A 72,089-nucleotide genomic window follows, 5' to 3' on the forward strand; every position below is an offset into this window, starting at 1 on the left:
TTCACCCATTCATACACCGATGGTGGCAGGCTGCCACGCAGGGTGCTGGCACACCAACGGGAGCAATTTGGGGTTCAGTGTCTTGCCCAAGGACACTTCGACATGCAGACTGGAGGAGCCGGGAATCAAACCACCGACCTCTTTCATCCAAAGCGATTAGTGATGACCCGCTCTACCTCCTGAGCTACAGCCGCCCCCAACAAGAACATTGTTCCTACATGAAACTGCTTACTATAGAGAGCTCCAGGAACGAGTCCGGAAATCATCGATGCTAACAGCCCTGGTTCTTCACAGTTTTCGCCTATGGTAGTTTTGAATGGGTTTTTGGCGCGATGCTTCTAACAATCTCTCTGGGCAACGCTGGCTTAATCAAATGCGAACCAGTGTTTAGTAATATCATCTTCACACATGAAGACCACTTTTATGAGTTTTGAAGCTTTTATGTGCCGTTAAAAGGGTGGCTAGCTAGCAAACGGCTAAATGAGACTACAATGTCGACGCGGATATTATACGTCATCACGAGTGAACGCGGAAATTCTTTCTCTCGCAATCAATGCGTGGACGCCTATGCGACAGTGTGTAGTTCTGGATTAGCTTAGCACAAGCTTTTTACCTCTAGGGCTCGCAGTTACGCTTCAAAACTCATGAAAGTGGTCCTCATGTGTGAAGATTATCCCGCTGAACCTTGGTTCGCGTTTGATTAAACTTGCGTTGCCCACAGACATTATTTGAAGCATCGCGCCAAAAACCCATTCAAAAATCCCATAGACAGAAACAGTGAAGAACCAGGAAGTTCGGGACTTCCGCATTCAGCCTACAAAAATACGTCATCCCTGGAGCTCTCTATAAGGTATGTAGATTACATTGAGCAACCAGGATATGATTTCTGGAAAGAGACATTCCTGTTGAGTTTTTCAAACTTTTCAGGGAGAAACAAAGTTATGGTGGACTGTTTTTTAACATTTCAGAAAGTCCAAAGCCGCTTTTGAACTGACATTGAATCGATTATGCTACAGCATAACAGACGACAGCATTATGTTACCAAATCTGCTTCCATCCTAAATTGGGCGAAATTGGTCTCAAATTGGATCTGGATTGTTGTCACCCTGCAGTAATTTAGTCACAAATAAATACATGGACAGAAAGATGCATTAAACTGTGTGTCTGCCTGCTGACGTGCTCTCGTGTGTGTGTGTGTCTGTGTGTGTGTACTTATGTGTGTGTGTGTGTGTGTGTGTGTGTGTGTGTGTACAGGTGCGTCTGCGTATCCTGCCCGGCTCCGAGCAGCAGATGCTGTATAACTATTACCCTCTGATGGCCGGGTATCAAACCCTCCCCCAGCTGAACATCAGCCTGCCCCGCTGCCCCACTGCCAGCCCACACACACTGCGCCGCTTCCTGCCCCAACGCATCTTTGTCAAGGTACACACACACACACACACACACACACACACAGAGTGTGGCACTTCCTGCCCCAACGCATCTTTGTCAAGGTACACACACACACACACACACACACACACACACACACACACACACACTGCGCCGCTTCCTGCCCCAACGCATCTTTGTCAAGGTACACACACACACACACACACACACACACACACACACACACACACACACACACAAAGAGTGTGGCACTTCCTGGCCCAACGCATCTTTGTCAAGGTACACACACACACACGCACACACACACACGCACACACACACGCACACACACACACACACACACACCAACCCCACCCAGGGCTTCAGCCATAACACCTCTTTCTAATATATACATTACACACACTTAGAAGGCTGTGCGCCCCCTGGTGAGTAGCCTTTGTACCACCGCGGTTTGGTGTTTAATTAAGGCCCCATTCAGCAACTTTTCCAAGTTTTGCTATTGGGGAAACAGCGTCCTCTGGGTGCAATAGCATCGTTATCGATATCGCCGTTCAACGTCAACAAAACACAGCGCCAGAAAGCTCCATGTACATGTTGTGACATCGGGTACTCACCACATGATGAAATAATAATCCATTCTTACGTGAAACGTCATTTTCGTAGCAAATCCACAGGAGTTACTTCCTTGTTTTCATGAACACAACGCTCCCGCTGTAGAGCGCATGCGCGCATCTTGCCTCCGGGACGCAGCCAGGTACACAACTGCTTAGTCCCAGGAGAGGCCTTTAGAGGGCGCTGTGTGACCAATAGAGGTGACATTTCACTGTACCATCAATGACTAAAGAGCTGTTATATTAAGGTGAAAAGGTTATTGATTGGGGCTTTAATACTGCAGGCCATTTGGTAAAAATTTAATTGCGGACCATCTATGTATACACTTTCATACTCCATAATGTACACACACATACACAGAAACAAAGTCGATTTCACATCTTAATGAGTAATAAAATGGCAGATGCTGATTGGTTGGATTTGTATTTGCATGTTTGTTTTTTGTTTGCTTTTCAGCCTCAGGGTCGACAGTTGGACGATGATTCCATCGCCGCCGCCTGAGATCAACACATTGACACGGCGTGGCTTTTCCTGAGATCATTCTTCAACAGCAGCGTTACAGTAACATGACAGTTAATCATTATTCTAACAGCAGCGTTACAGTAACATGACAGTTAATCATTATTCTCCTGTGTGATTCCTCTAAGATGACGTTAACACAATTTGTTTCATGTTTTTCTGTAAAAGCAGAATTGTTGAAAGTCAGCCGAGACAGGAGACATTTGATTCCAGTATTTGTGTTCTGATTAATAAGTAATAAATGGACGTGATCATGACTGAACACTGATCATTGAACTGATACACTGCCTGTGTGAGTGTATCAATCATGCATGTATCAATATGTATCAATCACATGTTAATTATATCAAAAGTTGAGCCTACTTGAGTGTGATATTACTAATGCTTAACATTTAAACTGTCACTAAAAATGTCATTAGAGTTTAATTAAATATTAATGATGTAAAATATGTCCTAACTTGACCTTACATTTGTGTGTTAAGTTTGTTTTCACTGGGCGCTTGTTACATTGTGGAGGTTGTCTTGAAAAAGCCACTTTGTTTCACCAGTACTAATTGCTTTCAGGAATGCTAACAAGTAACACATATTCCCAATATTGAGTAGTACCTGGAAAAGAAAAAAACAAGAGAATAAAATGTTAAAAGGTGCTATTGATAACATCAAACATCAAAGACATGTATGTTAGGGTTAATACTCCTGTCAGTGCCCCTGACCAAGGCAATGGCGAAAGAACTGGAGTTGGTCCCCGGTCGCTGCACTGCGGCTGCCCACTGCTCCTAGTTCTAGGAAGGTTCCTAGTAGAGGATGGGTCAAATGCAGAGGATGAATTTCCCCATGGGGATAAATAAAGGATAACTTAACTTAAATTAACTTAACTTAACATTCAACATTGATAACTTTCTAGATGTCAGACTCCCCCTTCCATTGCATTCACATCACAGCACAGTTGTTGCTCAGAAACAGAACCTAGCCAGGTAAACCAGCCCATCACGTGAACTCACATTTAATTTGGTTCTGTGAGATGGGCTGACCCCAAGCTTTCTCTCAGTGTATCGCAGTGGGCGGGTGTACTTGCCTTGACAGACAACTCCTTCAGCCAATCAGCGTTGGATCCAGTCAAACCCAAATCCACTCGGGAGAACGGCAAAAACATATTTTCCACCGAGAAACTCTGCTGTTGCGGCGATACTCCTGTACTTGTTTAATTGTTCTTATTGAGTCTATTTCTGCAATAACTCCACTTTATGGCTGTTTAAACTAGGCAAACGCTGACATTACTCCTCCAGGTGGACAGGCAAGGAGGCGGCCATTACTGTTTTGTTAGTGCACTGCTAGTGGCGTTCCTGATTGGCCAACTTGCGCTGTCATTCACAGGGCACTGAGCGCAGTCGCTGATTGGCTCATCCACTTTGCAGCTTCTGCTCAACACCCTCCCAGGCCTTGGGGCCAGACGGTCTCGCAGAACCAAATGAAATGTGAGTTCACGCGATGGGCTGGTTTACCAGGCTAGTTTTGGTTTATTGCCTGTAGATTCAAGAAACAATTAATATCAACCTCAGAAACACAGACATAAACAGAACAGTTCATTTTGAGCCAGACATTTTTTTCAATTATTAATTCAGCATCATAATATATAGGGTGGAGACTCTGGAGACGATGTGCCATCGGCACACTTTTTTTTTGGGGTGTGACCAAACTCATGCCGCAATTTGGCACTGCACTCTGTCGGGTCCCCTGCAGCGCATCCCCCAGGTTTGAAGTCGATCTGATCGACGGCTTTTGAGATACTTGTTTTGTGTGTGTTGCCAGTAGTTGGCACTATGACTATGCACGTACCAGAATGTGGCACTGCACTCTGTCGGGTCCACAGCTGCGCACTCCCCAAGTTTGAAGTCGATTGGATCGACGGTTCTCGAGATGAACTGCTTTTTGTGTTGGCAGTAGGTGGTACTATGACTATGCGCATGTCTGAAATTCAGCACTGCACTCATCGGGTTCCCGGCGGCGTACTCCCCAAGTGTGTGTGTGTGTCTTGTATATATATGTGTGTATATACAGTACATTATATATATATATATATATATATATATACCGTAATTTCCGCACTATAAGCCGCAGCAGCAAAATTGCCTGTTTGTTACATATATAAGCCGCACCGGACTATAAGCCGCAGGTGTTTTAATGTTTTTTTTTTTTTTTTTAATTGTGTTTTAATGTTTAATTACCATATGTAAGGGGTCATGCACAGAGGGGATTGTCGGGAAAGAGATGGCTGTTTGAGGAAGCTCCCATTTATTAACATTTCAACAAAACAACATAACACAACACCACCTGTGTTTTTATGCCTCCGCCGGCGATAGCCAGGCCGGAGGCATTATGGATCCGGGTTGTCCGTCCGTACGTAATGCTGTCCGTACGATGTTTGTTAACACGATATCTGAGGAACGCCTGGACGGAATTTCATCAGATTCGCCTTAAACATTCACTTAGGCTCAAGGATGATCTGATTAGATTTTGGTGGTCAAAGGTCAAAGGTCAAGGTCACTGTGACCTCTCGAACGCCATTTTCAAGCTTGTTAACGCGATATCTGAGGAACGCTTGGACGGAATTTCATCAGATTCGCCTTAAACATTCACTTAGGCTCAAGGATGATCTGATTAGATTTTGGTGGTCAAAGGTCAAGGTCACTGTGACCTCTCCAACGCCATTTTCAAGCTTGTTAACGCGATATCTGAGGAACGCTTGGACGGAATTTCATCAGATTCGCCTTAAACACTCACTTAGGCTCAAGGATGATCTGATTAGATTTTGGTGGTCAAAGGTCAAAGGTCAAGGTCACTGTGACCTCTCGAACGCCATTTTCAAGCTTGTTAACGCGATATCTGAGGAACGCTTGGACGGAATTTCATCAGATTCGCCTTAAACATTCACTTAGGCTCAAGGATGATCTGATTAGATTTTGGTGGTCAAAGGTCAAAGGTCAAGGTCACTGTGACCTCTCGAACGCCATTTTCAAGCTTGTTAACGCGATATCTCAGGAATGCCTTGACGGAATTTAATCAAACTTGTCTCAAACATCGACTTGGACTCAAGGATGAACTGATTAGATTTTGGTGGTCAAAGGTCAAGGTCACTGTGACCTCTTGAACGCCATTTTCAAGCTTGTTAACGCGATATCTCAGGAATGCCTTGACGGAATTTAATCAAACTTGTCTCAAACATCGACTTGGACTCAAGGATGAACTGATTACATTTTGGTGGTCAAAAGTCAAAGGTCAAGGTCACTGTGACCTCAAACGCCATTTCCAGCTTGTTAACGCGATATCTCACGAATGCCTTGACGGAATTTCATTAAATTTGCCTCAAACATCGCCTTAGACTCAAGGATGATCTGATTAGATTTTGGTGGTCAAAGGTCAAAGGTCAAGGTGAGCTCTCGAGCGCCATTTTCAAGCTTGTTAACGCGATATCTCAGGAATGCCTTGACGGAATTTAATCAAACTTGTCTCAAACATCGACTTGGACTCAAGGATGAACTGATTACATTTTGGTGGTCAAAGTTCAAGGTCACTGTGACCTCTCACACACCCAATTTCCAAGCTCTGTAACGCAACATCACCGGAGCGCCTAGACGGAATCTCTTCCAATTTGCCTCAAATGGCGATTTGGACTCCAGAATGAACTCATGGCGGAGGCATAAGTCTGCGTTGCGGTCGTTCTAGTTTTTTACAGTGCACACAGTGTCCGCGGTGTGGTGAAAAGAGGGCAAGAGAGGAAATTAAAACAGAAGTGGATTTATAGTTAGAAAGAGTGCTAAAGAAGAGAGAATTCTGTTTTTTTTTTTTTTTTTCGAAAAAATCCATAGATAAGCCGCACCGTTATATAAGCCGCAGGGCCAAAAAACGGGGGGAAAGCCGCGGCTTATAGTCCGAAATTTACGGTATATATATATATATATATATATATACACACACATACAGTATATATACATATATAATTCCACACCTTTCTAAAGGCTTAGTGGATGTATCATTTTTTCCAAATTATTTGTTATCAATAGTAGGGCATTCACGACTAGTGAATTTTACTAGTCGACTAGTGGTCCCTACAGGTAGTCGACTAGTCGACTAACCGTTTAAAAAAAAATATATATATATATATTTTTTTTTATCTTTAAGAAATAACATGAGGTATTTACACGACATACATGGACTATCATATCCCATATCCCCCACAAAGAACATCAAAACACAACAAAACAAAACAAGAAAACTGCACAAGATACACAATAATCCAAGAACAAACAAGACTATTGGACAAACAACCAAACAAAAACAATGCATTCAGCTCCTATCCTGATAAGCCTAATGACACTGGGGTAAAAAGTTCTTAAAGTCAAACTCTGTATGTGGTTGCCATATTTTGGGGATGTCTAAGAATCTGCCTTTGCTCTTGTAGTAAATGTTATCCAACGTATGGTAGCTTGAGAGTTCATTCCACCAGTGAACTACAGCTGGGGGATTCCAATTTAAAGCTATGCATTTCCTAGCTGCCAACAGGGCAAGATCTACTGTATGTATTTACTTTGAATGCATTGTTTTTGTTTGGTTGTTTGTCCAATAGTCTTGTTTGTTCTTGGATTATTGTGTATCTTATGCAGTTTTCTTGTTTTGTTTTGTTGTGTTTTGATGTTCTTTGTGGGGGATATGGGATATGATAGTCCATGTATGTCGTGTAAATACCTCATGTTCTTTCTTAAAGATTAAAAAAAAAAAAAAATTTTTTTTTTGCTAAAACGACTAGTCGACTACTAAGCACAGTGTCAACTAGTGGTTTTACTAGTCGACTAGTCTGTGAATGCCCTAATCAATAGTAGAACCTTTAAATGTCATGACTAAAGTGTGATGAGTGGATCACACTTGGAGTGGTGGAGATCATATTGCAGTGAATGACTGTAACGGTACGTATCTTAGCCACAAAGAAGCTGATGTTTATTAAAGCATTATAATTAGTCCACAGTTTCATTGGCTTAGGAGTGGATGTAAGTTTAACGACTTTATTGTGCTATCCTTGAGTTATTTTGTACTGTTGTTGGTGTATCGTATGTATGTGTGTATATATATATATATATATACATACATACATACATCTCGAATAAATTCGTTCATTCATTAAACAACAACAATTAGTTAAAAAAATTCAACAAAAGGGTTTTCAATGGATTCTGGCATGTTAAATAACATATTAAAAATTGGGGTTGTATAGGTAGAAGGGGCATTTTACCTCCTCCATATTAGCAAGAATGCTAGCCCTCTATCATCAGAGCTGTTAAAGTTTTTCATATCTGTTTATTGAATGTGTGTCCCACTGTGGACTTTATTTTTGGCGTATTGGGCACAGGCAGTGTTCCACTCACTGGTACAGTATATACTGTATATATGTATCGGCCTGGTGGAGAGACCGAGAATAATATGTAGGCTACATTAAATAATTAGACAGCACCAACAAGGGCTCATAACACATCATGAAGCTGGGGCTGGTGCCATGTTTGCATTGAGCCACCTATGTGGACCTCCTATCCTATGTGTCTTTTTCTCATGAGATGAAAGGTGAGAACTTTGAACTAACTTTTGTGCAAATCTCTCTTATATGACTGTATACGTTTTCTTGGTTTCTCAAGAAAATAAACAATCTAATAGCCAGCCAGTCTTTCAATACCTTTTTTTAATCAAGTCTTTTCAGTGTCTGTCTCCTATTTCAGTCCTGAAGCTGTGAACATGGACCAGGTTTATTTGTAATCTGTAGGCTATGTTGGAAATATCTGAGCCAATTATGAGCATAGCACGCGAGACTAGTGGGGATATCCTACTGAGTGAATCTAATTCCTTAAAGCAATTATTTGGATCACAGCTTGGATACTACTAGTGACCAAAAGTTACAAACTAAACATTTAAAATATTTTAATTCATTTAGCAATTGTATCTTTTTCAGCCGTGAAGATGTGTTGAGGCTTTCTGCTGGTGCTGAAACAGCAACAAAACCCAGTTAACCATGATAGGGCTGTGACCTCTGACCTGGTATGGTTGACTGGGCACTGTGAAACATTAATCTATATGTTTTTCTTCAAACTCTTAACTGCCATATAATAATCTATGGGCCTAACCGCTAAGCGCTCCCTTCGCTCCTCCACCAGTGCAGGACGCCTCGCCCCTCCCTCGCTTCAGGGGCTCAAAAGTCGCTCATCCCGATCTCGACTCTTCTCGTCCCTGGCACCTCAATGGTGGAACGAGCTTCCACCTTCGGTCAGGACAGCTGAATCACTGCTGATCTTTCGGAAAAGACTAAAGACACACCTTTTCAGGCTCCATCTGGGCCCTTCTTGATCTAACTTCTTTCTCTATCTTTCTAAAAAAAAAAAAAAAACCTTAACTAAACTTGTACCACTGTTCCTTCAGAGGTTGTAGTTGTCATAGACTGTGTTGCATAGTTGATTGCTCTATTGCTGACAAAAATGTGTTATTGTAAGTCGCTTTGGATAAAAGCGTCTGCCAAATGACGTAAAGTAATGTAAATGCTAAAAACAGCCGACTTTGGCAACAAAACAAAAAAGTAATTTAGAAATTGCTGAAAAATAATCCAAAGGTCTGATTTGGGTGTAACAAATTGTCTTCCCACAACCTCAGTTGGCTTTCTAAAAATGGGAAGATTATTTTCATGGTTGTGACCCTGATTCTCTTTTGGAAATTAAATGTATTTTGATCTATTTTAACCAGGTTTGGCATTCCTTGTTTATTTTTGTTTTTTTGTGTGTTGTGGTTATGTTGTATATTGTTAGTTGCTGTTTTTTGTTTATCTGCTGTTGTGCTATATTATTTCTTGCTGTTTTTTCCCTTTTATTGTTAGCTTTTACCTTTGATAATTTCATCATCCTAGATGACAGTGATACTGTTGCCCCTGCTTGCTTTTTGTCACCAACATGACATTTAAAACTCAATAAATACGAAGTACGAATAGTAATAATTGGTCAAAAACATAATAATATAATAATAACCCACGGCCGGTGTGGTCCGTCTACTCCGTTAACAAGGACGCCGAAATTAAACTATCCACATGCTTCCATTTCCAGTGTGTTTGCACCGTTAGAAGGTAGTGTGTCTTTGTGGGGGGGAAATGTTCCTTTCCAAATAGAACCTTTTCTAAATAGAACTCATCTATTGACAGAAAACTTTTCTTTCTGTCTAGATAACATATTATGTAGGCAGCTGTGGCTCAGGAGGTAGAGCGGGTCGTCCACTAATCAGAAGGTTGGTGGTTCCATCCCCGGCTCCTCCAGTCCACACGTCGAAGTGTCCTTGTGCAAGGCACTGAACCCCAAATTGCTCCCGATGGCTGTGCCAGCACCCTGCATGGTAGCTTGCCGCCACTGGTGTATGAATGTGTGTGTGAATGGTAGGGCTGGCACGGATCAGAAAACCCACGGATCGGATCGCGTGACGGATTTTGAGCCACGGATCACGGATTTTTCGGATCAGCAAAAAAATATATATATCAGATTTTTTCTCTCAAAATTAGATTTTCGATTAGATTTTTTTAATACTATTATAATTCTCTAACCATTTGTTGCCCTGCACAGCTCAAAAAATATTTTTTTCTCATAAGTGACACAATGTATGCTTTTACTCTGAAGGCAGAACGACCCAACTTCCTGTTTTAGGTGGCACTGCTATGCCTAACTTCGTGGCTGTTGCTTGCACCAGTCACATGACACGGGTACAGACCTACAGACCAGACCAGGTCAGTCTGGAAATATAACGTTGATGCTACGTTAAGCTACTCAGTGGCCCCACGTGTTGTTTTGTTGTTATGTGTCCTAAGGCAACATTTCACCGTCCGGTGATAATGTGTTTGTGAAACGTGTGCGCGCGTGTGTGTGTGTGTGTGTGTGTGTGTGTTGTGGCTCTCGTTATCTTGTGCAGCGCGCAACACGCTGATCGCATTCCTGTGCTTTTTCAGAGGTGTTGAAATAAGTTTGTGTGACTCTGTCTTTAGTAGCCACTAGCCACAGCCTTCAGACATACTTTACAGCAGCGACAAGGGATGAGGAAGCTCAATTGTGCTTGCCATGATTATGCCTGTCTGTGTCTGGCTGCGCTGGGCGTTCTCATACACTAACATTAAACGTTAAATGAAACGAAGGGGGGGGGGGTCCGCGGACTATTGATGTTCCGAACCGCGTTCCGAACCGTGGGGGCTGATCCGTACGGGTCACGGATTATCCGTGATCCGTGCCAGCCCTAGTGAATGGGTGAATGTAGGCATGCGTTGAGTAGGGTTGAATTAGTTTGGAGTCTGCTATACTATAGGTTGGAGGCTTTAGCTGATGTGGCCTCCAGAAGCATCCTACGTGAGGGGATCCAGGACCGTCCTCACGTGATCAAAGACGTCCCATAAACACGAGACCGGACAGACGTGACAAAGCAAAGCAAAATGAGACAGACACTAATATTAACTGTCCACAGGTGATGTGGTTGTGCGTACCAGACTGACCTCTCGAGGGCCGAGGCAGACGCCATTTTAAGTACGCCTATGGCAGCCCCGTATGGACAAAAAGGCACCATACGGACAAAGAGGTGATATAGAGGTATAAAGGGTGCCTCTATATCCTTCTAAATGAGCAGAGCAGATCAAAAGATGAACAGCCACAACAAATAGACATAAATATTGATCATATCTACATGCGAAAGGGGGATGACTGTAACACTACGAAACTGTGATATATGAACAATATTAAAGCCCCATTCAGTAAGTTTCCAACTGCGCCCTCTGCGTGCATTAGTATCGATAACGATATCGCTGTTCAAAGTCAACAAAACACAGCGCCAGAAAGCTCTATGTACATGTTGTGACATCGGGTGAAACATCATTTTCGTAGCAAATCCGAATCGAGTTACTTCCTCGTTTTCATGAGCACAGCGCTTCCGCTGTACAGCGCATGCTTCTCTTTTTTCTTTTTTCTTGCTACGGGACGTGACAGACAAACTGCTTAGTCCCAGTGCTGGCCAATGGAGGGCGGTGTGGGATAAATAAAGACGAGGGTCTCCCTATTAAAAGTCAATCTACCATGTCCTGTGAATAAAAAGCTGTTATATTTCAGTAAAAAATGTCAAAAATCTTACTGATTGGGGCTTTAACCAATTTTCTGGGATATTATCTCTCCTCAGAGTCACCTGTTTGAGAGCATCCAGGAGGGCCAAGTATGAGTTTCCAGACAAGGACTGGGCTCACATCTCAGAGGGAGCCAAAGACCTCATATCCAAGCTGCTGGTCCGGGATGCCACTCTGCGTCTCAGTGCTGCTCAGGTCCTCCAGCACCCCTGGGTGCAGGGGGTAGGTGTCTTCTAAACTTGTATTTACACATGACTACTGGTACTCTAATTCATCCAGTGGCATTTATTAGTAATACAATTAGGAGTTTATTTCACAGTCTTTATTTTGTGGTTATTTAAAAGTTAAAGTGTACATGAAGAACCCATGCTGGTGTTTTCATTTCCCCAGAATGCTCCAGAGAGAGATCTTCCAACTCCTCATTTTCTCCAAAGGTAAAAGCAGATAGCTTTGAAAACTGTCAAATTCATCTCTAAAGCCCTTTAAACAATTGTCAGTGCTTGTGCAAAGTGCTTTACAGAGCAACAAAGGACATTGATAAATACATTTTAATTAATTAAATTAAATTAATTAATACATAATACATAAATAATTGTATTACTTTCTGAAGACTGGACAATGTGTGGTGCGTTTATACTATTACATTATACTTTTATACCTCTCAAACCTTTTCTGTTGCTCTGCACAGCCCAGCTTTATTTTCCAACTTTTCTCAAAAGTTTCACAATCTAGGCCGTCCGGGTAGTGTAGCGGTAGATTCCCTGCCTACCAACATGAGGGTCGCAGGTTCGCGCCCCCGGGTTACCGTCGGGTGTCGGGCAATGGGTCTGCGGGTGGGAAGCCAGATTAAGGGTATGTGTCCTGAAGCGGCTGGCATGTCTTGGAGGAAGCATGGAGCTAGTCTACGGCTCTCCCCAGATTGGCAGAGGGTGGAGCAGTGACCCTGGGCAGCAGGGGGAAATTGGCCAAGTACAAATGGAGGGGAAATCTGAAAAAAAGTTTCACAATCTAAGCTTTTACTCTGAAGGCAAAATCGCTCTACTTCCTGTCTCACCCTGGTTAACTCCTACAGTAGGTAACTTGACGCAGCAAAATCGCACCACTTCCTGTCTAGTCCTGAGCAGGAAAGCTAACTTTTACTTGGCCCCACATGTTCTTTTGGGCATGAAGTGTCCTAAATGAGAGCATTCAACCGCGTGTGTGTGTGTGTGTGTGTGTGTGTGTGTGTGTGTGTGTGTGTGTGTGTGTGTGTGTGTGTGTGTGTGTGTGTGTGTGTGTGTGTGTGTGTGTGTGTGTGTGTGTGTGTGTGTGTGTGTGTGTGTGTGTGTGTGTGTGTGTGTGTGTGTGTGTGAGAGAGAGAGTTCTCCCGTTCTGGAGTCCCCAAAACTGTTTGTCTTCATACTCCAAACGGACAGTAGGCGTTTTCGGACCAGAAGAGTTAGTTAAAGACAGGCATCCATGATCTTACAGATGCTCTTCTCCCTTCTCTCTCCTGACAGGAACAGCAGCACCAAAGACTTGACCCAGTTCGCTGCGCACGCTATCGCCTTCAACCGGCAGCTGTCCCAGCACGAGGAGCAGCAGGAGGAGGTGGAAGCCCTGGTCTGCTCCATGAGGCTCCAGCACGACGAGAAGCAGGAGGAGGTGGGAGCCCTGGTCTGCTCCATGAGGCTCTCTCCTCCCTCCAACTCCAGGCTGGCCCGCAGTAGGGCCATGTCCAGCGCCCTGCGAGGAGGAGCCATGGAGGAACTCACCCCCTGACTGACTCAACCCCCCACTTAAGGCTTGGGTGAACGTCCTCCCGTCTTTGTCGTCCCACTGACAAGTCGCTCTATTGTTCATTCTTAAAGGAGAATTCCTGTTTTTTACACCCCAGACCTTATTTCCAGCTTAAAATATGTTTTACTCGCCCAAATAACTTTGGTTTCATTCTGATCTCCCTAGAAGATATTCAGATCCAAGTAGAGTCCTGGAACTGGCCAAAACAGGCGTAAATGGGGCATATGTCGTTCACACTGTAAATAACATATTTTCTGTCACCTCGCAGTTGGTTGTTATATAATTATGGGAACATGAATTAGCTATGTAATGAACCTCAGATGTGCTTATGTTCTTCTTCTGTGGTTTTCTCTTCTTATTCTGTTACCAAACAGAAGCGCTTCTCGCTTCTTCTCATGAAGCACACCCGGGGCAGGTCAGAGTTCACTCCGTCTGTTGTGTTTTGTAGCGTAGCAGCCTATCTTAGCATAGAGATATGATCTGATTTCAAGATTATGGACGATTCAATTAAATTGCTGCTTGTATGGAATAAGGCCATATATCGATTACAAACAGCAGCGGGAGATAAAGCGGGAGATGTTATCTATGTGACGGACACTCGGACAGCAAACAGAGCAGGCTGTCGGCAGCACGGGAGGTTCGTTACATAGCTACTTCATGTTCTCATAATGATAAGTCACCCCTTGGCCCTTAACCCTCCGTTTTGCATGTTCACGTGGAGGGTGTCCCGATTGTTTTTTGCATCAGATTATTTATATACTATAAGAAAGAGAGTTGGAGAAAGAAAAAAAGGTGCAAAATCTTAATGGGTGCGTTTTTATTATTAATTTAAATATCCAGCATTATATAAGAATTTAAATCTCCTACCACTGCCAATACCAACATTCAGCTAGGGAAAGCAAAATACAAATAAAGCAAGACACTATCTGTCTGCTGCACTTGCCCCCAAATCACTAAATATCCCCCCCCTGCCTGGAAGTAAAATTTCAACAGAGATGATGCTAGACTGGGTTTTTGACGATAACACACCCAAACAGCTGGATAATGTTTACTACCCTCGTCTTTTCACCCATGTTCACATAGTCCTACCTGGTGAGGTGGGTCGGGGCATTATTGACAGATGATGAAGTCGTGTGAACTAGCTTGTTCCCCTCCCCCCCGAACAGGCGCCCCAACTGACCAGAGGAGGTGCTAGTGCAGCGACCAGGACTCATACGCCGCTGGCTTCCCACCGATAGACACGGGCAATTGTGTCTGTAGGAACGTCTTGAGCACGCCGAAAATACTGCTGCCCGGGAATTGAACCCGGGTCTCCGTGGTGGTAGGCGAGTGCTTATTATACCTCTACACTACCCAGACCCACCCTGTCAATGAAATGTTTAACTTTAACAAATCACCAGCTTACTGGGGACCCCCTGATGGTCCCCAGACCCCATGTTGAGTCGACAACCACTCGTTAGGTTCTATCTTACTAATTGCATTATTATGCTTCTCAAGGTGGATATGGTGAATCCCATGAAGAATAAGAAGTGCAACCACCACTATGATGAAGCAGCCATCCTGGCCCTCATCAAAGCAAGACACACCCAGAAGAAGAAATGCGGGTAAAACACACTCCCTCTGCAGACCGCTAGAAAGTCCACTCAGCTTTTTCCACCACTAAACAACTGGGCGGGCCGGTGTGGGACCAGAACTTAACCTTAACTCACATTTTCTTCATTATAGCGCTTTGATGTTTCAGACAAATGAAGTTTGGCTGCCTCCTAGAGGAAAACAGATGAAATTGTGCCACCTGGCCAGTTGTTGTGAAGGAAACGTGCTTATTGTCTTGGCCTTGGTTAAGCTGTGTTCACACCGAGATATTTATTTTTCTCTCTGTCGCTCGATTCAACCCTTTGGAATCGCTCTGTCGCTCTGTTTAAATCGCTCGTCAACAGGCACAATAATTGACGGACATGTGGGGGCTATAACGTTACGCAATGTCATGATGTTTGTCCACTACGAGGCCGAGCCACCGTAGTTGTTTACAAGCTAAGCCTATCAGCGTGCTCCTAATGCGAGCTCTATACCGGTAGTACAGACTTCACTTCATGTCAGCTGTCAGCCTGTCAATCAGCTGTCAATGCAGTTTGTTGCCACACAATAAACCAGCGGTTTGTTCCAAGCCAGTGTGATCCTTGACTCACTCTCACACGGCAGCCAATCAGCGTTGAACAGCGAGCGACTGATGCCAGCGTAATTTCGCTCGAGTTGGGATATTTCATCTCGGGCGTATTTTCGCCCTATCGTTCTGTCTCTGTCGCTCGGACGCCCAGCGATTTTTCTCCCGGGCGAATATACGCTCAATCGCTCGTTTGCATTGACTTTGTATGTAAACTCGATGCCAGCGAAAAAATTTAATAGGTCGGTGTGAACGCAGCTTTAGCAGTTTGTTTTCAAAGACACAAACTCTGGACGTTTTAATTTTGGGTAAAGCCAGAGGGTTTTTATATGGCTTACGCCAGCTCTGGGAGTATGAAGTGCTTTGAATGTGAGACGTTAAACGGTCTGGTTAAACGCAGGTAGACGCGTCTACTTACTTATTCTTCAGACGGATTTGCGTCTACTCACTTCTAAATCTCCTTTGATGCAAATCCATTCAAGTTTTTTTTCTCTTTTGGGACTAAAGTCTCTGCCGGGCAGCCGGGCAGATTGAGATTCCACCAGGAAACGTTGCATTACGACGGCGAGATGAGGCGGACGTAGCCTGTCTAGTGAATACTTGTGTCCACCAGAGGCGTCCCCGAAGCGGCTCTCCGCTCTGCTCCACAAATCAGCCTGTGTATTTTAGCTTCTCTCAAGAGTCACGTCAAGCAGCACAGAGCAGATCAAGCTGGGCAGGAATTCACGAGAATAATAAAATAAAACATCCTGTCGATTTCCCCCCCATTGGGGGGTGCCAATTTAGCCTGCTTTCTATAATAATGCATCCCTCAATTACTTGAATGCTTCCATTATTTTGGCAGCTACTTGGGTTCAAATTAACTTAGTGAGTTGGTTTGAAATTTGTGTATCAATGAACTAAATTCAGTAATGTTCAGGTTATGGTAGTCTAATTGTTCTCATTGTTACATTGTAGCCTTTAACTCAATCAAAATGTTGTTTTTGTAGACACCAATAATGACTGCCCAGCAAATGTAGTTGAAACTAGTAAGTATAGTTAAAGCAGGACTAAACCCCCAAACACCTTTTTCAGCTTTTAACCAATATATATGGCTTTTGGGGTGGTATGTGAAGGATTCTGGTCAAAATCTCCACATCTGTGACCAATCTGTTAAAATTGTACAAACCCCTATCATTTCAGCAGCATAAGTTCCCTCTATGGGTTCAAACCTGCTTTTTTTTGTGTCCTCAAATGAATGGGCGATTTGGTACATCGTGACGTCACGGTGGTATTTGCGCGTGCCCCACTCATGTGAAAATGTGTTTTTTCCCCCCATGTGATTATTACTGTAGTTAATGCGGCGCGAGCCCTTTAAGAGCAATGTGGCACGTTGGACAACAGCGGGATGGTGTACACAGCATTAATTATAGCCTTCTTCACCGCCTCGGCCGGCATCTTCTTTGAAAAGTTGAAACAAATCTCGGAACGCCTCCTCTCGAGACCTCGACTCTGATTGGCTAAACGGACAGTGACTATCCGACCATCCGATACGTCTATCCAGAAAAAGTTCATCCCTCTTCAACTTTCTGTCCATCAAAACGTATGCAAATCTTCTGGATACGTACGCTTCTGAGTACTCCACGGACAGTCGGACAGCTGTCATTGAAAATGAATGGAAGTGAACAGAGAAATGAACGCACACGGACAGACACCACGGATCAGTGTGGCCAAGGCCTAATGTAACGCTACGCTGTGTCCGTTGCATTGTTTTTGAGATGACCTGGAACATAGTTGTTAGTTGTGAGCTAATAACGTTAGTTGTGTGGCAATAAAACGACACTGAATTACCAGTTTGATATAACGGTCAACCGAGTCACACTCTTTCCATGAAGCCCACCAGCTTTAATAATATCTGTTGGCTAGTTGTTGATATTTAAAGTCCCTGGAAACCAGAAATATTTCTTTATTATTTAGCATTTTGAGTTCATCACATCACAGGACCCTATGTTAATAAGCCACCAGCCAAATTTGAACGATGATGAACGTCGCAAAGTATATAAATTTAGGTTTGACAGTCATGGCAAAAGTCATGAGAATCAATTAGTTTTTAGAGTGTATTTTCTCCCGCGGACTGTGTGGGCGTGTCAGGCTGTCTTGAGAAATCTGATGTAGTTACCGTAGTTCATTTGTTGACTGAATGTTTCTCAGAATGCGATTATCATGCTGCTGACTAACCCTGGTTTTAGTGCTGTGACTCACATATATGTGGACATGTTCCTATAAGTGCCTTTTATAGTTTCACTGTGCTTATGTGTTGATCTATATCTGATGGAGAAAAGTTGATTTTCACATTAATTATAATTAAATATTTTTTTACATTGCCAGGTTGCAAACCAACAAGTGAACTCCTACAACTCATCAGTTCAACTGGAAAATGGCAGCCATGCTAATTAACGTGGCCATGGGCCTGAAGTCACTTCACAGCTGGGTAAGTGGGTCACTCACATCACTAACCTGTTATTTTACGAGCTATTATTATATGACTCTCTTTCAAGAGTCATATAAAAAAGGTATCGAACACTCTAAAATTCAATCTCTGCAATTTTAGGCAGATTAGAGCATCTCTGACTGACAGTGCGGCTCTAACCTTTCTCCATTCAATGATTTTTGCACATATAGACTACTGCCTCACTGGTCCTTCACAGGAGTAACCACCTTGAAGCCCGTCGAGTCTCTATATAAAAAGGCCCTGCAAATTTTAGATAAGAAACCTATCTTACCATCATTGCAATATACTTCTAAAGTACAAGCTCCTCAGCTTTGACAATTATAATTTTTTTTAAATTGCCTGTATGATTTATAAAATCCTTCATGGGCTAGCACCACCTCCTTTAGAATGCTTTATCAAACGGAGAGCTACCCAGAACACCACGCGAAGCTCGTCGAGAGGTGACTGTGAACTACCTCTGAGACGGTCCTCTGTCGGACAAAATGTTTTGTCCTACAGGGGTAGCAAACTGTGGAATAGCCTACCAATGTCAGTCAGAGAGAGTAGCAGTTTTCACACCTTTAAGGGGCTGTTAAAGTCATGGCTCAGATCAAATCAAAACTGCGACCATATCTAAACCCTTTTGTTTCATGTGTTGTTTTTGTATATATATATCCTTGTAAGTCCTATGTCTACCTTGGTCAATGTCCCTAATGTTTCCTGTTTTTGTTTTATTTGTATTACATACCGGAATTGAAGGTCTGTATGTGCCCACTTGAATTGCAAAGTTAAATGCCTCCTTCATGTATATGTATGTCTCCTCTCCTTTTTACCCTATGTGTATGTATGTGTCACCTACATTGCACCCCTGTCAGTTGCCCTATGTATGCACTAATTTTTCTATTTCTTCTTTTTAAACTTTTTTGTACCTCACCTGTCGAGGGACTACGGATGGAAATTAGCTAAGGCTATAATCCGGCACATTTACATGCAAATGTTCATTAATGTTGCACTGTCCCTGAAATAAATAAATAAAAAATTACCTACCTGTCTTTAGACTAAATGTCATGACTTTGTTTCAATCTTTTTACAGTTAACAAACAAGCCAGAGCTCCCAGCCCACCGCCCAGCGACATGGTTCTGTGAAACAGTGCCTTCTCCTTCAACCAGGTATAATTCTGGACTTGATCTGAAAGCTTGTGTGATTTATCAAATGTCTTCAAAGGGCGTAATGTAGGGCTAGCATTTGAATCCAGAGGTAAATTAGTATTTGGGACAGCCCTACAGTTGGAACAATATTTGGCATTAAAATGTAATACTTTAATTTGCCTTCATTCCAGTGGCAGCTGGTCTCCTCTCCATGACCTTCTGCTCATGACCGATGCCTGCAGCAACTGGCGGATGGAGCAGGATGTGGCCGTGCTGACCAAGCAGCTGGAACAGCAAGGTAGAGCATGAAGAAGCACACATGAATTTGAATGAGTTTTCATAAACTGTTAAACTCCACCTACCTCCCCCCCATAGAGACACTGCGGAGCGTGCCATCATTCAGAAACCACGCCCAAAACGGGGGAAAACACAATCTCCCCTCCAATCCTGGCATTCCTCCTATGTCGCGTGCATGGTCGGGTGTTGCACAAAAATATCGTATATGCGGAAGATGAACACTCCAACTTACTTCATTGACAGCAACATCCACATTTTTCTTCTTGCCAATTCTCAATGGCTTCCTTGTTTTCCTTGGGAGTACAAAAAAATGTTAACTGGCGATTTTTTTTTACATTTGTTGTCTGCGCAGCCCACCACACAACAGCTTTTAGCTATGTTTAATTCAAGGAAAATGACACTGGTGTGTGGAAATGAACTGTGCTTTTCCCCCGTGATGGGCGTGGCCTATTTCATACTGTACATTTACTGTTTCTCATCTCACTCTGTAACCATCTATCTATACAGACTGAGAACATCCAGTTGAAACGCAGTCTGGAGAAGCTGAAAGGACAGCGTGAGGAACAGGAGCTAGAGATCAACAGGTAAGCACCTAAGGACTCAAAACACTTGAAGGGAATGTGAGTCTCTCTTCTTTTTTCATTTCTTTTCATGAGTGCTGGTTGTACGACAAGAGACCATTTCTCATTTGTGACTCAGAAAAAACGACAGGACTTCTGATGAAGCTGTTTTTATTCATTCATGTATAAATTGCCTGACCCACAGTTTCACTGCTCGCCTGTCTCTTTTAGGTTGACAACACGCCTGAAGGAGGAGAGAATCCACTACTTTGACCTCTGCAGTGAGCAGGGGGCGAAGGAGTGGATGCTGACCCAAGAGCTCATCTCCAAAATCAAGGATGAGAAACATCAGCGGGAGATCCAGGACTTGTAGAACCAGGTGGGGAAGCACTGTATGCTATTGTGTGCTGGGGCAGCAGGCTGAAGGCAGCGGACGCCAACAGACTCAACAAACTGATCCGTAAGGCCAGGGACATTGTGGGGCTGGATCTGGGCTCTCTGACTGCGGTGTCAGAGAAGAGAACGTTGTCCAGGCTACGCTCCATCATGAGCAACGACTCACACCCACTCCACGGCGTGCTAGTCAAACACAGGAGTACGTTCAGTGAGAGACTGATTCCACCTAGATGCAATACGGAGAGGCACAGGAAATCATTCCTGCCTGTGGCCATTGGTCTATTTAATGCCTCTCTTAAAAGAGCACCTCGGAGACGCTCAGTCAAGGACAGTCTGTTGAAAGGCCAGGAGCCCCTGAGCCCCTGATATAAGAGTCATGAAACAGCTTCCCAGTGTCAATTCCTTTTCTCACCCCTCCCTCATGCCCTTATAGCCAATCCAAGATTCAAGATTCAAGATTTGTATTGTCACTCCAGTCCGTAGTACAAGTATCACGTGTGAAATTCTTGTGCTGTAGACTCCGTTACAACATAGTGCAAAATAGCAGGGCATATGAGTGCAAAAACAACAAGAGACACAACAAGCAATAAAACAAGCCAAAAAACAGTGACATATTCACTGCACATAGGTGCAAATAGTATAGACATAATTTAAACATAATTATAATAATGTTTAATAATTAAACATTCTGTTTGCACAGGTGCAAATAGCATAGACCTAATTAGAATTAAACATACGTAATGGTAGCAGCTGCAGTACAGCTACTACATGATTGTTGGGAGTTTATTTGTGTATGTTAAGGAGTCTCGTGGCCTGCGGGAAGAAACTGTCCCTCAAGCGATTTGTGCGTGCTTTTGGGACAGTGTATCTCCTCCCTGAGGGTAACAGGGAGAACATGTGGTTCACATGTGGGGGTGGTTTGTGTCCTTGATGGTCTTCAGGGACCTCCTGAGGCAATCCAATATTGCTGTAGAGGTGGAATGATGAGCAGCTGTAGTGCCTTATGCAACTTGGATGACATTAGTTTTTCGGCCTCTGCATCTTTGACATGATAGTAGAAGTGGTTACCAGACTGGGGTGGGGACATCTCTCTCTGGCTGTCGTGTGTGTTTTCCTGATCAGAATGTATCTTTGACATGATAGTAGAAGTGGTTACCAGACTGGGATGGGGACATCTCTCTCTGGCTGTCGTGTGTGTTTTCCTGATCAGAATGTATCTTTGACATGATGGAGAAGTGGTTACCAGACTGGGATGGGGACATCTCTCTCTGGCTGTCGTGTGTGTTTTCCTGATCAGAATGCATCTTTGACATGATAGTAGAAGTGGTTACCAGACTGGGATGGGGACGTCTCTCTCTGGCTGTCGTGTGTGTTTTCTGATCAGAATGCATCTTTGACATGATGGAGAAGTGGTTACCAGACTGGGATGGGGACGTCTCTCTCTGGCTGTCGTGTGTGTTTTCTGATCAGAATGCATCTTTGACATGATGGAGAAGTGGTTACCAGACTGGGATGGGGACGTCTCTCTCTGGCTGTCGTGTGTGTTTTCTGATCAGAATGCATCTTTGACATGATAGTAGAAGTGGTTACCAGACTGGGATGGGGACGTCTCTCTCTGGCTGTCGTGTGTGTTTTCTGATCAGAATGCATCTTTGACATGATGGAGAAGTGGTTACCAGACTGGGATGGGGACGTCTCTCTCTGGCTGTCGTGTGTGTTTTCCTGATCAGAATGCATCTTTGACATGATAGTAGAAGTGGTTACCAGACTGGGATGGGGACGTCTCTCTCTGGCTGTCGTGTGTGTTTTCTGATCAGAATGGAACTTAGGCTGGAAATTGGAGCAATTTGTTATGCAGTAACCTCTGACATCACTGTTCCCCTTTGTTGCTGGAGAAGAGTTGAAAATGCTATTTAGTTCAGATTGCCTGTTCCAGTGTGTTCCAGGCCAACGGCGCCCCCGCCAGGCCAGAAAAAAGATTGATTTTTTTTCCTGCTTTCCCCAAAATTTCAATAAACCTTTATGGCATATTATTACAATACAACAATGCTGGTGTTGACAGTGTTGACAGTAATAGAAGATGCCAAATCATTAAAAACAATAAGCATTTTGCTTTTAGGAGCATTGTGCCAGCGTGCAGCGCTGTTCCAAAACGTGTCAACGTGTGTCGTTGCCTGGGAAACGCACATCCCATAATACAACTGTTCGCATCGCATCCCATAATAGTATGATGATACTTGGGATGCCATTGCGTACATGGATGCGAACAGGTTAGCTAAAAGTTTAGTGTTGCCAGTGAGGGCCCCCATCGTTGCGGTCGGGGTACATTTCGAAATCCCTCCAGGCCTGAAATTTTTCTAGGGGAAACACTGCTGTTCCCATATTATTCTCAGAAGCAATAATCAGTGATTTGATAATGTTTGCTTTTATACTAAGACCATCAAAGCTAGATTCAGAAAGAAGAGCGAACATTTTCTGAGGAGTTAGGAAACTATTCAAATCTCATAAAACAATCAAATGTTCACTCACTTTATTATCCATTCAACTGATGCAAAAGGCATTAGCATCTTGTCCCTTGTCCTTACAGGTTGATAGCATGCGGGGCAGTGATGCGACCCTACGTGGAGGCCAAGATATCCCACAAGTCCCACACCACCATCAAGTACTTCCTGAAGATGTGGAGCAGCGTCAGCGAGACGCTCATCTTCAACTTCCTGGGCGTGGCCACGGTGGACGGACAGCACTCCTGGAACTGGACCTTCGTCACGGTCACTGTCATCCTGTGTCTGGTGGCACGGGTCATAGGTCAGCTCTACTGTAGTGCTTTCCAAACGTTCTGAACGTATATGTGATGGCAGGCGGGGGTGTGTTAAGATATACATTCAAACGGAAACATGATGTCATGGTGGACTGCCGTTGATAATCTATGCACAAGTCAAGTGAATAGCTTCTTATGAAACACGTTTGTCACAAAGTTCACTATAGAGCAAGTACTGTACATAATATGTTAAGCAATGAGCAGAGCATATATATATATATATATATATATATATATATATATATACATATATATACACCAGAGGGTTAGGGTAGCGGAGCGGTGATAATTACCGCTCCTCGCTCCCAGAGCGGTCCTTTCCACCCGCTCCAGCGCTCACGGCCGCTCCAGACCGCTCCCCGCTCGATACAGATTTCACCCGCTCGCACTCACCGCTCCACTCCGCTCAAAAGAATAAGAGAGATAAAAAGGCCAGGGTGTTTTAATTTGCATTTAAACGCGTTTCGGCATATGTGCCTTCATCAGAGCAGAGCATGCTCTGATGAAGGCACATATGCCGAAACGCGTTGACCCTCAATAAAAAAAGAAAGTGGAAATCTGAAGTCTTGCATCTCAATTTTTGGCGTGCTGCTACCGTCACTCTTGTAGTGATTTTTTTGATGATATACTGTCTGTCTGTGACTTCATTGGTTGTTGCCAAGAGTCACGAGCTCATCACAAGATACTGCCACACACATCATGTGATGGGAGAGCTTGTGATGGAAAACCGTTTTTAAGTTGTAGCGGTCAGTGGGTTTGTGGTCACTTCAGTGCCTACGGAGCCATCTCACATAGAGTAGCTTATTAAAACACACAATCAGAGAGAAAAGTCATTTGACTTTTATTAGGGCTAATTCATAAAACTCTGCAGTGACAGAACAGCAGCACGCAAAATCTGCACCACGGTAATTTACCCCGATTCATAAAATTATGAATTATGATTGTGAATACCATGATGGATCCACATTAGTTATTAGTCAGCTGCAACACAGGTGATCACAGCCAATCACAACCAACATGTTAATTAAGCTTGACATATGCAACAGTCTGCCTCTGAGTCTGTATCTGTCAATGGGCAGCAGAGACATGTTAGAATGGCAGATGATGTTGGGCATGGTAAACCAAATGTTTATGATGTCACTGACTGAGATTATGAATTGGTCAGTGGTGATCATCACCTGATGAAGACCTATCAATGCTCTGTAAGATAAATATATAGGAGCATTGGTGGCAGCAGCCTTCTCTTTAGGCTACTTTATCTCTGCTACACTCCAGCACCTGCTAAAACGTTTATGTGACGTGTATGGTCATCTTCTCTTTTTCAAAATGATAATTTTCATTAGTTAACGTTCATTTTTACAATAGACCGTGACCAAAATGGGTGGAAGAATGGAGAAAACGGGTCATGCAAAATTTGCAAATCGCTTCCCAATATTTCGCATTTTGAAGCACCCTACCGTGACGGTATCTGCCCCTAACGTTACTCTAAACCTGCCAGTAAGTTTTATGATACAGCCCCATTCTATGGCCCTAAATGGTCAACTCTGGCAACTAAATAGGCAAAAAAAATAGCAAATATTACAGTATTTGACCCAAATCTGTTACACACACACTCAAACCCAGTTTCTCATGACATTGTCCTTCCCAGGTGTGGTTGCTCTGGTCTACGTTATCAACAAGTTCCACATCGTCAAGCTGACCACCAAGGACCAGTTCATTATAGCCTACGGTGGCCTGCGAGGAGCCATCGCCTTCTCCCTGTGCTACCTGCTGGACAAGGACCATTTCCCCATGAGAGACATGTTCCTCACCGCCATCATCACCGTCATCTTCTTCACTGTCTTTGTCCAGGTACTGGGACACCATCTTGTCTGTTCTGTTCCCCACTCAACAGACTGTGTTGTCACATCGTTAGCCGTTAGCTGTTAGCCGCGTTAATATAAGAGCCCGACCCGTCACCCGTGACGTAAACACATACATGCAGGCAGGCTACATACACAGTCACTCGCAAAGGTTTATTACAGCTGAGAGGCTAAGTAAGGGACGCTAATGTTATCTCTCTGACTCGTTTGCTCCAATACACCCTTTTCACGGGGGCCATTTTGTGTCAAAAAGGCAGGGTAAAGACAGGGGCAAGCATAACACTAATGAGGGTTTCCAACTTCCATGATTCACCCGTTTACACAACTTCTTTGCGGGTTATCTGCCCCGGTGTACAACTGATTCAGCTCAGTCTGTCAGGAGGTGTGAGGTGATGCGCTTCATCAGATGGCCTCTAAGTTTACACCAACCGCAAAGATCATCTCATATCATACGAGGGAGTCCTGTTCAGTCTGTCTCGTGGTGTTGCCTAGTTGAAGGATTTGCCTAATAAGATTCAAGATTATTTCAAGATTTCAAGATTATTTTAATTTGTCCCGAGGGAAATTTGTCTTGGACATACAGGCTGCCACATAGGTACACAGTGCCATAACAAAAACAACAACAAAAAACAATAGTGCATAGCACACCAGTGCCGACATGTGCAAACACACAACCAAAGTGCAAACATCAATAATTTACAGTACAATCAACAATACATTACCTATGACCTGAGTTTAGGAGACTGACTGATATGGGGATGAAAGAGTATTTGTATCTGTTGAGGTGTCTTTTTTTGTTCTTGATTGGGACTCTGTAACGCCTGCCAGATGGAAGCAGTTCGTATTCTGAATACAAGACATGAGAGGGGTCAGCAATGATCTTCCTAGCTTGTCTTATGAGTGATTTTGATAGCGAGGATGATATGCCATTCACCTTGGTGACAAGAGGATACAATTATGAACCAGAGAGAATACAGAAGAGGAACTTTTGCAGAGAGTGAAGTGAACAGGCAGAGAGATGCGCCTCCTGTCTAAATGCCTGGGTGCCCTGGCTGCAGACCTTTTTCACCATTCCCAGGATAAATTGTGGAAAACGTCCCAGACCAGAGAGGCCAGGTGACTTGTTGTCTCTAAAGTAAGTCAGTGTTTTATCTCTCTTCTAAGCCTTCCTGTTTTGTAAACCGCGGCTCTGTGCTCTGTGCAGGCTTTTAGCGGAGGAATACGGTAGTTGTACGGTTGGGAGAAAAAGCAGTGCCGAATGAAACTGCTGTTTTGCGGAAAAGTAAAGCGCTGAAAATTGTCAAAATAGAGCGTGCATGTACACGGATATCGATTTGTTTAGGTGGGCGTTGTTTTAGGTGGCTAAATTACGTTTTTTTGTTTAGTTGTTGACCCCCAGGACTTAGAGAGAAAAAGCTGGTGATGCTGCTGCTCTGGGTGCCGGATCTCGTCCGACGCTGCGCCCCGCTTCAAGAACACTGTACCTAATTAAGTTAGTGTATCTGACTAGCTGATACTTGTTAAATACTTGATAAATGTTTTAACATTGCATGATATTCAGTATAATCTCAGATATCCGGCAAGAAAAAAAATATTAATTTCACTAAACTTCCTGAAATTCCAATTCACTTCCAATGTTTCATTGGAATTGATTGATTGATTGATTGAATTGACCCCAATGCTGTTGCAGACCACCATGCCACTGCATCGTGGCAATTACGGTCAGATGCAGCATTGGGATGCTGAAAATAGGTGTTAGATCTACTGTATGCAGTAGATGGCGCCATTTTGCAATGACGAATACCTCTGTTACATTTAGACTTCACTGTTTATACCAAGATATATTTGAAGCTGCTAGTGTAAGAAAGGAAACCCACAGTGACCTTGGCTTGTGTGATGAACACCAACATGAGGAAGGGATCAGTGGGATATTGCAGCAGACGTGTCTTTAGCATACATGTAACAAACACTGACCTTGCATGCAAGATCATGTGACACAGTTCCATTTCTATTTGGTCCTAGATAGTCCATGGGCCAAGGCAAAAATCGGTACCACCTGAGGTGACCGCACGATTTTGTTATTTTTGTCTTCCTACATGTCTGTAGTTTATATTTTGGTATGATAACCCTGCCCATTTGGTAGCTTAAGGATAGTTATCACTCTGTAAACAAACCTACCCCCATATAAATGACAAAACCCTGATTTCTGTGTATTAGTCCAGATGATATGTGAAAATGATGTTCCCTTTTTCGTAAAAGCATGAAACTTGGTACGCTTATAGTTTGGGGCCCTGTACAGTTTCAGAAATTGAGCCATCACAAAAATGCCTTGTGGCGGCCATTTTAATTCTGCCATAAGCATAGTTTGCATCATATCTCCTGAACCACACATGCTAACACTGAAAAGGAGATGTCTATCCCAACGTTTTCATGGTCAAGGTTACAATGATACCATAGAACATCATAAAGTGTTAAAGTGACTAATCAATTGTGAATTTGATGACGTTGTGAGAAGGAAATGACAGTATCTGATAACTGATGCTATCCTCTCCCGGTAGGGAGGGGAGGCTGGCCAGCGAGACTAACATAATTATGAAATTACCCTCAAAACACAATAATTGTCAATACTAAACCATGTTTGGTAGGCATGAATTTGCAATTAAAATAGCTATAATTCACCATTGTTAATCTCCGTCCTTACTCTAAAAATGGTAAACCCCATCTTGGATTTGGCCGTCTGGCAGAAAGTCGCAGGATGTTTGGGAGGGGCCTGGGGGCTATTTTAACAAAAGGCCCATAGAAGTAACCCTGACCCAAATTACTCATCAAAAAATGTTAGCCAGAGAGTGGTCATGGAATTGAGGTTATAGCATCAGTTATCAGAAACTGTGATTTCCTTCTCACGTCATTAAATTCACCATTGATTAGTTACTTTAACAGTTTATGATGTTCTATATGGTAGCCATCACCTTTTCTGTGTTATCATGTGTGATTCAGGAGATATGATGCAAACTACATAATTCACTTATGGCGGAATTAAAATGGCCACCACGAAGCATTTTTGTGATGGCTCAATTTCTGAAGATTTACGGGGCCCCAAACTATATGCGTACCAAGTTTCATGCTTTTATGAAAAAGTGAACATGATTTTCACATATCATCTGGACTAATACACAGAAATCAGGGTTTTGTCATTTATATGGTTTTTTACAGAGTGATAACTATCAATAAGCTACCAGATTGGCAGGGTTATCATACCAAAATATAAACTAGAGACATGTAGGAAGACAAAAATACAAAAAGTGCGCGGTCCCCTTAGGTGGTACCGATTTCACCATTGGCCCATGGACTAATTGCATTGTATCTTTCTCAAAACACCACTGAATTCACCAAAACATCACTGAATTCACCATTAACTATTCATGTGAACAGTTTATGATGTTGTATAGAGTGTCATTGTAATCCCTGACCATGAAAACATAGGGGTAGACATCACATTTTCTGCGTTATCATGTGTGGTTCAGAGATATGATGAAATCAGGGTTTTGTCATTTTTGGGGGTAGGTTTGTTTACAGAGTGATAACTATCCTTAAGCTACCAAATCGGAAGGGTTATCATACCAAAATATAAACTAGAGACATGTAGGAAGACAAAAATAACAAAATCGTGCGGTCACCTCAGGTGGTACCGATATGTCAAAATTTCAGCCTTGGCCCATGGACTATTGTGGGCGTGAGATATTTCAACATTGTATTACAATGTTTACAATGATGACTGTTGTCTTTTTGGGTGTAATTCTCCACCCTGGACTTTGTGTCTGCTAGCTTGGCTTTCTTCTTCCTCTGTATGAGCAGTGAAAGTTACATTTTGCCTACATTGTCGATTAATCGGTTAACATAGATTGATCGATCAAATTCTTAATGTAGTAGGAGGAGTAGGGTTGAATTAGTTTGGAGTCTGCTACTATAGGTTGGAGGCTTTAGCTGATGTGGCCTCCAGAAGCATCCTGCGTGAGGCAATCCAGGACCGTCCTCACGTGATCAAAGGGGTCCCATAAACACGAGACAGGACAAAAGTGACAAAGCAAAGCAAAATGAGACAGACACTAATATCAACTGTCCACAGGTGATGTGGCTGTGCGTACCAGACTGACCTCTCGAGGGCCGAGGCAGACGCCATTTTAAGCCCCGTATGGACAAAAAGACACCATAAGATCAAAAGATGAACAGCCACAACAAAGACATAAATATTGATCATATCTACATGCGAAAGGGGGATGACTGTAACACTACGAAACTGTGATATATGAACAATATTAACTAATTTTCTGTGATATTATCTCTCCTCAGAGTCACCTGTTTGAGAGCATCCAGGAGGGCAAGTATGAGTTTCCAGACAAGGACTGGGCTCACATCTCAGAGGGAGCCAAGGACCTCATATCCAAGCTGCTGGTCTGGGATGCCACTCTGCGTCTCAGTGCTGCTCAGCTCCTCCAGCAGCCACTCTGCGTCTCAGTGCTGCTCAGCTCCTCCAGCACCCACTCTGCGTCTCAGTGCTGCTCAGGTCCTCCAGCACCCCTGGGTGCAGGGGGTAGGTGTCTTCTAAACTTCTATTGACACATGACTACTGGTACTCTAATTCATCCAGTGGCATTTATTAGTAATACACTTAGGAGTTTATTTCACAATCTTTATTTAGTGGTTATTTCAAAGTTAAAGTGTACATGCTGGTGTTTTCATTTCCCCAGAATGCTCCAGAGAGAGATCTTCCAACTCCTCATTTTCTCCAAAGGTAAAACCAGATAGCTTTGAAAACTATGTCAAATTAATCTCTAAAGCCCTTTAAACAATTGTCAGTGCTTGTGCAAAGTGCTTTACAGAGCAACAAAGTACATTGATAAATACATTTTAATTAATTAAATTAAATTAATACATAATAGATAAATAATTGTATTACTTTCTGAAGACTGGACAATGTGTGGTGCGTTTATATTATTACATTATACTTTTATACCTCTCAAACAATTTCTGTTGCTCTGCACAGCCCAGCTTTATTTTCCAACTTTTCTCAAAAGTTTCACAATCTAGGCCGTCCAGGTAGTGTAGCGGTAGATTCCCTGCCTACCAACACGAGGGTCGCAGGTTCGCGCCCCCGGATTAGTCGGGTGTCGGGCAATGGGTCTGCGGGTGGGAAGCCAGATTAAGGGTATGTGTCCTGAAGCGGCTGGCATGTCTTGGAGGAAGCATGGTGCTAGTCTACAGCTCTCCCCAGATTGGCAGAGGGTGGAGCAGTGACCCTGGGCAGCAGAGCAGGGGGAAATTGGCCAAGTACAAATGGAGGGGAAATCTGAAAAAAGTTTCACAATCTAAGCTTTTACTCTGAAGGCAAAATCGCTCTACTTCCTGTCTCACCCTGGTTAACTCATACAGTAGGTAACTTGACGCAGCAAAATCGCACCACTTCCTGTCTAGTCCTGAGCAGGAAAGCTAACTTTTACTTGGTCCCACATGTTCTTTTGGGCATGAAGTGTCCTAAATGAGAGCATTCAACCGTGTGTGTGTGTGTGTGTGTGTGTGTGTGTGTGGGTGTGTGTGGGTGTGTTTAGGTGTGTGCGTGCGTGTGTGTGTGTAGGTGTGTGCGCGCAGTCAGAGAGCCCAGATCCAGCCCCACAATGTCCCTGGCCTTACGGATCAGTTTGTTGAGTCTGTTGGCATCCGCTGTAGTGTTAATTTTGTCGGCTATTTTTTTATTTAGTCTTAGTCTTAGTCCCGTGTTAAATGTCCTTGTTAGTCTTTGTCATATTTAGTCAACCTCATCCTGTTTTTATTTAGTCAAGTTTTAGTCGACTAAAAGTTTGAGCATTTTAGTCTCAGCTTAGTCAAATAAAACCATAAGTATATTAGTCTAGTCTTAGTCAACAAAAACTGTTCACATTTTAGTCTAGTTTTAGTCAATGAAAACTGTTGAATCTGCTGATGCGCTTCACTAGTAATGGTATTTCGAAGCAGTGTTGGCAACTCTTTCCCAGGGAAATTAATGCTGACCCTGCCCACCCGGGCCAGTGTCGGCATATTTACAGTCCCTGCTCAGCCCGCAGCTGAGGGGAGAATGGAGGGAGGCTGGCTGTGCTGTGTGGAAAGCACTCAGACCTCTCTGGATATAATGTAGACAAGCAAGTAGCTGTACATTTTGGGAACACAATGCCTCATACACATATAGATAAGACCCTTAGCTAAGACTGGGTGGATTCTGTTGTAACTACTGCAAATGTTTTTCAGACAGCTAAATGTCAGCTAGATCTATGATGCTGCAACACAGGAAACTGAACTGCTGCATTGAGGGGGGGAAACAGTCTATAATTAGTGTTAATTTTGTTGTCTATTTTTAAATTTAGTCGTAGTCTTAGTCCTGTGTCAAATGTCCTTGTTAGTTTTTATCATATTTATTCAACCTCATCGTCTTTTTGTTTAGTCAAGTTTTAGTCGACTAAAAGTTTGAGTATTTTAGTCTTGTCTTAGTCAATGAAACTAAAAGTCTGAACATTTTAGTCTCGTCTTAGTCTTGGGGAAAAAGGTAGTCGACTAACATTTTTCGTCGACGAAATTAACACTAATCCGCTGCCTTCAGCCTGCTGCCCCAGCACACAATAGCATACAGGAAGGCACTAGCCACTACCGACTCAGAACATCCTCAGCATGGTCCGGCAGACGTTGAAGGACCTCAGCCATCTCAGAAAGTAGAGACGGCTTTGCCCCTTCTTGTAGAGTGCATCAGAGTTCTTAGCCCAGTCTAGTTTATTGTCAATGTACACTCCAAGGTACTTGTAATCCTCCACTATGTCAACACTGACCCCGTCGATTGAAACAGGGGTCACCGGAGCCTTGACCCTCCTCAGGTCCACCACCAGCTCCTTTGTCTTTGACACGTTGAGCTGCAGGTGGTTCTGCTCACACCATGTGACAAAGTTGGCCACCACATCCCGATACTCATCGTCGTCGCCATCTTTGATACATCCCACTATCGCAGAGTCGTGAGAGAACTTCTGAAGGTGGCAAGACTCTGTCTGGTAGGTGAAGTCCGTGGTGTAGATGGTGAAGAAGAAGGGAGAGAAGGCCGTCCCCTGTGGTGCTCCTGTATTGCTGACCACTCTGTCTGACACACAGTTCTGCAGGCGCACATACTGTGGTCTGCCAGACAGGTAGTCCACAATCCAGACCACCAGGGGGGCATCCACCCGCATCGCCGTCAGCTTCTCACCCAGTAGAGCCGGCCTGATGGTGTTGAAAGCACTGGAGAAGTCGAAGAACATGACTCTCACAGTGCTGGCCGGGTTGTCAAGGTGGGCGTAGGCGCGGTTGGTCAGGTAGATGACAGCGTCCCCCACTCCCAGTCGGGGCTGGTAGGCGAAATGGAGGGGGTCTAGGGATGGTTTGACCATAGGCCTGAGCTGCTCCAGGACGAGTTTCTCCAGGGTCTTGGCTTTTTAGGTATAGGGACGATACAGGACATTTTCCACATCACGGGGACCCTTTGGAGACTCGGGCTCTTGTTGAAGATCAGCTGTAGCACATCACAAAGCTGGGGGGCACAGGCTTTGAGCAGCATGGGGCTGACGCCATCCGGGCCAGCTGCTTTCCTAGTGTGTAGCCTCATAAGCTGATTCCTCACCTGGTCCGCTGTGATGGTCAGCGTGGGTGGGGGGGGGGGGCATCATCAGCTCTGAAGCCCTTTGGGGGGGGGAGGGGCGGTGTAGCCTCGTCTCTGGGTGACGGGGTATAGACAAGTTTCCTGGGCACTTCCGGTTTGCTTCCGGACTCGGCCGCGATCGTGTCTGTCGGTTCCGGTGTTTGTGAATACGGAGAAGCGTAACGTACTACCGTAGTAGCCATAGCGACCGCCGAAAAAATGCAAACTTGGGATCATTCTGCGAGTCTCCTATCTAATGAAAGAGTGTCTATCCCACACCCGTTGACACTGGACACATGGGAAGATAATATGTGTAAATGGCCGAACGTAACTACAGGCAGGATTATAGCGTATTTTGAGGAATCAATGGCGGTGGATGGCAACGCGATGAACAATCTCAAAAGCTCCGAAGCGTACCAATATCTCCACAGCAACAAAGTAGGTCGGGTATGTTGTAACGCTATGTATTTCATCAAATTACCCCCGTTGTGAATGAATATTACGGCTATTATTCCAGTGTTGTCATTAAGAGGCCGATTTCGCAGCAAGAATATTTAATTGGTCGGCACGTCGTTCTCGGTAAGGACGCTTTCGTTATTGAAACAGACAACATGCATGCACACTCCTACTGTAGCCTATCTATCTGCATTTGCAGACATTCATGAACCCATATCTTCTGGACATTGCCTTGATGAAAAAACAACGCAGCTAAAAGTAATAAGTGCGACAGTGTCAGTGCAGAGTGCAGACAGCGCACAACTTGAATCTCCAGCAATAGGCTACGCACCTTAATCTCTCCCACTCCACACCTGGCACCTGCGTCAGCTCTCCTGCACTCGTTCTCGGCTCGCATGTGGCTTTATTGGTGGTAAGCATTTTGATTCATCTCCTCATCATACGAGCGTCGGGCAACAAGCGCGAGCCATTGATTGATTGATTGATTCGCCCGAGTAGGTAAAAAGGCTTTTTACCTCCGCTAAATTGACAGCCTACGTCGGGTCTCTTTTGCTTTTGACGGCGGCAGGCACGCTTCTGTTTCTTTCCTGCCGTCTTGCTGGCCTCGGCTGAAGTAGGCTACTTGTTGCATGATCTCGATTAAAAAAAAAAGGACTGGCCTAGCAAGGGATGTCTGTTTTGACATTTCGGTTTCCTCCTGTGTGTTTCCTCACAGCGGGTCCAGCGCTGGCCGGCGGGACTGATGCTGCTTGTTGTGCAGCTTTTAAACGGCGCTCTACAGTAAAGAAAGCGTCTGCTATATTTTTCTTTTTCACCAACACTCAACATACAGGGGGCGGAAAACATATGATGTAATAAGTCTCTATTTAAGTCGTAGCTTATTGGCAACATCAGGCTGCTGTGGACGCTATGTGGACTTAACCGGAAGCCGGGAACATATAAGGCTGCTATGGCGCCGCCCTAGGCCAGCGCTGGGAAACTTGTCTATAGCCTGGGGGATGAGGGGGAGGGGAAGGTGATAAGCCTGGAGGGCCATCAGCCAGAGCCGGAGGGGGGGGGGGGGGCACGACCCGTTCCTTGATGGGCCACGACCCGTTCCTTACACCAGTGATTCCCAACCAGGGGTACGTGTACCCCTAGGGGTACTTGAGCAGCTTGCAGGGGGTACTTGGAAAGATTGGGATTACAATGTATTTCCAAAATGATAAAAACTGATTGAAAACTGAACCAATTGAAAACTGTCAAAATTGTATTAAAGAGGAATCAAATTATTTTCATTTAATGAGATGTGTTAGAGAGGCCTACTGTTTAATATAAGTTTAATATAACAACTTTAGGACACACATGAGTGAGGGGGTACTATCGGCATGGTAAAACAGCTCAAGGGGTACATAACACAAAAATGGTTGGGAACCACTGCCTTACACCCTACCAACGCCAACAGCTGCTCAAGAAAGTCAAAGAGGTGAGACTCTCTTCCAGCCATCCATCATGCAGGAACTACCACAGTGAGAACATCACATCACGTCACATCACACATGCATTTCATTCCAGGCTTCTTCCCTATGGGACATTTCCATACTTCCTGTTTACATTTGAAACCCCTCCTAAATCCAGTTGTTAGGGTTGTCTTTTTTTAATTGCAAAACATGTAGTACAAATGTACAAAGGTGATTTAATAGATTTCTTATTGTTGGAAGAATATATTGTTTTAGTATATTGTTTGCTACGCTTTTCAAAAACAATAAATAAAGACTTTAAGTTGGTGAATATGGTTTTATGGATGTGAAATGTTGCTAAAATGTCTGCCATGTTTTAACTGGGGTCTCTCTGGGATTGTGTGTGTGTGTGTGTGTGTGTGTGTGTGCATGCATGCGTGTGTGTATGCGTGAACACGCGCATGAAGGTGCATGGCCACATCCGCTCCATGTCTCCGTCCCTGGTCGCTCAGCTGGGTGGACTAGCGGTGGAGATGTCAGAAGCAGAGCTGGGCACCCTCCGTCTGTCCGAGCTGAGGAGTATCTACGCCATGGGATCAGTCAACACCTGGACAGACAGACAGGTATCAGCTTCGGTCATAGCCGGAGACATATTACATCCACTGTGTTGTGTGTTCACTCGCTTTCTGAAACAAATTGTACAAGTAGCACTGGCATGCTATACAATACAGGGTGAAGGTACAAGTACGTTGCTAATACATCCACCTACAATCCTGTTTGAGGCTATTTTACGCTCACTCATTCTCTCCATGGCTTTCATCCTAGCTGGCTGTGCTGTTCAGCCGCTTGTTAAACGCCACCAAGCAGAAACCTTCACAGCTGGACTCCAGCACTTTTGTGGCGATGGGATACATCGTGTGTGGAGCTAAAACAACAGAGATGCGTTTTTTCAATGCTGTGGAGTTCAGGTGAGACGTGTGTGTGTGTGTTTATTAGGGGTGTCAAAAATAATCGATTATAAGATGCATCGTCGATGCGGACGTGCACGATTCTGCATCGATTCACAAATGTCAAGAATCGATTATTATTATTTTTATTTATTTTTTTAACACGTTGAGTGCCAAGGACGAGATATCTCGGCTTACATGATCCAACCGTTGAGTGCCAAGGACGAGATATCTCGGCTTACATAAACATTTTTTTTTTTGACGGTGGGACATCGATCAACCCCTTTTACGTCTCCTATCCCAGAATTGGAGGAAGAGAATGTGTATAATCTATTTTACCGACCAGCTAGGTGGCGACGGTGCCCTCCCGACAGAGAGAAAGTCAACCAAAAGCAGCCGCCTCCCGCGGCTGCTTCCTCCATTCTCAAGGAAATGGCTTGCCGATTTTACAGTCATCAGTCACCAGACTCGCCGCTCTCGGGCCGCGCCAGCAGCAGCACACGGGGGATTGCAAATTTGCATAATATATTATGGGTGAAACACACTTTGAAACGCCCGCAGAAAGGCCAGAATCGCACGCATTCCGAAAACCCAGAAACGAACGAGCCTCATTCTCATACTGTAGGCGGGGACGCTTTCGCGCTGCTGCGGTGGGGGGTTCCAGAAATGGACTGGGTGGGCAGCATAAAGCCTAGAGTCGCACGGGGCTTCATCGGGGCTCTCAAACCCAAGAGACGAGTGAGCCCTATCCACACTCGCTACCAGGGAGGGAGGCTGCTCAAACTCGCTGCCAGGGAGGGAGGCTGCTCAAACTCGCTGCCAGGGAGGGAGGCTGCTCAAACTCGCAGCAGCAGCAGCAGAGCACTCGCTTGTGACAAACGCAGGCTGAAAGCCACTAGACACGCCCACGGAGGGAGGAGTTGAAGGAGAGGGCGTTCGGAACTATATTGTTTGGATGTCTGATCTCTCACTGATGCCAAAAATAAATGGTTAAAGTGACTGTTCTGCCTGTTTGATTGAATTTCACAAAACTGCGATTATCTCAGCTTTCACTCTCAGACAGCTGAAACCATGCTGTACTCAACGGCTAATATCTACATAACTACTAACTCTACAAACTAACTCTTTTAGACAGAGAAAGCACACATTCTATTAGTACTTTTGTGAACTTCGTGTTCACAAACTCCAAGCAGAAAAGAATCCTCGGCTCTTGTAAAATGAGCCAGAATCCTCAAAAAACGGCCTGGCAGAAGCTACCTACAGCAAAAAAAAAACGGCTGGCAGTCAATGTGTTAATAATCAAATAAAATATAATGGAAGTACATGCAGTTGTTTATTTTAATTATGGATCATAATACAATGCAATTCCAAATGCACTTTTATTTTAAAAGTAGTCACGCAGTGAGAAAAAAGAAAGTGAGAAAAAATAAATCATTGGGGAATATTGGGGGAAAAAAGTGATGCATTGATTTAAGATGTATCGAGATGCATCGATAATCGAATCGAATCGAATCGTAGCCCTCTGAATCGTAATCGAATCGTGAGGCTAGTGAAGATTCACAGCCCTAGTGTTTATACGTGTATATTAGGGCTTTCACAGTCAACAAAAAAACACTAGTCGACACTATGCATCATAATCAACTAATCGTTCATCTGTGGTGAAGAATAAATACATAAATTGAACATAGATTTGTTTGAACACTCATTTTCCACATGACGCCATGTTAAATCAACAGAATTGAAGGTACTTATTCACCTTATTCTTTGCCCACACATGGACGCTTCCGCATTACGTCATTTCGTAATAGTATTTCCGTTTTAGACTTGCCAAAAACCTCGCAGGCAAGATGGCCGCCCACACTCTCCTCCTAAACTGGCAGAATTACTCCCCCATAAACTAACATATCTTGGCCAATAAGTATGTAACATACAAAATAAAACAACCCGTAATATCTTAATTTTATGTAGAATGCAGAGGACATGTAACTGTTTAGTTAAACTTGCATTCCAGGAATATTGTGCTCTAAAGATGACGTTAGTGGAGTCGAGACTGTTTTGTCCTGAAACCCACCTAGGTTGCGCCAGGCGTAACCTATGTGGGATTCAAAATAACGCATCCGAGATAGAAACGTTATGAATATAGCCACGTTTATAAAAAACAAACTAACGCTGGTGATCCGTATGGAAACAGTGTTACTCGAAATGGTTAAAAGTTATATCAATTTGGTCATTCAGTGGCATTTTACTGCCATATAACATAACTAACTAGCGGCTAATATTAGCCACAGTAGGCAACTAGCGCTGAACCGGAAGAACAAATACGTTTGCGTTGAACGCGGAAGAGAGAAAAAGTGGGTGTGGTGAATAAGGTGAATAGACAGAAAGACTCGTCTATGTTGTTACTGAAGTCAAACAGTCGCTATCTCCAACTCAGACAAGCTGCTGGGGTGTAATGGCTCATTTGTAAACAGCCTCTCAGAGCCAATCAGGACTCTGCTATTTCACATATCTCCACATTGGTCCCGCCTACATTAAGTTAACCCTTTACTGGCTGTTTTTGAGACCCTTTTGATGAGAATTGATCATTTCTATTGTGTGAAAAAAATATATCTTCAGCGGTATTAATCGACTAGTCAACTATTATTTGGAAGTAGTCGATGACTACTAAAATTCAGTAGTCGTGAATACCCTAGTGTATGTGTATATATATCTATTATTATTATACTATTATATTGTATATTATTATACTATAATATTATTATCTATTTACTAGTATAATATTATTATACTAGTATTATATATAAATACTGCTGGTTTAAAAATGGGCTGTACATTCACAAAAAGATCTATATATAGTGTGTATATATGTATATACTGTATGTGTGTGTGTATATATATATATATATATATATATACACACACACACTATATGTACTGTATGTGTGTGTGTGTGTAGATATATGAGGACCGCTTTTATGACTGTTGAAGCATTTTCTGAAAATCTCATAAAAAAACGCATTTACACTGTATGCTTCATTTACACTGTAGCTTCATTTACACTGTAGCCTACGCTTCTGTACTGAAAATCATAAAAGTCATAAACTTTTGTTAACCACAGACCTTATTTCAAGCATTCAACCAAAATCCTCACACATAAATCCCATTGACTTTTACACATAAGAGGCGGAAGTGTTAACATCCAGGTCCGGACTCATTCCTGTGGTACTTCTGTCCCCTTTACTTACTGTGTAACCTGCTGTCTCCCCCTGGTGGCTGCAGTAAGGCTGTGCTGTGGCTGGGTCAGCTGAGGCTGTCCTGCTCACCAGACCAGTTGCTGGCTCTCGTCGACCTTCTGCAACACAGTCTTGCATTTGGACCCACAGGTAACTGGAAGACTGATGTCTTCATTGAGATTGGAGTTCTGGCAGGTAAGACACATCCACTCTCCTCATGTTGAGCACCCTGATATGAACAATCCTCTCTGTGATCATCTGCTAAATGTGATTTTTCACTCAGTTATGTTGGTGGCTGTTTAGCTCTGGGAGCATTGATGCTACTTCACTTTCTCGTTGTGCAGCTGGTCTTCCAGATATGTCCATGTCAGCTTTGGTGAGGGACCAAATTGAAGGAATCACACCTCTGGCTATCTCAATGATACCACCTGAGCAGTTTAGTGTAAGTCTTAAATGACTATTATTACTAGTTTACTGTACACTGACCTGACTTCCACAAAACAAGTCTATGGAGTTCTATTCAGCTTTTGTTCTGGGACCCGAAATGTCTTGTTATCTATGTTGGTGTGTTCATCTTGACAATTCGTGCCTCCCCTCATTTGGCTCATGTCACCTTCTGCAGGTGGTGTTTAACCCGAACCAGATCAGCATGTTCTCCTATGAGCAGGCTGTGGCAGTAACAGCTGAACAGGAAGCAGCCCTGTCAGGTAACCAGTGGAAAGCCCTGGGTATTGTGCTGTCACCCTGGGAGGACAGGCCTGCCGACTTCAGAGGTAAACCACTGCAACTTGGATCATTAAAAAAATAAATTAAAAAGCCCATTGATAAATTAGAAACATGTACTTAAAGGCCCATTCCGTTGGTTCTGGCGAGAAATAAATGTGCACAAAGTGTTTATTATTGGCACTGAGTGAATGCGCCTTGACGTCACTTAAAAATGGCGACCAGGGGCGTTTCTCTCCGACCAGCCGTTCAGAAGATACATGGAAAACCGCAGTTTCGAAGTGGATAGCATCTCCCGCACAGCTAGAGGATGTGACGTCTCGCGCGTTCACGTCGAGCTTGTCTCTTGTCTAGACGCTAACAGGAAATGGCTGAAGTAGCTTTTAACGTTACGCTCGTCGCTAGCTGCTAGCTAAAGGAAACAACAAACACAGACTCCAGAAAAAGTCCAGACTAAATAAATAAATATTTATCTAATGAAGCCCGTCTGGCCAGACAGCAGCAATGTGACCGACATCGGGGGGGAAACTAGAGTCAGGACTGTGTTTTCGGTTCATGAAGGGAACTTGCTGCTTGTAGCTACTGTAATGTGGTTTTGACCAGATAACGTTAGCTGCTTGCTAATGGATTTTCAAGATTTTTACTGTCACTCCGTAGTACAAGTATCTGACCACCTGGTCAGAAACTCTGCTAACATTACCGTCTTGTGTGAAGTAATGCAACCCTAACGTTAGTACCGTTATGCTTATGGTCATGGAACATTATTGTTTGACTGCATTTAGCTGCGGTGGTGAGTCGTTAGCTTCATGCGGGGGTCACCCCTATGTTCCCACAGCCCAATGTTCCCACAGCCCTATGTTCCCACATTTCTAAGATTTCAGCCCTATGTTCCCACAGCCCTATGTTCCCACATTTCTTAGATTTTTTTTTCTTCCAAAATAAGGCCCTGTGTTCCCACATTTCCCAACAATAGTCTTGTTGCACAACCACACCAGTCTCAAAGTTTTGTGTGCCTTTGATCATGCAAGAATACACATGATCATGAAAAAATACACAATATGACTAGCACTAGTTAGCAATTCATCCATATCAGATTTGGCCCCAGCCCCCTAAACTACAAGAAGTGGTTTGCACTAGTTCTCATAATGTTCCCACGTTTACTAAGATTTACTTACTCTTTGTCTGTGTGCATTTTAATTTTTAATTTTATTTTATTGTATTAATGAAGAATCAAAAAGGCATTCACAATCCAACTTACACAATGCATCACTACGAATGACTGAGTAAGGTCAAAGAGACAAAAAACCACAAAAAATAACAAAACACAATGTGATCTAAACGTTTCGATGCAGAATGTTCCAATTTGCACCAAATTTGGTGAAGGCGTGTTGCGTGGAACACTTTTTTGTTGATCACGATCTGTCCATAGTTGTTTCTATTGCGACAGTTTGAAAAACCAAATGCACTATTTCGTAAATACTACAGCACGGATTTTCACGATATTTGGTGGAGAGGTGTAGTTCCGACGACCCCCTTATATTTTGATCGTAATTCGCGGCCATGCCCCATTGGTGCTGAGTGGTCCACAGTGTTTGCTCAGATGGCTGCTATTCATGGAAGCTTGATCCCTGGAAACCGTGGAGGAAAGGTTTTAGTTGTTCAGAATTTCTGTTTCCACCGTCATGAAACGAGAGGAGAAAAGATCCATTGGCGTTGCTGGCGCCAGAAATATAAATCTTGAAATAGTCTTCAAAGGACAGCACTTGCAGATTGCCTGTTCCTGGCACAAAAATGTTGAGTGAACTGCATAAATAGTGCAATAAAGGTTGAGTTAACTGCATAAATAGTGCAATATTTTTATTTATTTAAATAAATAAAAAATTAATCTTATTTTGATTGTTTGCTAGTAGCCCTGGCTTGTGGACATGTGCTGTTCTCTGGCATAATTTTGACACGTCCTTTGCTAAACTTAGCTCCTTAAGGCCAAAATACACCGAACATGTATGTCGCGCAAAAAAACGCGCCGCGCCTTTTAGATTCAATTATATTTAATGTAAAGTCTCACACCGGCCGTGGCTTGTCAGCATGCAACGCGCAGCACACGCGCTGCTCTATGTTACGCCACTGTTCTATTTTCAACGCGTTGCTGCTCTATAAAATAGTCAAGAAAGGGCTGTGGGAACATAGGGCTGTGGGAACATAGGCACGCTCCCCTTGATGCTAACTAATAGATTTAGCTATATTTATAGAAATTACCACCAGCCCCACTAATAACGTTACTGTCTTGTGTTGATAATGAATGAATCTAACAGTCGGAAATATGCCTAACGTTAGCCTACTGTCTGTTATGCTTACGGTACATTGTTTGACGGTACCGTACACACAGGGGGAGCAGGCTATTTCCTGGCTTGTGCAAACATGAGTATCCACTTCCCGCAGCCAGCAGGCTCTGACTGCAGTGGGACTGCACATACTAGTAGCATTAGCTTGATGCTAATCGCGGCTAACTAATATTCATTTACATTTATAGAAATTACCACCAGCCCCACTAATAACGTTACCGTCTTGTGTGGATAATGAATTTAACAGTCCTAAATATGCCTAACGTTACTGTTATGCTTATGAAACATTGTTTGATTGTTCAGTTTGGTCAACTCCAGGCATTACCATACATACAGGGGGAGAAGGCTATTTCCTGGCTTTTGCTAACATGAGTATCGACTTGCCCGCAGTCAACGCAAGCCAAAACACGACCAAACATGCCACAATAACGTCCCCTAATTCATCCAGAATCCTTCCTGGGCATCTCGAGGCTGATCTGACCGATAAATTGTCCAGGTTGCCGTTTTCAAGTGACTTTTATGAGTTAACGTTACAAAGCAACGAACAGCTCTGCTGTTGCCAGGCAACTGCTTGTGCGCGTGCGAGTATGGTGCCCGCGCGTCAGCTCGTTCACACGCTGCCTGCAGTTACACTAACGGCCACCGGCGTCAGTAATAGTGAGTTTTGACGGATTGGGCCTTTAAGTTCACAAAAATCACATCATTTGTATGATCTTGGGACAATCCACCAAAATGGGTAAACATGAACAAACCTCTCAAAGCTCAAAACATTCACTTAAATCGCATGATTTGACAGTGGCTTTTCTTTATTTGTAAGACGTTTATTTAAACTCTGTTAGGGAAATGTTCTTTGATTTTTCGAGCGCCTTCATTACATTACATTACATTACATTACGTCATTTGGCAGACGCTTTTATCCAAAGCGACTTACAATAACACATTTTTTGTCAGCAATAGAGCAATCAACTATGGAGCACAGTCTATGACAACTACAACTTCTGAAGGAACAGTGGTACAAGTTTAGGTTAGTGGTACAAGGTTGGTTAGTTTTTTTTTTTTTTTAAGAAAGAGAGAGAACGAAGTTAGATCAAGAAGGGCCCAGATGGAGCCTGAACAACACTATCCAGCCACACATTCTAGCAAATAAACTGATTCAATATAAATTGCATAATTCAACCATCGCCTGGTGCATGAGATATCTTGTGCCTCGACCTCAGTTTGTTAGGCTGGACGACACTGTATCAGATATCATCTGGACAAAAACTGGAGCCCCTCAAGGAACAGTTTTAGCTCCTTTTTTCTTTATTCTTTATACTGCGGACTGCAGACATAGTGAGGCCATGTGTCATATGCAGAAATTCTCTGATGACACTGCTCTTATTGGTCTCATCAACAAAGGTGACGATCGGGCCTATAAAAAGGAGATTGATTTATTTGTTTCCTGGTGCGATGACAATTTTTTACTGCTCAATGTTGAAAAGACCAAAGAGCTAGTTATTGATTTTGGGAGGAAGAAGGCAGAAGTCTCCCCTGTCATTATTAAAGGGCTGGAGGTAGAAATAGTCCAGTCTTATAAGTATCTCGGTGTCCACCTGGACAGTAAGCTGGACTGGAAGAAGAACACAGATTCTGTGTTCAAGAAGGCCCAGTCTGGACTTTTCCACTTGAGGAAGCTTAGATCATTTGACATCAGCAGGTCACTTCTTCATGTGTTCTACCAAGGTATCCTAGCTAGTGTCCTTTTCTATGCTGTGCTCTGCTGGGGGGGCAGCCTCACTGTCATGGACAAAAATAGGATAAACAAAATGATTAAAAAGGCAGGCTCAGTGATTGGCCTTCCCCCTGATTCTTTGGAGATGATTATAGCCAAGAGAACAAGGAGAAAATTGAATTCTATTCTTTCTTATGAAGGCCATCCTTTGTTTAATGTATTTAATGCCCTGCGCAGTTCGTTTAGTAATAGGCTTTTGATGCCTCGGTGCTCTACTGAGCGATTTAGAAGATCTTTTGTTCCTGCTTCTGTAAAATTCTTTAATGAACACTGCTAGCCTTGCTTTGTGAGGCTCTCTCTCTCTCCACTGTATTATTGTTATTGTGCTGTATGTTACTGTTTCTTGTTTGTATCTGTTCTCGCTCTGGTGGCAAACCATGTTTCCCCTCGGGGATTAAGAATAAACACCATACCATACCAAAAGAGGCCTGAAACACAACATGTAGCTAACAGCTCTGAACACATGTAGCTAACAGCTCTGAAACACAACATGTAGCTAACAAACATGTAGCTAACAGCTCTGAAACACAACATGTAGCTAACAGCTCTGAAACACAACATGTAGCTAACAGCTCTGAAACACAACATGTAGCTAACAGCTCTGAAACACAACATGTAGCTAACAGCTCTGAAACACAACATGTACCTAACAGCTCTGAAACACAACATGTAGCTAACAGCTCTGAAACACAACATGTAGCTAACAGCTCTGAAACACAACATGTAGCTAACAGCTCTGAAACACAACATGTAGCTAACAGCTCTGAAACACAACGTGTAGCCAGGTCTGAAACACAACATGTAGCTAACAGCTCTGAAACACAACATGTAGCTAACAGCTCTGAAACACAACATGTACCTAACAGCTCTGAAACACAACATGTAGCTAACAGCTCTGAAACACAACATGTAGCTAACAGCTCTGAAACACAACATGTACCCAGAATTGCTGGAATCAGGTGTTGCCACACTTACAAAGCAGCTCCTCCCATTCAGTCTTAATGGAGCAACAGAAACTAAGTGTGACGGCATCATCTAAACTGGAACTCTGTTTACTTTGCCTTTTGTTTGTGACACGCCCAAATACAGTGTGACCAATGGGCATTCTATTTTCCAGTTCTATTGGTTTGACCCCTGTGTGTGTGTGTGTGTGTGTGTGTGTGTGTGTGTGTGTGTGTGTGTAGGGAGAGACTCATCGGGGCTGGCACTGAGCCCCAGTCCTCTGTGTCTCATGCTGATGCTGCTGCCCTGCCCCACCATGCCCTGATCTGCCCCCATCCACCCTGGCTCATGACCTCACTCACCCCTGGCAGACGACCTCAATCACCCCTGGCAGATGACCTCGCTCACCCCTGGCAGACGACCTCGCTCACCCCTGGCAGATGACCTCACTCACCCCTGGCAGATGACCTCGCTCACCCCTGGCAGATGACCTCGCTCACCCCTGGCTCATGACCTCACTCACCCCTGGCAGATGACCTCGCTCACCCCTGGCAGATGACCTCGCTCACCCCTGGCTCATGACCTCGCTCACCCCCACTCACCCCTGGCAGATGACCTCGCTCACCCCCACTCACCCCTGGCAGACGACCTTGCTCACCCCTGGCTCATGACCTCACTCACCCCTGGCAGATGACCTCACTCACCACTGGCAGATGACCTCGCTCACCCCTGGCAGACGACCTCGCTCACCCCTGGCAGATGACCTCGCTCACCCCTGGCAGACGACCTCACTCACCCCTGGCAGACGACCTCGCTCACCCCTGGCAGACGACCTCACTCACCCCTGGCTCACGACCTTGTTTAACCCTGGCAGATGAGCTCACTCCTGCTCCAGCAGGAGAAACCTCTTCCACCGTGAAGATGATCTCATCTGTCTGTGCAATACGGTATCTCTCTGAAATGAGCAGCACTTCACCATTTCTGTTTGCTTATGAGTTTTGTCATTTATTTGTGTAACTATCTCTTTGACATATCAGCAAACCGCACTGAAGAAACCAAAGGAATATTATGTAATTTAAGAGATTAAAAAATATAGATTTGCACAGTATATCATATAAACACCCGCTGTAGAATGAGTATCCTTACACATGAACCTGAATGAAACCCAGCTGTACCGATGTAGCCTTCTCAGGGATGCAATGCCATACCCAGAACAGCAACTAAAATACTTTAAAGATTTAAAAAGAGTTATTATGAGCAACTCCTTATGCAATACTATGTTGTGCGAACCTGAAAAATCTATTTTTTTAGAAATGACAAAACGTCTGCTATAACATAGCTATAACATTTGGTACATTTATATCTATCCTAAATTATCTTGTTTAAGTAGCCTTCATAAAGCTTAATAACAACTGATTCACTTGGACTTGTCTATTCATAGTATTCCCATGATGTCACATGCATTTCCGACCAATATGGCACTTTACACTACACACAGCTCATTGGCTGTGTGGTTAATCACCTGTTAATTGATTACAAGCAGACCAAGATGTCTGTGTGGTGATGTCACAGAATACTATCAATAAACCACTGGTCTACTTGTTGCTGTGAGTTTTGTATTGTTGTGCTAACATTCTGGTATGATAAACATGGACCTGGAACCATTCTGCCTATGTTTGAATCTGGTTTTCTATTTTGACACTTATGAGCACTCAGTGCAGACTCAGAGTAGTTAACTGTTTTAATACATGTCAGTTCGTGAATATATTAGTTAATCATTAGATAGTTGCTGATTAGTCGGTCAATTCCTGAATAGAGTGGTTAATGATTAGTAAATGTGAAAATAATATTAATAATTGAAAACAAAATATTCAAAAAAGACTTGAAAGGTTTTAGTGTCCGTACCGGGATTCAAACCACAAACCTTTGGGTTGGAAGGCATGGTCTTTCACCACTGGACTACAGCCCAGCTCAAACACACAGCACATGCAGCAAGTCAAATAGATGTGGTTAAGATCAGGGTTTTCTTAACCACGACCACCATATCAATTGGGTTAGGGTATGGTCGTGGTTAAGAAAACCCTGATCTTAACCACATCTATTTGACTTGCTGCATGTGCTGTGTGTTTGAGCTGGGCTGTAGTCCAGTGGTGAAAGACCATGCCTTCCAACCCAAAGGTTTGTGGTTTGAATCCCGGTACGGACACTAAAACCTTTTCAAGTCTTTCATTGGGAAAGCCATAACAAAACTGCCTAGAGATCCATTGTAAGTTACCTAGCTGATGGTCTAGGGGTTAAGGCGATCACCTTAACAGCCGCATTGTATGCGGAGAAGTGCAGGTTTGATTCCTGCAGGGGATTTGAAGTCGTCTCCCCACCCCTCCCTCCTCCCCACCCCTCCCTCCTCCCCCCCCTCCCTCCTCCCCCCCCTCCCTCCTCCTCTCCCCACCCCTCCCTCCTCCTCCCCCCCCATCTCCCCCCCCTCCTCCCCATCCCCTACTCCCTCCTCCCCATCCCTCCCTCCTCCCCCCCCCCCCCCCTCCCTCCCTCCTCTGCCATCTCCCGGCCTCCTTCCTTCACCGTGTTCTCACTCAACCACTCTACCATCTCTGCAGGGACTGTGCCTGCTCCCCTCTCTCTGCAGGCTCAGTCCCTGCGGAGATGGTAGAGTGGTTGAGTGCGAACAGGGTGAGAGGAAGGAAGCCGGGAGATACATAGATAGATGGCAGAGGAGGGGATTTTGTTGGAGACGGGAGGAGGAGATGGGGGGGGGGGGAAATGGTGGTGGACAGGTTGGAGGGGTGAGGGAGACAGGAGGGAGTGAAGGGGAGGGAGACAGGTGGGAGTGAAGGGAGGAGGTTGGGGGGGGAGGTGCCTCTCTTGCTATTCTCTACGCAGGTGCAACCTCCTGCATTGTCTTTGTCCTCTCTGTCCTCTCCTCCCTCATGTCCTCTCTCTAGCCTCCCTACCTCCTGTCTGTCCTCTCTCTCTCTCCTCCTGTCCTCTCCTGCCTCCTCTCTCTAGCTCCCTACCTCCTGTCTGTCCTCTCCTCCCTCCTGTCCTCTCCTGCCTCCTCTCTCTAGCCTCCCTACCTCCTGTCTGTCCTCTCCTCCCTCCTGTCCTCTCCTGCCTCCTCTCTCTAGCTCCCTACCTCCTGTCTGTCCTCTCTCCTGCCTCCTCTCTCTAGCCTCCCTCCTGCCTCTGTCCTCTCTCTAGCCTCCCTACCTCCTCTCCCTCCTCTGCCATCTATCTCCCCGCCTCCTTCCTCTCACCCTGTTCACTCTACCATCGCTGCAGGGATTGCGCCTGCAGAGGAGAGGTCCTCCGCCTTAACCCCTACAGCCTGGGTAACTTACAATGGATCTCTAGGCAGTTTTGTTATGGCTTTCCCCACAAAGGTTTTATTGTACTTTATAAATTCAACAGATCACTATTCAAAACTTGACAAGACAAAACTGAACTAAACCAGTAGGCTAAGCCCCTGCAAATGGGTCCAGTTACAGTATGTAGGCAGCAGTCCTGGTGCCTTCCCCTGTCAGAAGCAGGGACATGAATCCCCCATTGAAGGATGCAGCCCCTCCTATGCAGAGACAAACATAATTAGTTTTCAATTAACCACACAATACAACAAGAGTCCCCTTCAACACAACTATTATTACCGGTACATTGACTTTCCCATACATCAAACCTAATCATTTATAATGACTCCAAGTAGTTTAACCCCTCAAAAATTGGTTTTACAGATTTTCACAATTGTTTAAACACATTAGACACAATGTGCACAACCTGAAACTGAACATGCAAAGGCATAATTCTACTGATAAAGCATTCATATAGTGTTTTCCATTCTGCACACCAGTGTTCAATGGGTGCTTAGAAATGTCTACTCATATGATGTATGTGTTTGTCATTTGAAAATAAAATACCATTTAGTGAACAGTTAACACCGTTTTGAGGGCAAAGTGTGCTTTTGCAAGAGAAGTGTAGGATTTTGCATTTTGTGTGTGAGTTTTGAGATGGGTAGTGAGGTAGTCTATCAGGAAATGTGTTTAAGCAATTGTGAAAAACTGTAATCAATTAACCCCCCCCCCCTACTCAACCACACTTGGCATGTTCCACTGCTCCCCGTCTACAAGTGAGGTTGGACCCATCTGCCTCCGTTTTGCCTCCTCAGTCCAGACCAGGACACTGAGAACTGAGAAGAGGTGAGAAAACACACGTTTTGCACAATGTTTCCCAATAAAGTCATTAGCTAATAAAATGTCTCTGTGTTGTTATTTAAATAGTTTATGATAATGAGTTGATAGTTGATGATAATGTATGAATGCTACTCTTGAAGATGACAATTTTGACATTTTATCATTGTGTACGTTTAACACAGAGGTTCTCAAATGTTTTTCAGCCAAGGAGCCCTTACAAGATAGAAAATATACCTCATTCTGATTTGTGATTTTGGGCTAAGCTTAATTGTTTCCACGGTAACGTGCTTGACTTTTAAATTGATAGGTTTGTTAGATTAGAATGTAATCCATGAACCATTTTAGATTTAAAGCATACAATATTTTCGTGGAGCCACCTCTCATCTTTTGCTAAGCCCACTGCTAAAGTTCCACAGCCTTTGTTTAGCAGAAAAAAACATTTGGGACTTTGCTAGACAATCAATATGTCACAGAACCATATTCGCGGCTTTTATTTTGAAATAGCTCTGCCGTTAGTGGACCAATCGACACCAAACCACCTCTCATCTTTTGCTAAGCGCACTGCTAAGGTTCCACAGCCTTTGTTTAGCAGAAAAAAACATTTGGGACTTTGCTAGACAATCAATATGTCACAGAACCATATTCGCGGCTTTTATTTTGAAATAGCTCTGCCGTTAGTCAAGCGATCGACACCAAACCACCTCTCATCTTTTGCTAAGCCCACTGCTAAAGTTCCACAGCCTTTGTTTAGCAGAAAAAAACATTTGGGACTTTGCTAGACAATCAATATGTCACAGAACCATATTCGCTATGACCATCCACATGTCCGAAATTCAGTGCCAGACTACATCTGGTTCATAGCAGCACACACGCCAAATTTGAGGTCAATCGGGCAAACGGTCTTCAGAATAAACTGCTTTTTGTGTTGCCAGTAGGTGGCGCTGTGACTAGACTGTGGAGAAACAGAATGGCCATAACAGTTGTATTTCTACTCTTTTATTTGTATTTCTACTCTTTTATTTTTTTAGGAAATACAACCGTTGTTACAAAGGTGAAACTACGGATATTGCTCTTTGACGACGGTCCCTAGATATTCAGCTTGCCGCACGCACTCAGAAGGATATTCAGAGTCGTTCCTCGGCAATTGCGCGATAACCGCTGCGGTTGGGGAGTTGATCAAAGCTGTGAAATGTCGGCCTCGCGTATCTGTACAAAATAAGACTAATCTGGAATTAATTGGTGCCGTTTTCATGAAGCTATTACAGTTAGAAACGGGTAAAACAGGCGAATATCGAATATAAAACCAATTTCACCCCGGTCTCTTAATATTGGATTTTAGTGCTTAGAGTCACTGCCTCACCTGGACGCTATTCAAACAAAACGTGAATTTTTCCATTAAAAAAATAGCATAAAATACAAGAAGCACTCATGTGCAGTCGCAACAAAATCCCATTACTTTCCCTACGGGTTCAAGGATTTGACTAATTCCATGACTTTTAAAGTGCCTGGAAAACAAAGATTTTGAAATGCCATGATTTTTTTCAGGTTTCCAGGAAACCCTAACGTTTCACTAACCGTACTCAAAAAACCATGCATACAACATAAACAAAAATGACAACAGGCAGAACATTTGGATTTAAAGTCTAGTTAACCAGCTAACAGTAGCTAGCTATTAGTACTCTCAGGCGTTAGGCCTGTCGACCGAGTTTGACTTGACGTTATTCCTCTTTCAACTTACCTTCGATGACAAGAAAATGACTGATAAAATGATGATCATGACAGCTTTTGCCATAATGGTAACATTCGTTTTTTTACCGATTCACGCAGCATCAACAATAATCCACGTTTATGACACGCAAAATCGTTTAATTCACCTCGTTGATTAACTTAATGTTACTCATCATAATCATTATTGTTATGACTAGTAGCGGTAGCGGGCTAGCAGCTGCTCGGCTACTTCCTGTATTGGCACAGGACGTCATGGTCACATGCTGCTGCCTTCCATTCAAAGTCGGGAGTCGGAATATCCATGTTCCGCTCTGCGTTCCAACTGCGTGGATGCCTACAAACATGGACGCTAGAAGGCTACCGCTGTGCATGCTTCGATCAAGCACAAATCAACTATATGGGAATCGAAATGGCAACTAAGTTGTTTCATAACACAAAGTGAAACATTTGTGAAAAAGTAACTGCTTACTTATCACCGTGTGTGTCTCTTTGTGCGCCGCCATGTTGATTGTGACGTCAGAGTGTTGCTGCCCAAGTTTCCCACTCGGAATTCCGTCTTGAATTGCACTTCTCCCTGTCGTAGGTCTTGTTTCAAAATTCCAAGTGCAAAGGAATGCACGGTTACCCACTGCTTTCTGTTTCACGTAGCCTGGATGGAAAAACCTTGCTCCGACTCCGAGTTTTCCGGCTATGGGCGGAAGACCGTGCTGTGCTCCAGGAAAAATATTCCGCTCAATTTTGTGTTCCGTTTAGAAAACATGGGCGACGCGAGTAAGATGCCAAACCACAATTATATCGTCTGGTGACGTCGCGGTCAAGACGATGTTTGCTGGGTAACGTTAGCTAAAAAAAAAAAACTTCGTTTGGTATGGCCATGCTTCTTATTTTTTCTCTAAATCGTAGCGACTGCCTACTGTTGCATTTCTGTGGGGGAACGAAAACACTGCAGCACAGGCCACCAGAAGACGGGGGCGGGTCTTCTTCTGACTTCCTGCCTCAGTAACGCATTTCCCCCATGGGCTCCGCATGGGCTCTCCTCTGTCAAAGGAGAGATCAGGTACGCTACGCAGGACAGAGCGGCCATGCCTCGAACTGGTTTCCGCCATATCTATGGTTTCCGCAACTGCTTCCGCATGACCTAAAGTGTGTCACATGGAAATATCAACCAATGAGCTGTTAGAATTTTGTTACAACGCAGAGGGGAGTAGCTAGTTACAAAACAAGCCGTGTGGCGCTTGGCGCGAGGTTTCTTGTTGTGGGAGTGCACTGCTAGTGTTTGCTTGGCGTGGACAGGCTGCAGGCGTTGGCAACTTTTTACTTTATTTATGTATTTTCGTTGGTAACTTAGCATTGTCTTGCCCCTTTCGGAACTGCTAACATAGCTTACGCTACTACGCAGTCCCTTATTAGTACACCGCCGATGTAGCCTAAACAGGTCGCTCCGTCTGCAGAATTGTTCTAACTACTCGATAAAGTTTTGCAAATGAAATTTCAAATGTACTTACCTACTTAAGGGTTGTGTGAACCTCCGCGGATGATGTAGAAACACTAGCGCCACTAATAAACATGTTTAATCCCTCACTGAACCCCAGGTCTAATTTCTTCAAAATGAATCAGCTAGAAACACTCGTCTTCTTCTGCGCTGCTGTCATGGGTGGTGCGCAAAGCAACCATAGCGCTCGCTATCACTTCCGGCCCCTGGCGGCCGGAAGTGGCACTTTTGTAGTCTTTTGTAGTTTTTTGTAAGATGCGCGCAGAAGAGTTTTGGAAGCGCAGGCAGGCTTCGTGTTCGCGATGTCGGAGCATACATGCAGCAATTGCAAAGAACAAATTAAAATAAAAACGAAAGGATTCAACAGAACATCGCTTAAATCATTATCCAGTCCGGCCACAGCTAGATTCTGTTGTGTTCTCATCTCAGCACTCTTTTTATCAATGTAATACATTTTCTTGATAAAAGGTGCTCAAACCAATTCACAAGGTCTATTCTAACAAATGATTTATACACTGCCCGTTCTTGTAGAAATAATATTTTGAATATTTTTGACAAACCAGCAGTATGTAGATTGAGAACAAAATTCTTCAAATATCCAGTTCCACCCAAAACAAAAGAAATTCACTACAAAATAATGAATGACTTCTACCCTTCCAGTGAATTTTGAAGATTAAGATTTGGATTTGAGAGCAATGAGTGTATATTCTGTAAAGGTGATATTGAAACAACTGAGCATCTTTTTGTTTCATGTTCTCACACCCAACTGTTCTGGAAATAATTCATCGATTGGTTACATGGAAAAAACACAGTAATGCCTGTTCTTGATTATAATAGTATTGTTTTTGGTGTAATATTAGAAGACAAAAAATTGGACCTAATGATCAATGTGTTACTAATCTTAGCTAAATTCTTTATTCATAAGGGCAAATATATCAAAACTCCACCCATCTTTACCTGCTACTTTAATGAAACCCAACTCTACATGAAGTCCCTGAAATTTATTAAATCGAATTTTACCAAAGACCTCTATTTATCTTTAACAAGTCTCTAGCCATCTTATGTTTTATTTATTTTAAATTGTTTTTATTTTTTGTTTTTTTTCGTGTTTCCCCCCGTCTGTCCTGTATTATGTGTGAATGTGCTGCCTTGTGTCTGTTCATGCTTGTCGAAGTTGTATACACTTGTGATGATTGCCTTACAGTTGTAAATTAAAAGTCAATGGTTAAAAAAAAAAAAAAAAAAAAAAAACATAGCGGTCGCTATCACTTCCGGCCCCTGGCGGTCGGAACCGCTATATCAATCACATTACACATGAAGTCAGAAGCCCTCACCACGTGAGAATGGATGTCGACAGGTTAATTGAAGAGGTGTCACCTTTTCCATTAAAAGTGGAACAAAAGGCAATTTTAAAAGCATTGGTATACCGCAAAAATGTATTTGCTGTCCTGCCAACTGGATATGGGAAAAGTGCCTGCTTTGGTCTTTTTGGAAATTTAATGGACAAGGTAATAAGCCTGATTTTTACTACTATTTCCCTACTGATGATTACTTTGAAGTACTAGGCTACTTGAATAATATTGTTGTAAAGTAACTAAACTCTACAATCTGTCATGACTTTGCCAATGTTTTTAATGTCATGTGTTTCTATTAATGTATTTTAAAAATATTGTGGGGCCGGTAGTAGCCTACATGTCTCCAATTCAGCTATTAAAAAAAAAGGAACATACAGCCAGCCATGTGATTATTACAGTAATTTTGTTAATAGCTTCCCCTATTTTCCATTGTTTATCTTCCAGCGATAATTTAGCTATAAAAAAAAAGTAACATACAGCCAGCCATGTGATTATTACAGTAATTCTGTTAATAGCTTCCCCTATTTTCCGGTGCCATGGCACTAGTCCGATACCTTACAAAAAACTACAAAAGACTACAAAAGTGCCACTTCCGGCCGCCAGGGGCCGGAAGTGATAGCGAGCGCTATGGTTGCTTTGCGCACCACCCATGACAGCAGCGCAGAAGAAGACGAGTGTTTCTAGCTGATTCATTTTGAAGAAATTAGACCTGGGGTTCAGTGAGGGATTAAACATGTTTATTAGTGGCGCTAGTATTTCTACATCATCCGCGGAGGTTCACACAACCCTTAAGTACCCGTAAGTACATTTGAAATTTCATTTGCGAAACTTTATCGAGTAGTTAGAACAATTCTGCAGACGGAGCGACCTGTTTAGGCTACATCGGCGGTGTACTAATAAGGGACTGCGTAGTAGCGTAAGCTATGTTAGCAGTTCCGAAAGGGGCAAAGCATTGTCCTGAAATGGCGACAGAAGTTATGAAACGAGCCATAGTGAAGATACAATTACTAAAGGTAAGGTTATCGAGTCTGAGCGTTTCTCACTCATACTGAAGCGCCCGGCTAGCGGGGTAGCCAACAAGCTACCAGTTTAATCAGCAGCATTTTGCAGTACTGTATTTAAATGCTGCTACATGTAATGAAAACTAAGCTTAAGCTTAAGTAGGGACACTCTGGAGTTAACGTGACGCCACTTACTGTACTTACTGACTGCTGTAGGCTACAGTAAGTACAGTGGCGTCATGTTATGGGGCTAGAGTTAACGTTACTCCTGCTGTTTTACTGGGGGTCGGAGCTCGCTCTCTTAACGCCAAACTCAATGCCAAAACCTGTCCGTTTACTGTTGTCTTGCTTGTCACTAAGACAAGTGCTATACGAGGGATCAGCCGAGCAGTATTTTGGTAAACAAACCGCGTCACTGGGTGGCAACGGCAATGGAACCTAGTTCCATTAGCGCCAAGTGGCGCGAGGCGTGAGTGTCTGACTCTAGCCCTGGTGTGACAGCCTAAGTTTATTTATTTGTTGGACAGGCACAGTGGAGATTAAAAGATGGTAAAAAAGCAAAGAAGGGTAGTTTTCATCCGCCGGAGACTTCAGTGTTTCATTGTGGAGTTGTTGAATATGCGGACAGAAGTGCACAACAGCTGCTGCAGGAAGTAAACAACAATCACACGCACAGTAAACAACAATCACACGCATGCATATTGTATGGAGACAGGATAGTGGAGCGACCAGTAGCCTGTACTACGAAGCTAGTTTAATGCCTTATCCGAGTAAGTTTGAGTTTAAACCTGGTTTAGCCGTACTACAAAGCAAGTTAACTTTCAATCACCATGGCAACTGACGCTGCAAAGCTAACCTGGTCGCGACCAGGTTAGCTTCAGAGGATAAGATCAAAATCCATGACAGACCCATATAATCGGCTCTCTGGAGTCACTCACCGTTCATATAAGATCGCCATATGAAAAATAGATTGCAGTCAACTGAGAATATAACAAGAAAAACATTTGTGGCTCTGTAGGCTACATAATTAAATTAAGCCTACTTACCACTTTATGTCTTAACAGCTCAACGATGCGTGGAGAAATATGATCACTATTAATCACCGCGGCGCATATCATGAATGGACCCTCAAATGGAGTGAGGGTGATATTCTCCTACATGCCAGAAAAGCCTATACATATAATATAGATATGGGATAAATATGGATAGCCCCAATACTAAATATGCAGGCTATTCTTGCATCTTTCAGCTCGAACTGTGTCCTGTAGGCTGTATGCCAATATATGAGCAAAAATAGGCTAGTTTTTATCAATGATAACTATGCTCGCATCGTCTCAATTCAGTTCAGCAGTTTTCTCTTTTATAGTAGGCTATTCTAGGCTATTTTATATATGAATTATTCGATCAGTGCAACCACACACATGAGTGATAGAGATCATTATTCATTGAGCATGCGTTTCTAAATCTATGGTCTAAATAGGCTTACAGATTGTGGAAATGTATAGACTGAGATTACACATTTAGATTTGTTGCTGCTGCCTGTATCAATGCAGCTGTATCAATCGCTGATCAAAGTAAATCAAATGACTGATGTGAATACAAGCTGCTGCTTTAGACAGCCCTTCAGCAGACTATCCAACGCGGATTTTCATTCTGACATTAAATCGCGGATACATTAAATATCCGCTAAAACTCTGATCATGCACTGCGCTTCATTGAACGAGGAAATGGGTGTGGAAATGGGTGTGGGCGTGGATAAACTCAGCTGTTCATAATGTGATTGGCTGGCGCACCTCTTTCGCGTGGACGCGCGCCTGTGCACGAGCGAAAAACGTGCGCGTGCACAGGCAGATCCCAGGTCCACTTACCTAGTAAAAAACCAGCGTCGTAGTATCAGTTAACTAGATAGCTTTGATCCTGTTCAGTCAAACCAGATCAAAGGGACTTATCGCGGATCTGTTAAACTAGTTTCGTAGTACAGGGCTCAGTTAGGCTGTCACACCGGCTAACTTTGTTTACTAGTAGGGAAATATGCATATTTGTAAATTGAAACAGAATCTGATAGATTCCTTTGCTATCGATTTAGCAGTTACTCTCCCTTCAGGTGTCATCCTGTATTATCCACAGATTTTTCACCTGCCTGTTGATCTTTTGTCGTTTATCATCCTCATTTCTATAATTGATCATTTGGTCGAAATCTGTGATGTCTGTGGTAGTCTGCGTCATGTCCGTTGTTGTAGAACTCATTAGCAAAACAACTGTACATCAACTTGTGAATTTCTTCCTATTGAAATGTTGCAATTGCAAGTGTGAGACACTGTGTGTGTGTGTGTGTGTGTGTGTGTGTGTGTGTGTGTGTGTCTGGGGGGGGTTACACATTTTGTCGACATTTGTCGACTACAATACTTGGTGACAGATGTGCCAGGGACCTACGGTTTTAAGATATCAGTATGTTTTAATGAGAAAATTCATACGTACTCATCTCTCCTTATCCAGATTCATCTGCAGCCTGCCAGCTCGTCTGACAGCGAGGGCAGTAACGCTGGCGGAGGCAGCGAGGAGGAGGAGGAGCAAGAAGCTGTGGTGCCTCAGAAAGCTGACTCGGCAAGCGAGGTGGATTCTGATTCCGGAAGTGAAGACAGAGGAAAGGGAGGAGCAGTGAAGCGGAAGCTGCCCCCTGCTAAGGTAACTGTAGTCTTTTAATTTCAGACAGTGTTTAACAGCCATCCACTGACAAGGATATCTCTTAAGATCACTTTATGTTTTGTGACTGAATACTTTGCTAAACAGAAAATCTGAAATATAATTTAGCAGTAATACACAAGAGGGAATTCTTTAGCATAATTATGGGTACAACAGGGCACAAAATAGCACAAAATATACACACAATAAGCACAAAATATAGCTGAGTACCATCAGCAAAACTGAAGTTCACATAATAGTAATAATAACCCATAATTGCTTGATAGAGATGATGACAGTAGTTGGCATAGAAACCAAAAAGCATCAAGAGCTGTACTTAATAGGAATGATCAACATGGCTGGACTCATTAGATTGCTGACTGAAACAACCTGTTGTATAATGAATCCTACTCCATTTTGTACAGATTGCATGATGCAAAATAACTATGTTGGTGCAGTTGACAATGTGTCATTTAATCAAATCCCATTTTAGCGGGCCCCTCCCCCCAAAAAGGCCCAGGCCTCATCCAGTGACAGAGATGGAGAGGAGAGCGGATCTGAACCAGAACCCTCCCCTTCAGAGTCTGAGTCTGACAAGAACAGTGACCAGGTCCACACACACACACACACACACAGGCACAATGGGGGCTTTGAAACTAAGCAGACCACAAATTAATATCATCTTGTGTGTTGTTTTTTGTTGTTGCTTTCCCCAATAGGACTTCATACCAGGGAAGACATCTGATGGAAAGCGTCCGAAGAAAGCAGTAGGCAGGGGGAAGAAGAAGGTGAATGATTAGGGTCAATCATCTCCAAGGGAACATGAGTTTTGAAGCGTAAATGCGAGCCCTAGAAGTAAAAAGCTCATGCTAAGCTAATCCAGAACTACCGTACACACAGTGTCGCATAGGCTTCCCCGTCACATCACCACTCAACCTGGAGTGTTGTTGATGTGTGTGCTGCTGTGCACTAATTACCCCGGGCTGAACCAGGTGAGGGAAAGACAATTTCGGTGTTCGTCCTTTGAAGTGATGACGCTATTGACGTATAATATCCCCGTCAACTCAACAGTGTAGTCTCATTAAGCCGTTTGCTAGCTAGCCGCCCTTTTAACGGCACGTAAAAGCTGCAAAACTCATAAAAGTGGTCCTCATGTGTGAAGATTATCCCGCTGAACACTGGTTCGCGTTTGATTAAGCTTGCGTTGCCCAGAGACCTTATTTGAAGCATCGCGCCAAAAACCCATTCAAAAATCCCATAGGCGAAAACAGTGAAGAACCCGGAAGTGTTAGCATCGATGTTTTCCGGACTCCAGTATGTTTTAATGAGAAAATTCATACGTACTCATCTCTCCTTATCCAGATTCATCTGCAGCCTGCCAGCTCGTCTGACAGCGAGGGCAGTAACACTGGCGGAGGCAGCGAGGAGGAGGAGGAGCAAGAAGCTGTGGTGCCTCAGAAAGCTGACTCGGCAAGCGAGGTGGATTCTGATTCCGGAAGTGAAGACAGAGGAAAGGGAGGAGCAGTGAAGCGGAAGCTGCCCCCTGCTAAGGTAACTGTAGTCTTTTAATTTCAGACAGTGTTTAACAGCCATCCACTGACAAGGATATCTCTTAACTCATTGAGTGCCAGCCACTTTTGGAAAACGGATGCTCCCAGTGCCAGCCCTTTCAGAGCGTTTTCAGTGATTTCTCGAGGCCCACAGAATATTGTGTGATATTACTATGTAAACACCGAACACGCCCAAAGAACGATGAGACTCTATTGTATCATCAGCAAAAAAAAGTTTATTGATATCATTTTCCGTTCTTTAGTTATCAGCCGGAGAAGCTAGGTTGTTTTCAGCAAAAACAGACGTTTCAAACTAGAAGCTGAGATAATCAGCCTTTTGTGAAATGAAGCATTTCAAGCACATCACTGACTCTGAAGCTAATATTTTCTGATGTAGTGACACCTCAAAAATAATTTCCTTCAATAAAACAGCGAAAACAAAGGAATTTCTGTTTGGCAAAATAATATTTTTTAGCTGCAACCAGCAGCGCTGGTGCGTGCGCAGACCCTACACCTTCTTGCTGGTCTTGCTTTACTGCTGGTGGGCATCAGATATTCTAGCTTGTGTTTGTAAATCTGTCCATCGAGCCTCCTGCTGTCTGGGTCGGTGTTGTATGGTGCCCTGCGTGCCCCACCCCCCTCAACTGCACACTCCTCCGTGGGAGTGTCTCTGGTGGCTCTCTGCTGCGTTTTCTCTGCACTGAAAAGTGCGCTACGCCCAGCTTTTTCACAGCGTTCCGCCGTTTTTGTCGCCGGCTCCCAGCTGAGAATAATGTAACTTTTCAGAAAGACGCTGGTGTCGGCAACTAATCATGTGGATGGGCTATCGCAGCGGAGACGGAGGGGCTCAATTGTGGCAGCAGATTGGCTGCTGTTCACAGGCACAGCTAACGTTATGCTTCATGCATATCGATGCATACCGATGCGGTTTCCGTTTCCCCATGACTTCTTCTCTGTTTTTTCCTCACCTTTCTCTAATCTGGAGAGCACTGTCGCCACCTAATGGGTCCGTAAAATAGCTTTTGCACATTCGACATCCCCCATACTTTCACAGGAGATGCATCAGGCTTTGATCCACGTCCCACCGTCAAAAAACGCAATTGACGACTTTAGTCGTCATTGGCACCCTACGTTACTATTTGAATTGACGACGATAGTCGTCATTGGCACTCAATGAGTTAAGATCACTTTATGTTTTGTGACTGAATACTTTGCTAAACAGAAAATCTGAAATATAATTTAGCAGTAATACACAAGAGGGAATTCTTTAGCGTAATTATGGGTACAACAGGGCACAAAATATACGGTACACACAATAAGCACAAAATATAGCTGAGTACCATCAGCAAAACTGAAGTTCACATAATAGTAATAATAACCCATAATTGCTTGATAGAGATGATGACAGTAGTTGGCATAGAAACCAAAAAGCATCAAGAGCTGTACTTAATAGGAATGATCAACATGGCTGGACTCATTATATTGCTGACTGAAACAACCTGTTGTATAATGAATCCTACTCCATTTTGTACAGATTGCATGATGCAAAATAACTATGTTGGTGCAGTTGACAATGTGTCATTTAATCAAATCCCATTTTAGCGGGCCCCTCCCCCCAAAAAGGCCCAGGCCTCATCCAGTGACAGAGATGGAGAGGAGAGCGGATCTGAACCAGAACCCTCCCCTTCAGAGTCTGAGTCTGACAAGAGCAGTGACCAGGTCCACACACACACACACACACACACACACACACACACACACACACACACACACACACAGGCACAATGGGGGCTTTGAAACTAAGCAGACCACAAATTAATATCATCTTGTGTGTTGTTTTTTGTTGTTGTTTTCCCCAATAGGACTTCATACCATGGAAGGAATCTGTTGGAAAGCGTCCGAAGAAAGCAGTAGGCAGGGGGAAGAAGAAGGTGAATGATTAGGGTCAATCATCATGAGTTTTGAAGCGTAAATGCGAGCCCTAGAAGTAAAAAGCTCATGCTAAGCTAATCCAGAACTACACACAGTGTCGCATAGGCTTCCCCGTCACGTCACCACTCAACCTGGAGTGTTGTACATGTGTGTGCTGCTGTGCACTGATTACCCCGGGCTGAAGCAGGTGAGGGAAAGAGAATTTCCGTGTTCGTCCTTTAAAGTGATGACGTTATTGACGTATAATATCCCTGTCGACTCAACAGTGTAGTCTCATTTAGCCGTTTGCTAGCTAGCCGCCCTCTTAACGGCACGTAAAAGCTTAAAAACTCATAAAAGTGGTCCTCATGTGAAGATTATCCTGCTGAACACTGGTTTGATTAATCTTGCGTTGCCCAGAGACCTTATTTGAAGCATCGCGCCAAAAACCCATTCAAAAATCCCATAGGGGAAAACAGTGAAGAACCCGGAAGTGTTAAGGTCCTTACACACCGAGCACGTTTTTTTCGTGCGATTAATTCGCACGTCAATAATATTTTCCGAACCTATATCAGTCAATGCAACCGTGCATACCAACGGCGAAGTTTCGCCCAGCGTTATTGCGGTGTTTATCTTTTCGAACCACGGTCGATTTTTCAGAAATTCGCTTCCGACGTGTTCACATCTGTGGCTGTGATTGACAGGTGAGTCAAAACTCGCATCGCAATTTCATGCCGTATATTCGCATCGCTCTTGGTGTGTAAGGACCTTTAGCATCGATGTTTTCCGGACTCATTTCTGGGGCTCTCTATTTAGCTTTTGCGCTCGTTTAACGCCGCGCGCAATGCAAGTTGGGGGCGGGCACAAGCGCATGCCTGTTATAATTGTACTGGGCATAGGCCAAAGCAGGCGTTTCAGTGCTAAAATGTGGGGATAGCATGCAATTACTTTGCGCTAAGAGCTTTGAAAAGCACCTCTTAGCTGCACTCTTAGGTGCTAAAACACTCGCTGCGCTTGATAGCACCATAATCTCCGCGCTGTGCAGTGCAGAAACGTCATTGCGCACGGACGTGCCACCTCACCCCAGGCCATCAAATTCTGCTGCTAAAATTGGGTAACCAGCAGATTATTCGGTGAGGCAATCAACTATAATTACTGAGAAACCTATCACATCGCAAGGAGGGGTTATGGTAATTGAATTGAGAAAACGTGTACATTGTAACCTACGGTACTTGCATTAGGCTATTCACCTACTGCTATCCCATAACCCGGAGGGTCGTTGGGACCACAGCCAATCTGTCACTCACAACCTCTCTCCACCTCTCTCTGTCCTCGGCACGAGTTGTTAGGAGACTGTTTTAATTAAGTCCACTGTAAATCCTCCAATCTTTTCTTTTGTCTCAGCCGTTTACCCGCTGCAAACACGTTTCTATTGTCCTACCCCAGTCAACAAAATAACCCGAATTGCATCAGAACTCAGATGTTTTTAACAGGTATATGATGTGATGGTGTCGTTATGAGATAGGGATAATATATACAGTCAATAGGCCTACACCTATCCAAATTACGCATGGGCAGAATTACAGCATGCCTCACGCAAACTGTACAGGGAGTGCAAGACGGGAATCTGGTTTGAATGTAACGCCCAGGCCACAAGAAATCTGTTGGAAAGCGTCCGAAGAAAGCAGTAGGCAGGGGGAAGAAGAAGGTGAATGATTAGGGTCAATCATCATGAGTTTTGAAGCGTAAATGCGAGCCCTAGAAGTAAAAAGCTCATGCTAAAATAATCCAGAACTACACACAGTGTCGCATAGGCTTCCCCAGGCTGCTGGTATAAGCTCTGCCATTGGTGGCGTCCATTTCAGTCGCCAGCGAAAGAAAATCCCTTCCTGCTCCCTGCAAGCTCTGTCATTGGCTCCAACCCGCTCTGACTGATCGGCACAACCATATATGGATTTCCTTTCCGCTCCCTCTGTGACGAATCTGTCGATCTCAAATGGCAGCGCCGCTGTGAAACCGCGTCAACAATGCTAGCTCGTTGCTATACGCTGAAAACGATTGGATCCACCTTTGTAGGGAGAGCGTCTGGTAAGCGAGACTAGGTTAAATCAAACAAAGCATTCCCCCCCCATTATTCCAGAGTGGAGATCTACGCTGCCAGACTCAGTCTCCCGGAAGGGAGGGAAGTCTGGCAAGCAAGACTAACAGTGCACTGAGCCACTATACCATCCTAAATGGTTACTCCATATAAAAAGCATTTAATAAAAAGCCAGACTATTGAAAATGTATTGTGAAATGTATATCTATACACATAAAAGAAAAGTAAGTTTTCTTAGTTATGAATCTTCTGTGTTTGTTTACTACAGGATATACGTGTAGTACTGTCTCAATATGAACTGGAGCGACTGGAGAACATCAGGCAGAACCAAGCCTTTCTGTCTTCCATCAACCTTTTGCAGGTAGGTAGTCGTGGAGCATGGGATGACCACACACACACACCTACACACATCCAGAGCACTTTGGTTTGTGCAACCATTTACCTTGACTTGCACAGTGCAAGTAGAGATGTAACGGTATGAACATTTCACATCACGATTATCGTGAGCAAAATTATCACGGTTATCCTATTATCACGGTATTCGTAAAAAATTGCTGAAAATGTTCAAAAAGTACTGAGAGACTCGGTGAAATCATTTTACAACGTTTTATATTGAAAACTCAGATCCAAAAAGGATTGATACACTCACTGAAATCAGTTCTCCAAGGCTGCACATTTGCATCTGGGAGACTGTTGCCAACTTTGATTGATGATGGACAGTATTTACCATGTTTTTCAAAGCACTGTAATCACGGTACCGCGGTTTTAATAATAATGACATTTTTAAACTGTCCAGTTATCATAAGGAATTTTATCACGGTTATGATTAAAACCGGTTATCGTTACATCCCTAAGTGCAAGTCAATGGTTTAATCCCCACATTTTTAATCAAAAATTTAATTAACGAGGACAATGCCATCCACCTCCTCATCCTCCTTCAAGACGCCCCTTACTAGTAGTGACCAAGTAAGTATCTTGCAGTCCATGAATAGATATAACGGGGGGGTAATAATTGCTTTTCTCTGTCAAAAGGCACGTGAGGATCTGAAGCAGTCACAGCGGCGTCCCATGAGGTAAAACTGATGAACGACTGACTACTGATGAGAACGTTTGATTGAATTCAGCAACGGTTTTCTGAAATAGTGCAGGGGATTCCTGGCACGACTGGGAACTGCAGTGTGACTGAACAGGTTATGAATTTATCTGGGACCATTGGCCATACACACAGTCATAGTTGCCTTGCACACACAACGCCAGCCTACTCATGCACAGGTCATGGCATCACTAAGCAAGAAGCAAAATGTGTAGGAGTTCAAATTGTGTCTGTGTCTGAAAGCTTGCACTGCATGCTGCCTACTAAATAATATGAAATGTGAACACAAAAACATAGCCATCATATAGTGTAGTATGGTTTGTCCATAGGGCTGGGCGATAATTCACTATGATCATTTATCGTCTTTCAGTGGAATCATATTGTGATGATATATGGTGATTTTGGGATATTGTGACAATTCTGTCTCGATGATGACAAGCAAATTTTACTCACTTTACTCAACAAAATGATGATTTCTTTAATGAATATTTTTTAAATATTTCAAATTTTCCAGAGCCCGACCCATATGTCGGTTGGCCAATATTAACAGCCGATATTGGCCTATCACACACATATCCGTATCGGCCGGCATATATGTTGTGCTATATGGCAGGAATTGTTTATTTCTCTTCAACTGGATTTAACTAATCTTTGCATACATGAGCCATAGAGATGCAAATATTATTATATAAAAAAAAATGCTTTTGACATGCATTATGTGACGTCTGTCTTTAGGCCTACTCAACAAGTTAACTCATTCATGGCCAGTTTAGGACTGCCAATATTTAGCTCAGGCCAAAGATTTTCATAATTGTTGGTCATCTTTCAAGACCCACAGTAAATTATCTATTAGCACCAAAGTGATTTGCAATACCTCAAAATGAAGATGTACGTCTCTGGGTTCACCAGAAAGAAAAAAGTGAGCTTTTAGCATGTTCTGTACTCTACTTATAGCCATTTATATACACCCTGTTTTCACCAAAAAGGTCTCTCTGAGAAGAGAAATTGGAGAAAAAGGCATTTTTGTAAAGGACACAATCTCAGGCAGAACTCGCTCTCAATTCTTTTATTTTGAACTGTATTGACATCAGACATGTAAATATTATTCGTTATGACACAAATGACAAAAAAAAATATATATATATATATATGAAGTGCTTTTTTTACATTCAACAATACAGTTTACTCAGTGTGAGTGAGTGTGAATGTGTGTGTGTGCGCGGGGCCCATGTGTGTCTCTTTACATTACATTACATTTCGTCATTCATCCCTCGGCTTTCCACTCGACAAGCTTTGTTCGTTACGTTACGTTACGTTGTATCCGGGTCTGAGTACTGCTGGCGTCTGTTGCTGTGACTGCCGCTTCTGCCCGTGTCCTTACTTTTCGTTATTGTTAGCTGTTCGTGTGTTTATTTTGTTTTGTTCTGGTCCACCCGTCCTCGTCCGTGTCTCTCTGTCCTACCCTCCCTGCTGTTTGATCATTCCCGTTTTCCTCTCGGCTGATCAACACGTCCTCACCACCCTCTGGATTACCCGTCAAACTGATCGATCATTTCCTCATTCCTCCGCTGATCAACACATCTCTGGATTACCTTCTCCCGTTGGATTTATCATTCCCTCTCACTGCCTGGACTCCTTCTGCTTCGCCCCTCCATGACCGACCCGTTGCGTGCCATTTCCTATCGCTGCCCAGCCGTGCTACGCTGCGTGACCCACGGCCTGGGAGGCAGTCACCACTACCTCGCCATTTCGTGGGCTCCCGCCACCTCCGCTAGCCATCTCTGCAGGTGAGTGATTGCCACCCCGCTTTCCCTCACTGCTGCTGGAGCTGGTCTGTCACCATGGCACGGCTGGGCTGCCCCGCCGCAGGGGCTCGTTGTTGTGTGACGTCAGACAACTGATTCCCAGCCTAGTGGGGGAAGATTGAAACGCCGAGGGGCGTTTCAATGGCGTTTCTCTACTCTGCAACAAGGAAGCGTTTCTCCGTTTTCTGTTCTTTCCTCCTCCTCCATTTCAAAACAACAGCCGCGGTAGTTGTTTGATCACGTGTTGTCGGCTTGCCTTTGAGGCCAGGGACCTGATACCATGTCACAGGCTGTGGAAGTCTTTGAACTACTCTAAGCACGAATAAAAACAAAAACACGTCAAACACGTATTTGGCTGGGAGGCAAACTCCTGATAAGACGTTAAAGACGTATATGGCCAGGAATGAGTTAATCAACCAGCCAAACTTCCTGCATTAGCTGTCATTGTGCTTGTAGAGATGCTGCATTTCAACATTGTATTATTTACAATGAATACTGTCGTATTTTTGGTGCTAATTTTCCCACCCTGGACTTTTTGCCTGCTTGCTTGGCTTTCTTCTTTCTCGGTATAAGCGGTGAAAGTAAAATTTCACCTTTGTGGTGTTAAATCATTTCAGCAAAAATGAGAAAATAGCACATAGCCTAAATTGACGATTAATCTGTTATCGATCAAATTCTTAACGACAATTAATCGATTGTCAATTAATCATTTACATCCCTAAGCCATATTGTGATATAATGTATAGAGATACCGGGGGAAATCGTTGTGATTATTGTGATAATGATTTCAAAGTGCTCCTCAACCATATCACCCATCCCTATCTGTCCCACATTATTATTACAGAGCGTGCGCTCCTTCCTAGCCTACCGTGCCTCGTCCTCAATTTTGGTATGTAAAACCAAGAACAAACAAAAGGAAATAAGTGGATATAAAAGATTGTGCAGGTAGAGACAGGAAACACCGATGGGCTTATGCGAGGTCTCTTTACCTAAGAAATTAAACCAATATTAACAACAATTTCATCCATTATTTTCCAACCTACACCCTATTTTCATAACTTATTATGTCCAAGTAACTAATCTGAGCATTTTTTCTTAATTGATCCAATATTGACCAAGATGGCTTCAGCTGGAAGCCACGGTGCGCGCCTGCCTCGGCAGCCCGTGCATGTGCATGTACGTCCACTAAACAAGCTTATTTCTGCAACAGACAGGCTCACATTGTTATGGTAAAAGAGAGAGAAAATTAGCACTTGTATTTAGCATGCAGCAGCGTGTTCACACGAGCTAGAGCTGAGGTCGGAGAGGCATACGTGCACTGCTGCTGCCAGCTGAAGCCATCTTGGTCAATACTGGATCAATGAAAACAAAATCATCAGATTAGTTAGTTACATAAACACAAAAATAGTGCTGCACGATTTGGGGCAAAGGTGCGATATGAGATTATTGTGGACAATATTGCGATTTGTGATATAATAAATAAATGGTATCCAGCGATGTGCCGGTATGGGTTTTTGACGGTATGATAACCTTGGACAAAAATAAAACCGATTCACGGTATCACAGACTAAGGAACATAATACAGCATATATATTTTTATGCCTCCGCCGGCGATAGCCAGGCCGGAAGCATTATGGATCCGGGTTGTCCGTACGTACGTCCGTACGATGTTTGTTAACGCGATATCTGAGGAAAGCCTTGACGGAATTTAATCAAACTTGTCTCAAACATCGACTTGGACTCAAGGATGAACTGATTAGATTTTGGTGGTCAAAGGTCAAGGTCGCTGTGACCTCTCAAATGCCATTTTCCAGCTTGTTAACGCGATATCTCACGAATGCCTTGACGGAATTTCATCAAATTTGCCTCAAACATCGACTTCGACTCAAGGATGATCTGATTAGATTTTGGTGGTCAAAGGTCAAGCTCACTGTGACCTCTCGAACGCCATTTTCAAGCTTGTTAACACGATATCTCAGGAATGCCTTGACGGAATTTAATCAAACTTGTCTCAACCATCGACTTGGACTCAAGGATGAACTGATTAGATTTTCGTGGTCAAAGGTCAAGGTCACTGTGACCTCACGAATGCCATTCCCAAGTTCGTTAAAGCGATATCTCAAGAACGGCTTGATGGAATTTCTGCCAATTTGGCTCAAACGTCGACTTGGGCGCAAGAATGAATGGATTACATTTTGGTGATCAAAGGTCAAGGTCACTGTGACCTCTCCAATGCCATTTTCAAGCTTGTTAACGCAATATCTCAGGAATGCCTTGATGGAATTTCATCAAATTTGCCTCAAACATTAACTTGGCCTCAAGGATGAACTGAGTACATTTTGGTGGTCAAACTTCAAGGTCACTGTGACCTCACGAACGCCATTCCCAAATTGGTTAATGCAATATCTCAAGAACGGCTTGATAGAATTTCTTCTGATTTGGCTCAAACATCGACTTGGACGCAAGGATGAACTGATTCCATTTTGGTTATCAAAGGTCAAGGTCACTGTGACCTCTCGAATGCCATTTTCAAGCTTGTTAACGCAATATCTCAGGAATGTCTTGATGGAATTTCTTCGAATTTGCCTCAAGCGTCCACTTGGACTCAAGGATGAACTGATTATATTTTGGTGGTCAAAGTTCAAGGTCACTGTGACCTCACACACCCAATTTCCAAGCTCTGTAGCGCAACATCACAGGAGCGCCTTGACGGAATTTCTTCCAATTTGCCTCAAATGGCGATTTGGACTCAAGAATGAACTAATGGCGGAGGCATAAGTCCGCGTTGCGGTCCTTCTAGTTTATAATAAAATCTTTACAAATTATATAGCCATGTCCTCTTCACAACAATCCTGTGATATCGGTCTATGTTTGAGACGTTTGCCTGTCTCAAACATAGAAAAAAAGAAACACAACAGAAAAATATAAATTGCAGCACATGGGTTGCAGGGAGTTCCCCAAGCCCCGGTAGCCGGCAATTTCTCCGCCTACTGGCCTCTGGCCTACCAGTTACTTACACTTAAAAACACTGTCAAAAAAAGACAAGATACAACAAGATACCTGCTGAATAAGTGTCCAAATGTTCTGTCATTCTGGCCAATACTCCACTTCTGTTATAACATTTCAGTCTGGAATATGGAATATCAATGACTGTTCTACATTGAGGTAAAACATGTAAATAATAAACGTGTTGGTTTTGGATTTATTTAGCTTCAAGAGTGCATTGTTGTTCGTGTGACGCTCAACACTAGGCTATGGGAATCCCGGGCCACTTACTGATACTTATGCTTAAATTAATCCACTCATATTCTGGTTTATTTCAAGAAAAACATTTTGGCCAGTGGAAATTCTAATTGGCTGGTAACTTCTAGCAGCCATATTGGCAGGTGGTCAAAACTAATTTCAAGCCCTGCAGGGAGAGCAAGTGGTGACATAGGAGTGAGTGAGAAAAGGATCAAATATTGGTGTTTAACACATTGAGTGCCAAGGACGTCTGTGGACGTCCTAAAAAAAAGTAACGAGAAGTGCCAAGGACGTCTGTGGACGTCCCAATATCATAATTCATATTATTCCATAATTCTGCTGTTTAAGGTCGTACCCAGCCAGTGAGCATGAATCCCTTCAAGGGATCACACGGCGCCACCTTAAAAATCTACACGGCAGCTGCGCCACCTTAAAACCTTGGCGCTCAGATCCTTTACTTTGTGCAGGAGAAAGCCGTGATCAAAGAGGAACCGATGCATGCTGCAGCCAGAGCCATATAGATTGCTCTGTCTGCAGCTGACAGTTGGCTGCGATCCGTGCCCACAACTGAGCTCCTCTGCCTCTGTCTATCTGTCTGCATATAGTTTCTCCACACGATTACCCGCCAGAAAGGCAGCACCCGATGCCGAACAGCCAAACCTTTTCCTGCAGTCCCGTTTGGCATTTCCTTGTCGCGCTGGGATCCGCCGGGAGCCACCGTCAGCCGCCCGGCGCAAAAACGGAGACTCCGAAAATAGACTGTGTGCGTGTGGGGAGGAGTTTGCAGCTCGGGGGGAGAGGGGGGGTGGGGCATCAGAAAATATTAGCTCAGTCAGTGAATGTGCTTGAAATTAGACTAGCGTTAGTGTTAGACTAAAATGTGATATTGTAAGTTCTGATATTGTAAGTCGATTTGAATAAAAGCGTCTGCCAAAGGCCGTAATGTAATGTAATGTAATGTCTAATAATAAAAAGAAGCAGGAGAAAAATAATAATAATAATAATCATGAGTGCAAAAAGTATTCATAAAAGTGACTTTATCTTGAAAAGTAAAAAAAGACAGCAGAAAACTCTTGAAAGTGCTCTTCTTTCAGAGGCTGTCATTTCATAATGGAACTGTCTAGAAACAAAATTTCTTCTTTGAAAGAAGCAGGAGTGTCCAATGTTTCATTAGAGTCCAGCCCTGTCCATATAGCCCTAATAGAAAAAATTCTATAGCTGTTTTCAACTGAATGGAAGTGAATCTGGCACAGGCTCCAGACAATTTTACTGAAGCGCTGTGGCACTCAATGTGTTAAGACTGAATAATTACATCACAACTGTTAATTTAAAATTAGTTATTCCCCTAAACCTGACTTCAAATGCCCAAAATTTTTCCACGCCATTCGGCCCCCAACGCTTAGCAAAATCTGGGCCTCTGGTGGCGAGGACATTCCTGGGTTACGGCATGACAATATTTGTTCGGCCCCCGGCAACAATCTGGGTTTCTCATGTGGCCCCCCATGAAAAATAATTGCCCACCGCTGATCTAGCCTCTTAAATTGGTTCTCAAAGTGAACCAGATTCATGCATTTTAGTTTAGTTCTTACAGGGCGCATGGCCCCCCGAACCCCCCAAGAGGGTCCAAGCAAGGTCTACCCACCACAATCTCTCCAAATCCTGTGGGAAACATAGTTATTAGTATTTTCTCTCTTCTTAAAAATATACATTGCCTGTTTGTGTTTTGCAATATGGATATTGTTTTATTTATAATTAAATTGAGCATTGGGCCTTTATAAGAATGTTTATTTGTATTATTTCAATTGTCACACTCATGGATACATATTTGAGTTTTGTTTATTAATTGGGAAAAGGACCACTGGAACAAACGCCGCGAACATGATCCGGCTACTTTTTCAATCTGACTGGCTACTCAAAAGTTTGGGGAACTCTCTGAGGTTGTGTAAGATGGCTCAGACTGCAAAGTTAGTTACATGTCTGTCCAGTAATACAATGAGTAATACACACCCAGTTTATTTCTTTACAGATTACAGGTGGCCTAAAATGCCACACTCACGTGACGCAAGACTTTACGTGCAGACCCTGAAGGCGTCATGAGCATACTAGAGGTGCTGCTGCAGCTGCGAGTGTTTTCTCTGCTCTCAGCCCCGGTTGATGTCACTATATTCTTCATCACAGCGGCTCATTAACTGCTGTACACTTAAACATACCAACTTTCTCACTAATCACACGGCTGTTTACATGCTTTTCTGAGTTGTGTTAGCGATGGTTGCTCATGCTCCCTTGGTAAGATTATGTTAACGTTACGCATAACATTACTGTATATTTGCGGGAGTGGGAAAAGTCTCCCGCTAGTGTTGATGTCCAGTGTGATGGCAGAGAAACATGTTTATTTGCTGTGTAACGTTAGACGAGGCACACACACTGACACTTTTTTTAAATAATCGCACCCTTTTGGGGTTATGTAATCACATGTGCTGACATCGCGATTGCGATTCGATTAATCGTGCAGCACTACATAAAAATATACAAAATAGGGTCCAGGTTGAAAAATATCAAAATTACCCTTTAAGTGTTGTTCTTGATGTCACTGTAACACTACTTTTCATTGTGGCAGGTCAAAGGCTGCTGTGAGAGAAGTGCTGCCTCCTCGCAAATCCGTACGTCTCCAAAATAAACCGGCAGAGAGAGTGAGGGTGACCAGATCCCAGCCAACCTGCGAGGTAGTCTAAAATTGAGAGATATATATATATATATATATATATATATATACACATCACATCATAATATATATATATAGATATATATTTATATATATATATATATATATATATATAATGATGTGATTTTGCTTTCTTGATAATGAGAGGAAGGAGTGAACATTGTAAGCAGTGAACATGGTTGAATTTAAAATAAAGTACAATAATAATAATACAACCAACGTGATTTCAATATGGCTCTGGTTTCACATCAGTATTGTTCTATGCCTTGTTCATGTCAACTGCTTTCATATCAGAGCTCTGATGAGTTGGAGGAGGTGGTGTCTAAAAGGCATGTATTGAGGGATGTGTGTAGTTTTTCTTTTCATAGATCTAGCCTCTTAATTTTGCCCTCAGAGTATTTATTTTTTATTTATTTGTTTATTTGGACGGGACAGTGCAAAATTAATGAACACAGAAACCATAGAACAGATAATAAAACCTGGAACATA

The 72,089-nt window shown here is 43.4% G+C and overlaps 3 protein-coding genes across 3 annotated transcripts in view; all 3 read left to right on the forward strand.

The window, feature by feature from the left end:
- The window catches only part of LOC310771309 (trafficking protein particle complex subunit 11-like), a gene marked incomplete at its 5' end in the record, with an annotated part of 23,744 nt that extends 20,964 nt beyond the window's left edge, over positions 1-2,780 (forward strand). Inside the window, 2 exons of the mRNA XM_083663951.1 lie at positions 1,255-1,422; positions 2,461-2,780. Coding sequence (XP_083520077.1) covers positions 1,255-1,422; positions 2,461-2,505 — 213 coding nt within the window. The remainder of the gene's footprint in view (positions 1-1,254; positions 1,423-2,460) is intronic.
- Positions 2,781-11,752: 8,972 nt separating this feature from the next.
- LOC310771311 (uncharacterized protein) lies at positions 11,753-39,400 on the forward strand (the record flags this gene model as incomplete). The annotated part of the gene is made up of 17 exons (XM_083663952.1): positions 11,753-11,911; positions 12,080-12,123; positions 13,189-13,478; positions 14,966-15,072; positions 17,997-18,099; positions 19,193-19,269; positions 19,440-19,546; positions 20,053-20,129; positions 20,337-20,484; positions 23,089-23,306; positions 24,968-25,170; positions 29,532-29,772; positions 29,930-29,973; positions 35,231-35,386; positions 35,589-35,731; positions 38,990-39,138; positions 39,288-39,400. Exons 9-17 carry the CDS (start codon positions 20,444-20,446, stop codon positions 39,398-39,400), a joined length of 1,308 nt encoding a protein of 435 aa, XP_083520078.1. The 5' UTR covers positions 11,753-11,911; positions 12,080-12,123; positions 13,189-13,478; positions 14,966-15,072; positions 17,997-18,099; positions 19,193-19,269; positions 19,440-19,546; positions 20,053-20,129; positions 20,337-20,443.
- Positions 39,401-54,457: 15,057 nt separating this feature from the next.
- LOC310771312 (uncharacterized protein) overlaps positions 54,458-72,089 on the forward strand; it is a gene marked incomplete at both ends in the record, with an annotated part of 26,383 nt that continues 8,751 nt past the window's right edge. The window contains 10 exons of the mRNA XM_083663953.1: positions 54,458-54,508; positions 56,993-57,181; positions 57,672-57,788; positions 57,898-57,966; positions 58,541-58,729; positions 60,331-60,447; positions 60,591-60,659; positions 63,006-63,098; positions 63,770-63,810; positions 71,496-71,601. Of these exons, the coding sequence (XP_083520079.1) occupies positions 54,458-54,508; positions 56,993-57,181; positions 57,672-57,788; positions 57,898-57,966; positions 58,541-58,729; positions 60,331-60,447; positions 60,591-60,659; positions 63,006-63,098; positions 63,770-63,810; positions 71,496-71,601 (1,041 nt within the window). The remainder of the gene's footprint in view (positions 54,509-56,992; positions 57,182-57,671; positions 57,789-57,897; positions 57,967-58,540; positions 58,730-60,330; positions 60,448-60,590; positions 60,660-63,005; positions 63,099-63,769; positions 63,811-71,495; positions 71,602-72,089) is intronic.

Source organism: Poromitra crassiceps (assembly GCF_964638095.1).
Source record: "Poromitra crassiceps genome assembly, contig: HAP1_SCAFFOLD_512, whole genome shotgun sequence".
In the NCBI taxonomy this organism is placed as follows: Eukaryota; Metazoa; Chordata; class Actinopteri; order Beryciformes; family Melamphaidae; genus Poromitra; species Poromitra crassiceps.